Source organism: Homalodisca vitripennis, chromosome 1 (assembly GCF_021130785.1).
Source record: "Homalodisca vitripennis isolate AUS2020 chromosome 1, UT_GWSS_2.1, whole genome shotgun sequence".
NCBI lineage: Eukaryota > Metazoa > Arthropoda > Insecta > Hemiptera > Cicadellidae > Homalodisca > Homalodisca vitripennis.
Genome location: NC_060207.1, coordinates 119,946,216 through 120,018,304, shown reverse-complemented (window position 1 = coordinate 120,018,304; position 72,089 = coordinate 119,946,216).

Here is a 72,089-nt window from a genome sequence, read left to right as displayed (position 1 = left end):
CCCATCATCTGACAATGTAGTAATCGAAGCCAGGAATTAATAATTATTACCAATAACACAACTACTGTTAGAATGTGAAAGTGGCAGATTGATCATACACAGCATCCACAGAAACTTAACGTTTGGGCACGTTTTACAGGAAATCAAATTATGGGCCCATTATTTATCAATGGTAATTTAAATGGTGACTCGTATCTAGCAATGCTCCAAAATGAGATAATTCCTGCACTAAAAGCTGCTCTTGGTCGACAATTTCAAAGAATTTATTTCCAACAAGATGGCGCGCCACCACACTTTGCTCTCCTTGTTAGAGAATACTTGGATACAATATTTCTTCACAGATGGATTGAAAGACGTGGTGCAGTAGAGTGGCCTGCTCGTTCCCCTGATTTATCTCCGCTGGATTTTTTTCTTTGGGGATACCTCAAAGATAAAGTTTATCGTTCTAAGCCTCGAGATTTGGCTCACCTAAGAAATCTCATAGTCCAAGAAACTCAAGATATTCCTCGTGACTACCTTCAAAATGCAGTGGATGGCTTTTACAACCGCCTAGGACATTTCTAGACGATGGGAGGGGAACATTTTGAACACTTACTTTGATCACAGGTACTTACAAAATTGGTGTTTACTTTTAATACTTAATAATTTACATTGTTCAATTGTTTTAAAATTCAAATAGCTATAAATACTGAATGAATCCACCTTTTGAAGTCCGGTTTGTGGCATTGTACTCTGCTAAGTAAGACCTTTAATTTGATACCAAACTTGACCTATGCTGCTATTTAAGAATTTTGTCTGACTCCTTGTGGACCGTCCCCCAAAGGGATTATCCGGTCGGTAATTGGGCAGATTTATGCGTTACTATCACCAGTAAGCACGTGTGAACTTTGGTTTTTTTTTTTTTTATATTGTGGTTTAAAAATTAAAAAAGAGGTTCCAGACTTAATTGACACCCTGTATATTAAATGCAACCAATAAAAAATATATTGAAATTTAAAAATATAGTGGATTAATGTAATTTACTGGTTATATAGTTACATAGTAACATCATGAACGTGACCAAAACTTGTACTGTAATAAGGGTAATATATTTGAGATAGAAAATATTAGAAAATTGTTATTTCAATAGTTAAATATAGTTTGCAAATTGACCCAGGTGATTCGACATAATCTATTTCTAACTATTCAGTCGCACTTCCATAAATATATACCTAAGAGATACATGTGACACATGTCACATCAGATTTAGATTATTTCCTTTGGTTTATTGACAAATGTCCTCTTCCTAACTCTTATTGATCTACGAGTGATGCGTTTATAATATTGAAAACGGGCAATGAATATTCTGAATAATATTAGTCCAAGCATATCACATAATCATTCCACATATTAAAATTCGTTCAACTACAAGACAACATATAAACTCATAATCAAATATTCATGCTACAGTCATTATCTCCCAATTCTAACGCTGGAGTCTCCCAATCAAATGCAAGAAGCTCATCAACGCCCTAAAAATACGTTTCAGGTGAGATTTTAACGCCTTTGACGTTGAGGAAATTGTATTGAGTTTACAAATCTCATTATTAAATTGACATTGCATTTAAGGCAAATTTTCATAAATCACCAATAATTTCTCGGTCTTTGGTTACGTTAATATTTGAAAACTGTTACATATGTTGCGTAAAAGTTTGTGTCTTTTTTATGTTTTGAAGATTATATTTATGTGTTTGCTCATCCTTGCCACAATCTTATTCCAAAGGAGTAAATGGATTAAGAAATAAATTAAATTAAAATACACCGTAATCAATACATGACTTGATAATGACGTGATAAATACGAATACTCCAAGGAAAGTATGAGTAGACATCCTGCAGAATGAAATGGCAGTGTACCGTTATTTAGTTCCAATTTATATAATACATATTTTCGCAACACTTTTACTCGTTACTGGTTAGCATAAGTTTAATCCGATGTTCTTGGTGGAATAATAACCTAATTGGCACGCGTAATAATCTTTACTCTCTCTCGAACTTTGTAGCGGACCATCTTGCTGCCAACCAACACCTCACGTGCCTTGTTCGCGAGGTAACGAGTGCTCTTTAACTATGAGTACAACTTCGAGTACTTCGAATACTTCCAGGATTCGTGTTTTAGACTTCTATTCTATTAATCTTCCTTTTTCCGACTACTGCTGTAATGTCGAGCCAAGATGCTGACGTCGAAGAGAAGGGTCACCAAGAACGTCGTAAAGGGAAGTCAATTTAAAATTGTATTAAATGATTAAGTCGTAGGAAAAATTCCAAAGAACATTGGAACCATTAGGCCCACACCAAGATATCATTTCAGTTCATTATTACCCTATTTTGGAAGCAAATTGGCAATATATTATTTTATTTTTTCATCTAGAAGTGATGCTTGTAGGTTTTAATGGTTACAATTAAGCTTATAAGTAAACTTTTCAAATCGTGTATTTATTACTACGAACTCAGTGATATTCAACCCCTTGTGTTCCGTCCATTCGGTACAGCAGAACTACACTCAATGTTTATAGAAAGCTTACTGGACATTTGGTACGGATGTAAATTATCTGAATATTGAGGCTACTGAAACATTGAAGATAATTACACTCTCACCCCCAATTTTAGATGCATTATAATGATGTTTATATATATACTGTAGAATGACATAGACCCCTGGAATGAAACTGTTAAGCTCGACAAATAATTGCAGCTTCAAAATTTATTTTGAGCTTCTCCTTAAATAGAGAATAATTTCATTGGCCTACGGTACAATTTTCCCGTGCATTAGTGATGATTCAATGTAATTGACGTACAAGAAAAGAACTGGAATCAGTACTAATCTCTGAGGGATTTCGTTGCTTATGCAGAAGGTTTTTAATTTAATTAAACATTTGGTTGAATTTAGTTCTATGGTACAAACATAGTACAATAGTACAATATCTTTAGTATTTTTATGATTTTTTAAAGAAAGTGAGAGCTATTGATTTCAAGAGATTGAAGTTCAAAATAGTATCATAGAATTATTATCATACAAAACTGTTGAATTAAAAGTAATTAAACTCTTTGGTTAATTACATTATTCTTGATTTACTTCTTGAATCACGAATGTTTAGATTCTCCTCTTGAGTTGTTTTGAAACTGATTATTATTAGAATTAGATTATTATTATGTTAGAAAAAATTTGATTGAGTGGAGTTTTCTTGTATAGCTTAACACAAGTGCTCTTGTATACTCAAATAACATTTTTTATATTTAATATTTGTATGCAGCAGTGTATTTGAAACAAAATATATAGTTAGTAATTTATATATATTTATATTAGGTATTATAATTATTATAAGATATTTACAAGCTAAATAAAACTACTTTGATTATGCAAACGCACAAAACAAATAAATCCACTAGGGAAAATATAATGTAGTGTTGTCCATTACTGCTACATGAATATTTGATCTGTCGCGTTATAGTGAATTCAATGGCTGATTTGATACATACGCTTGAGCGATCACTGGACTAACAAATGCAAAATAACTGGTTACTGATGATTATATATTTGTTTCATGCAGTACATGATGACGCCAATGGTTGATACATGTTTGAGTGATCAGCCGAGGTAACTAATACAACAAAATTATTGTTACTACTGCCGATCTGATATTGCTTCACGTAGTATACGAGTATACTACGTATGATGACACCAGTGGTTAATACATGTTTGAGTGATCAGCCGGGGTAACTAATACAACAACATTATTGTTACTGCCGATCAGATATTGCTTCACGTATTATATGATGACATCAGTGGTTGATACATGTTTGAGTGATCAGCCGGGGTAACCAATACTACAACATTATTGTTACTGCCGATCAGATATTGCTTCACGTAGTATATGATTACATCAGTAGTTGATCTAATATATTCCCTTCAATGGTCAGCCAATAACCAATATAGTTCAATACTAATGATATTTATCACAATATTTTTGACAAAAGAGTTCACTTTTAAATATATTAGTTTGCAGTTTTATCTTTGAACAGATGTGATAGAATGTAATTAGTGCATGTTATCTTAAAAGAGAAAAAATGTGAATAATATTTGAGTGTTTTTCAAGACACATGAATATTCCATTTTAAAATGGCTGGGTCAAACGTTTCGGGCTGAATTATTTCAATTTCCTTAAACGATTTCTCTAATCGCTACACAAGAGATCAATAAGTTGAAAAATACGACTATGATACTTTTATTTTACTAATAATTAATAATAATCCTTAGCGCACCGAAGTTTGCGTAATTAGTTGGTAATTTCTTGGCTTCAAAAAACTCTACAAAATAAATAAGTTGCGATATTTTTTTGTTAATAGTTAACGTTCGAATAATGTTGGAATGTGGATGAAATTGGCTAAAGTGGTTTTGTGTGTGCAGGAATTTAATATCCCACCCTCCATAAATAATACAGGCTTGCTTCATGAGAACAACGATTTGTTTTTGTAGGGTCTCGCACACTTCGGCATCCCAAACCTCTCACATTTTACATCCCGCTTATTCAGCATCTTTTGTCTACCCTTTGTTACTTCACCCCCTACCGCCACGAATCACCTCTTTCAAGCTGTAGAGTCGCATGTATGCAAATATGACAGGAAATATTACAAATCATGCCACAACTTTACGAAATTCTGTATACAGGATGTACAACTATGTATATATAGTGTAGTTGGACAAAAATATATTTTTATCATTACGTCCGAAATAATGCAGTTTTGTCACAAAACTTCTTTCTTAAGATTTTTAATGCAACATATTCCATGGAAATACATAGTTTTTTATATCAAATGTGAATTATTGCCCAAAACGAACTGATTTTAGACGCAGAATGATACACTCAGATCTCTATACCGCTTTAACTTTGGAAAGTGCTAGTGTTTAAAAGTGTTTGACAAATATTCGTCGACTGAGTTACGGAGGGTAGGGGTGGAGGAAATATTAATTTTTGCTCAGCTTTTGGGATATGCAGCTAACAAATTTTGCATTTCTAGACACAACAAATAAGGGTTAAAATAAAACACTATCTTATTTTGACCCTGACGTTAAATTTGTAGTTTATGCTTGTATAAACCATTAACCTTTGAAATGTATTTCAATGTAAGTATCACTAAGTTTTTTAATTTGATTTGGTAATCTGTCTAATTTCATCCAATTAATGTAGAAACCTAAATGTTAATTTGACATTTAGAAAGGGCATTGGGCAGCAGTCTCTGCAGCAGATTAGGAAGATTCCAAAGTTAAATATCTTATCTATTTCTTACGTGACCTATATTTATGCTTTTTACACATTTTTTACATATTGTTCTTTATTTTTACAATCTAATGATCTTTAAGTTCGTGGCCTATATATACCACAAAATATTACAAGTGATAAAATTCGTTTTTTAGGTTTTATAACTAAGATAAATTTATTGAGTAGGACCAGTTGGTATATATATGACATATATATCATACATATGGACAATACCATATTACAATAAATGCCTCCCACCTAGACTTACACCATAGGGTAGGAGCTGCGGCTCTGTAACCAAAAGGTCCCAGGTCAATTCCCGGCTAGGTCTATAAGATTTTTGAAGTAGGTTTGGACCAATTTGCCCTAAAAACGTTAATTTAAAAGAATTCTAATGCAATTTGCTTATAAAATGATACCTTTAAAAAGATAAAAGGAAGGAATTTGAAAATATAATCCATCTCAAAACCCGACCACATTTTTTAATAAATATTTCCAAAATTCCTTTCCCAATTAGGCTTTTACGAGTTAACTGACTATAATTCAAGATAGAGAACAATTTATACAATATTAGTAATGGCGCGTATAGTATATACAATTTTTAAATAGAATTAAAATATTTTCCTAAATTTTACTAAAACTATTGTTGCCTAATTCTTACGAGAATGTTCTGATAAAAATATTAACTGACATTAGTAACTGCCCTATTAAGTAAAATTAAATCAAATAATTGTTGTACACTTTTATTTTATTATACTGTGTAGTCAGGCAGCCTTTGTGATGCAAGTAATTTATGTGTAACTGAAATCCCTGCTATCGGTGTAGTGCTATAACTAACATAAAGATTATCGGGTATTAATTAAGACATTAGCGAATGAAATCAAAGTCCATAAAGTCATCATCACCGGTTTAGTCCGCATGGAAATCGGATGTATATTATTCCATTAGTGACTTATATAAGATGATAAAAATAGCGTGCCAACTCAAGAACTTTCATCCATTAGCTGTTTTGCTACGTCGTACTGTTGTATGCTGTAAAAGAAAGCCTTGCCGGCACACCCTTGCGTGTCTGTAGCCGAATAAGAACTCATCAAACCGGTGGTTAAAACAACCGACAGGCGTCTGTTGTCTAACTCCGAGCATCGATCGTACCCGTCGTGCTCGTGAAGGTACCTCCTACATTAGCTTTACTACGTTTTACTGTTGTATTCTGTAAAAGGAAGGCTTGCTGACACACCCTTGCGTGTCTGTAGCCGAATAAGAACTCATCAAACCGGTGGCAAAACAACCGACAGGCGTCTGTTGTTTAACTCCGAGCATCGATCGTACCCGTCGTGCTCGCGAAGGTGTCTCCTACATTAGTTGTACTGTTGTATGCCGTAGAATAAAGCTCTTCCGGCACATCCTTTCGTGTATGTAGCTCAATAAGAACTCACCAAACCGGTGGCAAAACAACCGACAGGCGTCTGTTCAACTGCCTAACTCCGAGCATCGATCGTACCCGTCGTGCTCGCGAAGGTGTCTCCTACATTAGTTTTACTACGTTGTACTGTTGTATGCCGTAGAATAAAGCTCTTCCGGTACATCCTTTCGTGTATGTAGCTCAATAAGAACTCACCAAACCGGTGGCAAAACAACCGACAGGCGTCTGTTCAACTGTCTAACTCCGAGCATCGATCGTGTCCGTCTTCCTTGGGAAGGTATCAGCAACATTTATGTCAAAAACTAAATTCAACCACTGAATTACTTAACGTGGTTACAATCTAATATATGATATATGTTAATTGTGTAGTAAAACCAAGTCTTTATAGCACATTTCCTTGTGTAATTCCATAAATTACCTTATAGCATATGGTTTACTTCAATGAAATAAAATGAAACCATTTAACACTCTTTTAATGAATCGTTACCGACAGCGACGTTTGTGAGGGTATCAGCTGGTAGCACGGCGCCGTGGCGTGGGGAATGCTCTCAATGGGGAAGGTTTATCTGGTTTGGGCAGCTTGCCACCCCTACCCCAGTAATCACGTCCAGTGTCTGACCTCTCACAAATGTACAGCCAATCCACTATTGATTTTATTAGAAAAATATGTTTAACTTGTAATAAAAAGAACTTCTAAACTCTCAACAGACTTTCAACAATCTGGAGATAAAAATTGGTACTCTTAGTGTTATTTTAAGAGTTTATATGTGCATATGATTTTATTTTAAATTAAGCAAATTATAAAAGTCCTAATGATTTTTACTCAGTTAGAGTAGTACGTCAGTGCTAAATAACTTGTTCAACATAAATTTATTGTTATAAAAATATCTGCTATATGACTGGTATAAATTTGAAAATAATATATAGTTTTATTAACTCTGTTAAACGACACCACTGAGTTAAAGTATCCAGCAGGTTTTATTAGCTCACAAGAAATCAATGTTTAATAATATCTTCAGTTATCAGTTAGACTCGGTAGAAGAAGGACGTTTGGACTGTGCCCTGTGATAACGAGTAAGCCTGTTGATTGCGTGATACATCGTGTTTGATTGTGTGCGAGTGCTGTACGCTTTAATTAACGTACTTTAATTGAATACTTAATTTATTGTAATTGATTATTCGTCTGATTTTTTATTTATTTATTTTTTTGTTCCGTCGATATATGAGTGAAAATGGTTTGCTGCTCAGTGTGTAGAGCGAATATTGACAATGAAAAATTTGACAGCAAACGTGCTGTAGGTGTAAAAAGTCTTTTCATATCGATTGTAGCGTGCGGGCAAAAAAATGGAATAATATGACTCTAGAAAGAAAAAGGAAGTGGGTCTGTGCATCGTGTAAAGTTGAAGCCGGTACAGTTCTTGGAAACACAATTGAGAGTAGTGACACGGACTCTAACGTAGATGATGAAGAATCGGTGAAGAACATGTTTCGTGCCATAAATAAAAAACTTAAACGTGTTGGATGAAGTTAAATCTAAAATGAATGTTTTGGATGATTTAAAAAAACAAGTGGATGAATTAGGAAAGGCCGTGATTTTTCATTCTCAACAATACGATGACATGATAAAGGAAGTAAATAAATTGCGCGAGGAAAATAAAGAACTAAAAAGAGAACTTGTTTGTGTCAAAAATAATGAAAGTGGTACTAAAAAGATTTGATGGGACTGTCTCGCCGCTTTAACACTTTGGAACAATACGGACGGAAACAAAATATTGAAATTCATGGTATTGAAGAAAACAAGAGGGGAGAAACATTGAGGATCTGATTAGGAAGGTGACGGACATATTGGGTGTAAGTTTTTCTCAGAATGATATAGAGGCTGCGCATCGTGTGCCGACGGGTCGTAATGGCCGGCCGAACATGATAATCGTCCAGTACAAGAGCAGGAGTACTGCAATGACACTGCTGGAGGCGGCGCGGAAAGAAGAGGACTTCCATCCTGTCCAAGGACATCGTGGGGAGGATGTCAACAAAAATTTTTATCTCTGAAAATCTCTCGCCTTTCTTCAAGGGACTTTTTGTGGGAGGCAAAACGTTTTGCCAGAGAAACACAATACCAGTTTTGTATGGGTAAGAAATGGACGCATTTTCGTCAGGAAAGCATGAAAAAGCCCAGGTACTCAACATCGAATCGTACGAGGACCTTCATAGACTTGGCAGTAACACATCGGAAGGACAGAGATCAACGTCTCCGCCCAGCCAGCTGTCGAAGGAAGAGGAGCAGCAGCAGACCCAAACTGTACTTCAGCATACGCAAATTGAGAACTGAAGTAGTTTTTCTCTTTTTTGCTGATTTGAGGACCTCTGTATGACCCTAACAATGAACTGTAAGTTATGCTTAATGTATTTTACTTTAATTTTCTATATTAACTGTTTTAAAGAAATTTATATTTGTTTTTATAATCAGTTAAACGTAAAGTATCAGTGGGAGAGTTTATTTAATAATGGGAACCATAAAACAATAAAATATCCGTGGGTATATTGTGATAGATTGATTAGTTATAATACTCTTGGTGGAATAATTTGGTGTTTATTTTATAAATTTTATTTTCCTTGTCAACTTTTTTCGAAGAATGAATGTTTTATTTTATATTCAGGCAAAAGTTAAATGCCCGTGGAACTGTTTATTACTTTTGGGTATCGTAATAGCCTAACATATATTTGGTATTATTACAAGAGTAAAAATATTAGTAAATATAGTAAATATTATTATATAAAACATTATAATAGTTAATCTCAGACTTTTAATTAATACTAGTCTGGTACGGTGTGGCAGAATATGACACATTCATACGCATGTGTAGATATGCGTCTGTCTGTATCTGTTTAATAAATGTACAGCCATTGTAAATATATATTGATAAATGGATTAAACTTTTGTTATTGTTATTTTTGAGTGTGAAGGATCTTGTTACTACATTTTTTTAGTATTCTGGGAGTAGTAAATATTAGTTTTTCATCCAGTAATGTTTAGAAATCTATACTCATAATTTGTTATTTGTTAGTTTTTTATATCACCCACTGAAGTACGTCAACATATTTAGATTACTGTAGATATACATGTTTTGTTACAGTGTTGGATCTGTTCATTTATGTAAGAGGAAATGCTGAGAAATATAAAATCTGTATAACGACTAAATTATGTGAGTTGGCAGATATTAAAACACAACTTCTCTAATATTAATAATAGATTAGCTGGAATATTCAGATTTAAATTTTTTACAATGCTAAAAGAAGGTAAAACATATTGGATACAAAAAACAAACTAAATATCCATTATATATGACCATCTTGGTTGTCTCATGTGTATGAATTCTTGTTTTTTTTTTTCCTGTTATGTTTTGTGTCTGATTGTCTGGGTGCTCTGTGTAAATGTTTTCAGTTTAGTTTTATTCACATTAGTTATTTTCTCGATCATCTCTTATTGGCCGTGTTTTATTAACTGTTTGTCATGATTATTTTGATATTTTAGAAATTAGGCGCTAAGTTCTAAATTTATAAGCAAACATGAGATGAGAAAAATTTATTAACTAGCAGGTAATTAATTGAGTGTTGATAGGGGATAGTGTATTGACATTGACAAGCAATTAACCTTTTTAAATCAGAATAACGTTGAATCTTACCTCAATGCCATGTCTCAAAAAACAAAAGTTTACTCTAGTGTTGAATCATTTAATGCCGACTTTAATCAACAACAAAATTTATTTCGTGCTTCATCAGAAACATTAGAAGTGTAAGAAAGAACTTTGATTTGTTTGCGGCGGTCGCCAATGGGTTTACTGTCCAGCCTGATATCATTATATTGACTGAAGCATGGCTATCCACTGAGAATGACGCCTCAGTGTTTTCACTTGACGGATACAATATGATAGCTGTTGGGCAGTACAAACAGATGTGGCGGAATAATAGTTTATTATAAAATCTAAACATAAGATGTTCAGCGCCGAGAAGTTAGTTTGCGAGGAGCTGATTCGTTGTTGGCAAGTTTTTTTACCCCTTAGTAATAATTATACATTTTTTATCTTAGCAATCTATAGGTGGCATGAAAATGTCAATATCTGATTTTTTAGAACATTTTAAGATATGTTTGGATTGCAATAGGCGGAAGTAATGTTTTTTGTCTGGGAGATATGAACATTAATACTAAACTTGATAACAATCATATTGATAACTATGTAGAGATTTGTGAGTAGTTTCGGGTTTGAGCAGTTAATTGACGTCGATATACTAGAGTTACTGACACTACCACCAGCTGTATAGATCACGTCCTGTTTAGAACTCAGCGGCCTACCGTGGCTATTCCTGCTGTCATAGAACTCGTTAATTACGGATCATCGCACTATCTGCCTGTCTGTATGTGTAGACAATACTGAAAAAAATAATTTGCTTAATAAGCGTAGATATTCCACTGACTTAAAACTGCTAAAACAATCTGTTAGAGCTTGAATCTTGGGATAGTGTATTTATGAGCAGTGATGTAAACAGCTCGTTTAATAAGTTTATTGATATTATAAACGAGGCGATCGCCCTCTCTAAAATTGAGATAAAAAATAAATTCAACGTAAATAAATCTAAAAAAATTGAAACCATGGATGACAAATGGTCCTTCTCAGAGCTATGGCTAATCGGGATAGACCTGCTTAAATTATTAAAACGCCCAGCCAACCAATGAGCGATTAAAAATTAAATTTGACATTTTTAGAAGGAAAATTGAAAAGTGGATCAAAGACGCTAAAAAAGCGATATTACGAGGGGTTGTTTGATAAATGTTCAAATAACCCACGTCAGCAGTGGAATATAATTAATAAATTGAGTGGTCTAGTCCCAGCGATGAAATGTGTTGACAAAACATTAACACTAGAGATAGGCAATGAATTGACGAGTAATCAGCAACAAATTGTGGACGAATTTAACAGATTTTTTATTAGTGGACCTATTGATCTAGCTGCCTCACTTGAGCAACCAAATGAGCACCAAAGACTTGATCATGAGAGGTTGTTCAGGACTTACTCGCCTCCTCATTCCATTTTTTTGGCTTCCTGTAGCAGAAAATGAATTAGTAAAATTGATAAACTCGATATCTGGAAATAAGGCGCCTGGTGCTGATTCTATCTCTAGTTTCATAGTAAAAAATATCTCATCACATATAGTTCCAGTTCTAACATATATTTTTAATAAGAGTTTGAGTGAGGGGGTGTTTCCTGAAAAACTAAAAATTGCCAAAATTGTGCCTGTGTTTAAGAAAGGACAAAGTACGTCCATCGAAAACTATAGGCCCAATATCATTACTTTCAGTTTTCTCAAAATTATTAGAAAAAATCGTTAAATCAAGACTTATGCCATTTTTTAGACCATTATAACTTTATAGCTTCAACACACAATTTGGTTTTAGAGAGGGAATGAACACGGAAATGGCTCTACAAAATTTTATATCGCAAATTCAATTAAATTTGAAATAATCCAAAAAGTTCCAAAGCATCGGGTTTGTTTTTGGATATCAGCAAGGCCTTTGACACAGTCAACCATGAGCTGTTACTAAAAAAAAGCTGGATAGGGCGGGAGTGCGTGGTGTAAGCCCATGAGTGGGTTCAGATCATACCTCCGTGAGCGGAAACAGTTTGTTTGTATTGGTGGCTATGAAAGCTCGACTAGCACAATTATGTGCGGTGTGCCACAAGGATCTGTTTTTGGGTCCCATATTATTTTTAATTTTTATTAATGATCTTTATAGAGGCCCCTTTTATGGTAAACTAACTGGGTTCGCTGATGATACAGCTTTATCTTATAGTGCCCCAACTGAACTACTTCTATAGAATTATATACAACAAGATCTATACTATCTTCGATTATGGTTTAGTAACAATGGACTTGCATTAAATGCTCAGAAAATCACTATATATATAAATTTTTCATTAACTCAAACTTTCAATTATGATGAACCTTTGAAGTACCATAATTTGAGTTGTCAACAGAATCAATGTGATTGTGTCACCCTTACTCAGGGCAACACTGTGAAGTACTTGGGACTCCACATTGATGAAAAACCTTCTTTGGAAAGTACATATAAAAACAATTAGAACATATTTACTTGTATTTCTTAGAAAGTTTTATTTTATTAGACAACTTTGTCATGACAATGTATTAATAAAAATGTATTTTGCATTTGTTTCATTCTAAATTAAACTATGGTCCTGTCATGCTGGGCAGTACATTTAAATCACATTTAAAGAAAATTACAAGTATTCAAAAATCATTCATTAGAATTATTTTTCGGAAAAATAGATGTGAACATGCTTTTCCATTGTTTTTTAGGCTAAGAATACTTCCACTGCGGCATCTATATGTTTTTAAAGTGCTATGGTTATTTTTCCAAATTAGTGGTAATCCAGGAGTCACTGTTGATCTGCAAACAACTCTTGGAGGTTATATTACCAGGCAGATCGGCATGATCAGGCCACCGAGAGTTAATAGCTCTTTGCTACAGAAGTCTTTTATATACCTCGGACCCAAGTTTTACAACAGTTTACCTGTTTATATTAAAAACTCACACCACAATGAATACCTTAAAAATCCGTGTCAAGGATTGGCTCTTGAATCATGATACTAATCAATTGGAACAATTGTTTGCTGTATTAAACTAGTTAATAAACTACACTTTTCTTAAACAATACTATAATAACCAAACAGGTAAGATAATATGTCCCTCTAAAGAATAAGTAAAAAATCTATTTAAAAAAATAAAGTTATAAACAAATTTACTTTTGGGTAAATTATTTTTGCCTCAAATGTACAGTAGTTGCCTCAAGACAGATAATAAGATACAGTAATGATATTGCATGTGATAGCTTAGTTTTCATATTGGATGTGTGGATATGGTTTTGTGTGTGTGTGTGTGTGTGTGTGTGTGTGTGTGTTGTGTGTGTGTGTGTGTGTGTGTGTGTGTGTGTGTGTGTGTGTGTGTGTGTGTGTGTGTTTGGTTAATAGGAGACAACAGTAAAATTCCAAATTGAAAATATAAAATACTGGTAACTCCCACGCAAAATCAGAAGAGTTTATCTTCTCTTGCGTGTGTATTTATTCTCTCAGCAGTTCTGCATCAGCTTATATTTCTGTTTTGTTTAATAATTTCTATTATAACATTTATTTTCAATAATAGAAAAACACATCCTAATTAGTTAAACACGTTATTTGATCAAACACTAAGTATAGAAGTATAATATTGTTGTTGTTTTGTTACAATTAATTGATTGTGAAGAGAGAATAAACGTTTCATTTCATTTCATTTCTTAAGTGTATTCAACAACGTTTTCTGTAGTGCATTCGTATAACCACGCAACACCTTTTAGTCTGTGTCTTCCTACATAATTTCAGATGCTTTAGGCTTCCTAAATTCCGGACGTTCCAGCAAAAAAGCATCTGATTTATTCAGAGCCTTCCCTACATAGCTATTGGCTCATTCCTATACCCTGATGTACAGGATGACCTTTTTTCATTCAGTATATTCTTTCAGCTCCTGGTCATTGAGCAGTTCATGAATAGTGATTTCTGATGATTGACCTACAAAGCGTTTTGTGGTCTTAGTAGCCAGAATTTCCTGTATTACTGTACGTATTGTTAGTTTTCTCGATCGTTTATAAAACTGAGGATTATTCATCTTTCCACCTACAAAGAAACCAAAGTGTGCGAGAGGTTCCAAGCCTCATAATAAACTGTGTTTTGTGGTCTTAGTAGCCAGAATTTCCTGTATTACTGTACGTATTGTTAGTTTTCTCGATCGTTTATAAAACTGAGGATTATTCATCTTTCCACCTACAAAGAAACCAAAGTGTGCGAGAGGTTCCAAGCCTCATAATAAACTGTGTTTTGTGGTCTTAGTAGCCAGAATTTCCTGTATTACTGTACGTATTGTTAGTTTTCTCGATCGTTTATAAAACTGAGGATTATTCATCTTTCCACCTACAAAGAAACCAAAGTGTGCGAGAGGTTCCAAGCCTCATAATAAACTGTGTTTTGTGGTCTTAGTAGCCAGAATTTCCTGTATTACTGTACGTATTGTTAGTTTTCTCGATCGTTTATAAAACTGAGGATTATTCATCTTTCCACCTACAAAGAAACCAAAGTGTGTGAGAGGTGCCAAGCCTCATAATAAACTGTGTAAACTGCGTTTTGTGGTCTTAGTAGCCAGAATTTTCTGTATTACTGTACGTATTGTTAGTTTTCTCGATCGTTTATAAAACTGAGGATTATTCATCTTTCCACCTACAAAGAAACCAAAGTGTGTGAGAGGTTCCAAGCCTCATAATAAACTGTGTTTTGTGGTCTTAGTAGCCAGAATTTCCTGTATTACTGTACGTATTGTTAGTTTTCTCGATCGTTTATAAAACTGAGGATTATTCATCTTTCCACCTACAAAGAAACCAAAGTGTGCGAGAGGTTCCAAGCCTCATAATAAACTGTGTTTTTTGGTCTTAGTAGCCAGAATTTCCTGTATTACTGTACGTATTGTTAGTTTTCTCGATCGTTTATAAAACTGAGGATTATTCATCTTTCCACCTACAAAGAAACCAAAGTGTGTGAGAGGTTCCAAGCCTCATAATAAACTGTGTAAACTGCGTTTTGTGGTCTTAGTAGCTAGAATTTCCTGTATTACTGTATATGTGTGTGTGTGTGTGTGTGTGTGTGTGTGTGTGTGTGTGTGTGTGTGTGCGTGTGTGTGTGTGTGTGTGTGTGTGTGTGTGTGTGTGTGTGTGTGTGTGTGTGTGTGTGTGTGTGTGTGTGTTACATTAATACATATTTATATTGTAAATTTCATGTTTAAATTACCTAAGTTTTACATCCGAAGATTTTACAGTACTTATACTGTTAATTAGTATATATTCGTGCTATTGATCGCGCCTCGATCTCTACACAGGCTACGCCCATGTGGAGATCATTTCCTGTTGTTGTATATATGCTGTGATCTGTGTATTTCTATTGAAAATTTCATGTTTAAATTACCTAAGTTTTACATCCGAAGATTTTACAGTACTTATACTGTTAATTAGTATATATTCGTGCTATTGATCGCGCCTCGATCTCTACACAGGCTACGCCCATGTGGAGATCATTTCCTGTTGTTGTATATATGCTGTGATCTGTGTATTTCTATTGAAAATTTCATGTTTAAATTACCTAAGTTTTACATCCGAAGATTTTACAGTACTTATACTGTTAATTAGTATATATTCGTGCTATTGATCGCGCCTCGATCTCTACACAGGCTACGCCCATGTGGAGATCATTTCCTGTTGTTGTATATATGCTGTGATCTGTGTTTCTATTATTCATCCGTCCATTCATTCAAAGACTATTCCTACTACAGGTCTACAAGATACCACCCATGTAACCTTGTTCGCTGTGACAATTGTTCCTTTCTCATTTTTTGTGTTCCGAGCTTGTGGGTTCTGTTTAGCACTGTGTTTCTATACCAAGAAGCACTTCACCTTCCCTTTATCCATGAGTCCATTAGTATATTTCAGGCTTCTTGTGCAAGTGCTTCCTATGTTTTCAGAGCTATGTCTTCGAATGTTTTTCCGGGATCCAGAAATACTTAATTAGTAAGGTTCCCTTCCCCATGGCGCATGTCTGCGTTCTGTTCTACTTGTACTGACGACTTTCACTCTCAAGCGGAGGATCCTGTTAGTTTATTATAATTGTTGTTTTGTCGTTAATGCATTGTGACTTATAAAAGAGCATGCTTCATTGGAGTTCATCTTTATTCTTGTTCCTTAAGAACAAAGGTGGACCTAGTTCCTTTGTATTTCCCTACATTTTCGGTAATTTTAGAACTAACATATCTAATTTTAAAGGCGTAATTTAAACGTATCCAAGTTTACTTTTAAGTTTAACTAGAGTTTAGCTTCATTCCACCTTCCTCTTAGTGCACTGTCTGAAATATGACACTGTTTTACACACTTGCCTCCTATTCTACACTCAACTTCTGTATCAAGAGATACAAAAAAGTAGACAAGGATGAAGATATTGAAAACTAACCCTTTACATCGTTTCGACATCAGAAATAGAGACCATGGTAGTATGTCATGAGATCAGATCCTGCTCTAAGCGAAATGTGAAATTGAGCTAAACTGAATGTTTGCATTGAATCAACCCTTACCTTCATATATAACGTAATATCTGTAAAAATACGGATAATATAAAAAATTGTTAGTAACCAAAATATCTTGAAATATTTTCCTGAGGGATCCGAAATTGCTGTGTTTATAAAATGGATAGCTGATTTCATCTAGCAATAACCGGATCTTAAGTGATAATGGTATATCGCAAATTTACTTCTGATGAGCGTTTTTATTCTTTCATTGGCAACAAGTTATATTCAAGAATTCATTTTCAGCCCCACATTTTACAATATAAGTTACAGAGAGATTTGGTAAATTCCAAAGTATATAATTTTTCCTGCATTAAAAACAGTTTTTGAAATTTTCACCAGAACCAGAGTTTATTATTTTTAAGTACTGATTTGTTTACAATATAATTTGTGGCCCTTATTAAGACGTAATTGATCGGATAAATAAATGCAATACGCGCAATATTATGCCTGTATATTTTTACACAATATGGCCAATATTTGTATTATTTAACACAAATAAATTAATTTAATCCTAAACTACTAACCACTAATGTTATTTTATATTCTAGATTTAGAAAATGTACAAACTTTTTGTAAACTAAAATGGTATTATATTTAAAAAGGACAGCATCAATATTTAAATTCCAACCGTGTATTCAAGCTCCAAGTGCAGAACCCATTATCACACAACGAGATTTAAGTTGGACTGGGTTTCTATTCAAAGTTGCTTAATCACGTCTGTAAGAGCGCTTCAAACTGTTAAGTGGGCCACGGAATGTTTTACCTCTCTAAATGAATACTTATAATTTGTAACCTCTAAAGAACGGTACAACAATTTTAGCTTTTAATAACCGGTATTAATTATCTATTTATTTCCTGTATCAAATCCCTAATTTAAAAACCGAATAAAATATTTAGTTGCATTATATCAATAAAATTTATTTGTATTTAACTAGATTTTCATAGATTTATAAGTCACAAATTATAAGCTCAATTATTTTATTTAAAATGGGAAACCATTTGATAAAATTAGCCCAAGCACGTAAAACATTTAAAGGGAATATTAAATTATTTAAATTTTAACAGTTAATTGGGTGATTTAATATTAAGTTTTAATCTTTATGAAATCCCCTAACGTTTTAGATAGCTTATTAACTCTATAATATTGAGTAGGACAGAAACTTGTTACAGACACACAATCTTGTTATACAGTTTATATATGTCAAATATGTTTTTGGGCATCACAAGACTTTCAATATTATAAAAAGCCTTTTTGGTTTAGAAATTCTCAACAAGTTAAGTAGAATCTATGATTAGAATGTCTCAATTATTTATGAAATTTCAGTTTTTTTAATAAAAATCAATGAATTTGAAAAGTTTAGTGGTTTTATGATACAAAATAATAAAGCAAGTTATTACAACAATCATCAAACATCGAAAACCATGATTCACATAGTATGCATTAAGTTTTGTTTTATCTTCCGAAGTCCATTAGCCATGGAAATACCAACAGCTGGTTTTGCAATTTCATCTCTTATTGTCTACCAGTTAGTATGTGAGACACATTCAGACCACTTTGACACAGTAACTGGACTTATGTGGATTGCAAGGAAACAACATTGCCTCTAACAGGTCTGCAAAGTTTAGAAGAGTAAAAATGTAAAAACTTTTAAGAAGATAACCTCTAAGCACATTTTTCAATTCTTACTTGTGATGACACCTTTAACTTGAATGGTACACATGCAATGTAAACTAGTATCAAACTGAAATTCTACTTTGGGAATGTACAAAAACGATACAATATATTTTTCTGACTCTACAATATTTCTTCATAACAACAATATGAACAATCGATCGGTTTGGTGGCAAAATAGTTTGTTTAAATGGTATTATTTCGTCAACTTTATATGTTCTCAACTTAATTTTCAAAATGAATAAAACGTTAAGTATGTAATCACTTAAATGTTTACTGGTGGCTCCTGTTAACGTGGATTCTGTAACCATTTAGTAAGGTCTCAATAATATTAACCAGCTTAAGGTCTGCCACAATTTAAGTTTGACTCAATCTAAATGTTTTTTGATGTGTTGAGCATGTGGTTGCAGAGAAATCAGCGTCCATGTGGTGTTTTGACCAAATAATTGATGATTTTGCTACAACGCAGACTGGAAAAACACTTCTTAATTTTAGTAATATCACATCCTCATGTTTAATCAAATACAATTAATTAATTATAAAACATTACCAAGCAGTTAATAAATTATCAATGATTCAGCAATCGATATTTTTCCTTTTAAAAGTTAGGAGTATTAAAATACAACCATTAAAGGAATGAAAACGCACAATATAACTGAATTCCAAATGGGTTTATTTAAACATTTGTTATTTCAGTTTTTAATACGTTGTATAATTTGTAAAGATGCCTGTGATGTTTATCCTTGCGCTGTATGCGACTATTTCAGTTATTAGATTGAGCTTCTCACATAACTCAGCTATGGTAGGAAGGGTCGATTCAATGTGAATTGGAGCTAAACTCACTGTTCGCATTAAGCTCGTATTTCACTGGAATGCAGTTAACTTAACTGAAGGACTTAATAAATATGAATTAGTTTTCAGTGGTAGTTGTGTCTTAAGTAGCAAATTGGGTCTGGTCGGTCCTGCGCCTGATACACGCTGACATCCTCGTCAGTCGTCACCTGTGTTACCTCACACTGCTCAGAGTGAAAGAGAATTATTTGCCAAGACTAGACATTATTTGCCATAGCATGGTTCTTGCCGACTGCTTCAAATGGAGTCTTCGGTGTAAAATTCTGACCGTCTTATGTTTTGGGAGATTTTTAAAGATGAATGAGTACTTACCTAATCGATGAAATCTAAAACGACTTTAAAGTATTAGTACTAACTATAAATGTAAACAAATTGAAAATAATAAGAAATATTTACACAGAACAGTTGATTACATTTGAAATGCACTATTAATTAATAGTTCACGACTTAAGAGACTAAGGTAGGATTTTGTCACTACTTGAAAGACCAGGGGGGGCGTAGCACGAAGGGATTTTCCGAAAAAAAATATTCATTCCCGGGGAGCCTAAGAATGTCCATGTCAAATTTTAGCGCAATCGGTTGAATAGTTTATGTGTGAAAGAAAACACAAAACATAGGTACTTTGGCATGTGTAAAATTACTAGCATTACGATTTGTAGATACAGTTAGAGTAACTGTAATAAAAGTAAAACACCTGTTGTGACAGTTCTAATATGTAAGGTAGACAAAGTAGATAAGGTAGATCAAGTTCATTTAAAAACACACAATAAATAAAGTAACGTTTAATAAATAATGAAAATTACTTCATGATGATCATTACTGCTAATATTTATAAATTGAATGATGATTTTAAATTTTGTTGGCTGAGGTACTCTGCACACCACAAAAAAAATTTAAAGACGCATGCTACAAGTACAAAGTACTTCATTTAAAGTGGTCTAACACTCAAGCTTTAAGGCCAACCAGAAATATATTTGAAAGACAAATATACATAATAACTTTAGCGCCTTTAAATAGTGTTTAGCTATTTAACATACGTAACTGTCTCGTAACTGCACTTTATTATGTGAAGGCACTTTGAAACCTTTTTCTTCTAAATTTGATTTATAACTGCTTAAAATTGTAAATATAAAACATTCTTGAATCCATCTGAAGATATACAAAACATTTCATTAAAATTGGTGCAGCCGATTAGGAGGAGTTCAGTGACATAGACACGTACATACAAATATACGTATATACAGTCCAGCATCTTGAATGGAGAGATATTTTCGTCATAGCACTTCAAGGAGTATTTAGCACGTTTATGTCAAAGAGGGCGCAACAGCGTTAAATACAATTTCTCTATTAGTAATAATAGTGTCATAAAACGTAAACAGAAAAAAGTGAGTAATAAGGAACGCAAAGAAGAGAAGTAGGATCGTTATAAGCGGTTGACGTTGGACTTGTTACAGAATAATCTGTGAGATGGGAAGAGGAGAGAGGGCTGGGGGAGGACAGAAACAACCTCTCCTCACACACCACCCCTCTCTGCCCCACCACTCGCAGCAACCTCTTTAGAAGAGGCTAACTGGAGCGTGAATGTCTTTTCGCTCGGAATCTGCCCAACAAGATTGACAACTTAATTTTGTCAAAGTGAGAAAATTTTAACTCCTACGTAACTTGTAGTGCTTACTTCATCTGTACACTCCTCTAACGGTATTATATTCAATAAATAGTTAAACACCAGCCAATTCCTTTAGTTTTATCAGAAGTTTTTTAAGCAAAATCACACAACCATTTTAGCTCATTTAATGTTATAAATATTCATCGAGTTTACAAACTCGCCTTATACTACCAAAAATATACGTATACTTAATTAATATTTAATTTTCATAATAACATTTATTAATTTTTTATACATGAAACATTCACCTCATATTTCCTAGAAAAAAACCGTTTCATTATAAAAACCCAATCGCCCTAAACTCAAACAAACCCTGGAATTACACTAGTGTTACTTACAATGTCAACGCCGTTAAACATTTTCTTTACCTACCTTTACATGACCTTCAAGGCATCCTTTAAAAATACATACGTAACAATTAAAAAGATAAAGAAAGGACTTAAAATATCAAAAACATATATATCGTTCGAATTACTTTTTATATTATTTACAAAATCGTCCTAAAAAGTAGATGACTTTTTTTGCAGGGATTCATATGCCGTTATGACGATAAGTTTTATTCCTAATGCACAAGTTCTTTGCCATTTAGTTCTACTAGTTCTAACCTGATCCTATTAATACCTATATATTTGTTATTTAGAATATAGTATAATTATATGCCTTACAGCAGCTTTTGGTAACTTTTGTACCTTTCAAAAACGTTAGATGCATTGTTAATTATTTCATGTTAATTGTCCACCAAATTTAAAATTTCTTACTTATTACAAAGTGCCTAAGCATTTAATTCAGTTGACAAACACTATTTTTTTTAAATATATCTACAAAACTTTCACTTAAGTGGTAAAAATTTCACAATGCTAGTTCATAGAGAATAAACCAATGAATAAACCCTATTTAATTGCATCCCAGCTCTCCGTTCCTCTTTTTAACCCGTCCACGTGTGACGGAGTGGCTGCATAATTAACGATTGTTTTAATTGGTTGGACTATTTGGAATTCAAACTTTCAGCTCACTAATCAACTAGATTCATTACACGTAGGCTTTATAGTGGTTTATCTGGCTTTATTTCAGAAAATGTTACATCATGTTAGCCAATTTTGTTCAACAATCAAATTAAACTCTAACAAAGTTATTCTTTTTTCAATTCCTTAATAGGATTTTTAATCAAGTTATTGCATTTTAATTGTCCTAATAGATCCACTTGTAATCTATAACGTATGTATCAGAACGATTAAGGTCTTGATGTTTAAAAGACATTTACAACACTCGTTCCTGTTAAGTGGTTCTTACAAGGTAAGTAAAGGTTTAAATTTGCTGTTGGCGACAGTCTAATCCAAGAAGATAGAGCCTGAGAGACAAAATAATTTTCTGGACTACTAATACGGATACACTGGTTTTTATTTGGCCTAAAGTTTGCATATTCGTTGGGCCTAAAATCATTTACTACAAATTACTACTATTTACTACATTACATGTTTTTATCATGGACGTGCTAAATATTTTAACATATTTATTCTAAAAATTAGTCTTTGATCCAATGAAGTCGTTTCCCTCCTTTGAGAAACAAATACTAACCTTTTAGTATCTATTCCTGAGGCAAAAATGTTTTTAGTAAAAGTACGTACTCTATATGAATGTTATTATAGTGTTATTTTGGATAAAAATTGATGAGATATATTATGAATCAGTTACTATACAATGAGCTTTGAGTGCTTTTAAAACTAATAAAGTAAAGTCGGAGGGTTGTAATCATTTCTACAATCCAAATTGACCTAGGAATTTATAGATTCTAATCGAAACTTGAATGACCATTCTATGGCAAGGTAATTTGGGGTACTTTTCAATACCAAGGGAACTTTCCTAAATGACTGTAAGAATATTTTACACAGAGTATAAATTCATGAAGCCATTAATATGTTTATCAATGCATTAAATACCTTGTTTTACTACTTCTATCATGTTAGTCTCCATTAAAATAATATAAATTTTTATTTGACACAAAACTATTATTGAAAGGAAATATAGTATGACTAGCATAGCGTGACGGGTAGCTGATATTCTTAGATATTCATTCATCGATTGTGAAACCACATTACCAACCCACGGTCATAGTCAGTTTAAAATATTCAAAAGGAGTTGGGTAGGCTATATTTGACTGGGCATTGTAAAACTGACGTGAGAGTAATTCCTTCCGCAATATAATGCGTGGTTGTTGATCGCAATCTGTTGCTACCGGCAAAACAGTCATGTTGATTTAATCTTAAGTTTCATGTCGGTTTGGTGGATAGATCGATGGCATACTGAATAAGTTATTGACAGTGGGCGAAGTAAAACCACATTTAAAATGCATTTAGGTTGTATTTACAATCCCTTCTAGATAATACTGTCTCCTAAACATATTTCGTGGTCATGTCCTCTTCGTGAATAAATAATGTTAAGCGATATAACGTTGTATTGCTAAAATCACGATAGTAAAAATGCTGTTTTAATATTTGCACGATGATTATTTACCTTTTAACTCCCTGCAAAGGTACGTAAAAACCTGACCATATAACTCTGTGTATGATCTTTTATATTGATAACAATATCAGTTAAGGTAAAACATTATTTACATGTTTAATGACTGTCTAGGCTACATTCAAATTAATCCATATTTAGTTACGATTTTGTAAAGTGATCGCATTTATCAGGTTTCTGTGAACTCGATACAATCAATTGACTTGTTTTTTAACATACACATATCTGTAATTTAGGTGGCTTTAAGACATCTTAACGTACCATCCCATATAACTCCATTGGAATCCAAGAATGAGATATATAAAAAAGAAATACACTTTATATACTAAGAAACTTGGTCATTAAAATCAGCCCTCGGAATGTATTTAAATTAGTTATTAAATGTCATCTTTGACATTCCATTTTTTAGTCCAGACTGTTTTCCTTTACAATTTAAAATCTTACATATAGAGGATGAGTTAGTTGTTCTATAAAGTGGCTGCTGTATTCATATTTGTTACATGTATCATTAATATATTTTGTTATATGACATTGTAACTTGGTAAAATACTTCTCCTACAAAAAAACTTATATTTTTAAATCGAAACGTGACAAGTACAACGTAAAGGGTAGCGTATATCAGAGAGTAACATTCGCAGTAAGAATTAAATGGGCTTGTATCGCGCAGTATCGTGATGTACGCATCAATCAATCCGAACTCCTTCCCTTGGGGCTTTAACTGTCGATTGTGTTTTGTAACCCGTTTTATATATGTGGGAATGGATTAGTGCCCACAACGGAGCTTGTTTAGTGATAAAATAAAGCATTTGGTAGTATCTATTACGACTAAACTGTTTAAATATTCTGCTAGTCAAGGTGTATTTTATCCATTTTTCTATTGACAGAGGTCTGTCAAAATTATAGTGAATTTGCAGAACAGGCTAAACATTACAAACTTATTTTGTGACCCACATCATTGATCAATGACATGCAACATAAAACACAGCTAACACTTCCAAAATATTGTTTTAAAATGTATGTGTTTTTATGTATTTAAATATTTTGATGTATATATTTTACCGGGCACAATAAGCTCCCGTGTAGCTGGTCACCACCGGATTTACGCAGTTGGCCACTACCATTTCTATACGACCAATGAAGATTGAGAATCATGCATGTGTGGAGCTTTACTCCTGCCCCAGCTAAACACTTTAAAGAGAAGTGCGTATACTTATGTTTTGGCTGGGCTGAGTGGTTAGTTTTGCAGCTTATTGCAAGACGTAATTTCAACCTTAAAGTTTTTATAGGTGTTTTAGTTACATAATTTTACTTTTATAATAAATGTAATATAACCTACTAATCTGTCTCAAAAATAAAAACATTTCATTGTTGAATGTTATGCTTTTAAAATAACTTTTGCTGGAGCAATATGTTGTTTTAACTATCTCTATTTTACTATTATCATGTACTCCTATATTTATTGTTAAATTATTAATAATGAAATTTTTTATTTCTTTTAAATTCTCTTTCACAGCTTTTGTTTGTTATTGTATTACTGTAATGTATAGCTTGTCTGTAAAATTCCCATTGCATTTGTACTGAATGAGTATAACCATCTTATAATATAATTACTTCATAATTGTAACAAAATGGTTTATTTCTGTTAAAAATATGTAAAGAACCAGTTCATGGATAAGTAAACACTTCCATGGATAAGTAAAGGAGGTGGAGTTTTATCGTAATTGGCCATAGCTTAAGCAATCACCAAATAATTTGACTAATAAGCGATCATCGGTAAGTGTTGATTTATCGGACGTGTAATCCTAGCAGTTAGTATTACTACAAAAGTTTTAATCTAATAAATATTTGAATGAATAAACTGTTTTTATTTTAATTATTCGAATTTCTAAAACATGTTATATTTCAAAAGTACCATGTATTATAAATTATGTACAAGTCATAAATGTTAAGTAAATTAAACAGATTGGTGTAGTGAAATTTTCTAATATTTATTCTTTCAAATCTGTAAAAAGGGTTTAATATGTTCACAATAATTGTCAGCTATATAAGAAACTAAAACTATAAACTGTAATTTAAAGTTTAATTTAAATTAAGAAGGATTAAATAATATCTGTAATAATGTGTTTTATACAAAAGCTTTTTTCAGCTGACATTTGTCATTTTTCTGCTAATTCTTTAAAATTCTGCTATTTGTAGTATATCAAGGTTACAGGATTAACTTTAATAACAGATTTTGAAATTCCGATGTGTTAACGGCAACTAAAACAAAATTAAATATTGTGAACTTCAGAAGTTTGTCTCGTATTTAAAAAAAGTTTTAATTTAGCCAAGTTTTAGTATAACTGTTGTTTTAGTTAAAGTCATATCTAGCTTCTTATGAATGCCTGAGTTAGTAACTTGGGTTATCACCTATTTAAGTCGTTTCTGTAATTTATGCAATTTGAATCATACTTTCAACGTTCAAGAATTAACTAAATATTATACAATTGCAATATTTGAATATTTTACCTCCGTTTAGTTCAACGCTGTAAGCAGAAGAATTAAAATTAAGCCTCAAGTTCTCCTTGGCACTGAGTTAAATGTGCAACCAGTCGTGAACGCGAGTGTATATACCGAGCAGCTTAGAGTTACAAGTATTGTAAGTTAAAGTATTTGTAGCGGAATATAGTCGCGTTATTCAAGTTTATAAAGCCAATTGTTAAACCATTCTCCTAGTTTGGATTTTGGTATTTTCACTTAACCATATTATTTAAAGTTATTTTTAGAATTTAAAACTATACCCAAATTAAAAAATATATTTAACCGAATATTTCCTACATGTATTTAATATTTCGAAGGGTGAAGGGACTAGACAAGTTTTCTTTTATCCTTATGCCAGATGGGGAAATGATACATACAAAAGTGTGTGGGAATAAAAGGGTAGATCCTAATACCGAAAGTTTTATTCACTGTATAATTCATTAAAATCCTGAATGTGGAAGGACTAACTGATATAATTCTGCACCACTAAAGTTGGAATTTTATCTTATTCTAGCATATCTTATACATTTGTCTCTGAGTAGGTCCTCCCATAAGTTCTTTGACTTATAAAGAAGGGAATAGATTTTTGTCCTCGAAACATAGTGCCGATTTTTTAAACGAAGCTTGATTTCAAATCAGATTTCTGTACTTACTGCATGAGTAACAGAGTACATGCTGTAGGACTCATGCTCACTTTATCTGTCGGATGATTCCCTACTTTACAGAGTTGTGGTTTGTGTCTAAGATGATAAACAGACGTTCTGCTCGGAAGAATCTCTCCTGGCTGACACAAAACCTTTGGCCCCTCCTACGTAGTATTTTATCACAAATTCTTTTTGTCTCAACTTTATTATTAATTTTTATTACAAGCGATAATACTCCTAAATACTACTAATACTCCTAAATCCTAACTGTTCATTCCAGAAATAAGAAATTCTTAAATGACATTTTGGATACAATTCAGATTGTCGACACTTTAAAAAAGTGTTATACTTTCTAATTAAACTAAATTAAATGGGAGACCATTCATCGAGAGCACGCTGTGGCTGTTATGGTTTGACGAATCTTTTTAAATATTGTAGAACGCTTTTTCAAATGGGTGGCCACCGTTTTGTCACAAAATACTGAAACTTTACTCATATTCTGTACGGTTGACAAAGAGTGAAATTTTTAATTTAACTGTTGTTTATTAGTGACAAATAAATGTACATCGCATGCACTACGAGGATAATGTTCGCCTAAGTGATATTTCATACTTCTGTTGTAATATTTAAATAGGAAAACTTTTACCTCAAGTATAAGTACATGTAAACGTTACTATATAAACTCTATTCGATAGTGACAGTTTATTGTAAGTTGGATCTATGAACCTAGGTTTTAAGGAACAATGTCAAGAGCAGAGTCAATTCGTAAACAGCAACCCACTAACTCTTGGCATTTTTCCTGGATGGTTCTTGTTTCTTAAACCCTTTTGTTGTCAGGAATACTTTTGTGTGATTTTACAAAAGGCAAAAGATCTTTACATACATCTCCATATTTACTAAGTTAACTCGAGTTAAGTTTCATTCACAACAAGTATTTGGTTAGATATACATAGAATTGTTACACATTTTGTAGGACATTCTGTGCAACTGTATCTGAAAAACAAAGAAACTATTTTAAATGTAACGCAATAATCAGTTACAAATAACAATTACAGCTAATTGCATTATATTATGAACATACTAGTGATCCCCAATAGAACAAATTTTGAAAGCCCAGTTTGGCTTATGGGTCTCAATAATTAGTAATTTGATCTAATCATTTTAGACTATTACATTAATAATTTATTTTTATTAATACAAAATATATTCATTGGTAGAAACCTAATCGCATTTAAATTAATGTACAAGTTGACGTTTTCTTGAATTTTTAGGTAAACTAAATCCAATCATTAAACTCTAAAATAATAAAGGAAAATTTAACTATCTTATTTTGTAGTGATAGAACTGAGATTTGTTTTAATAACATTACTGGTTGAGCGTGGCTGTCGCATCTTACATATTTAATTCCAACACAAGCATGATTTGTTAAGTGTGTTTATATATATATATATATATATATATATATATATATATATATATATATATATATATATATATTCCGTGTTCATAAGATAAATAGTCAATAGAGTCAGTACAAACAGTTTTTTTTCTATTTGTTACTACGTGAGCTTTAAGATAACCACTTAGCAAGATTCTTATCAGATTTATATTATGACTTCAGATTTTATTTCTTTTTTTAATCAGAAGCCGGTCCCTTTAAATCTTCTTAATCTTATCGTCCTCATCGGCCGATAAATAAGAAATCCGATTCGTTATCTTTAACCATTATCATGAAATTCTTATAAGTCTACAGCGATTCAATTTATTACAGTATTATCAATTAACAAATTACTACCGACCAATTGTTATAATTACGGTTTAATATTTAGTATTATACCTCGGATATTTTGGGCATTATCTTTTGCCTTTAATCCTTTTTTTTGACGGGCAAATATTAGATGTTTTACATGTAAAGCAAAATTAACCATAACAAAATATATTATTCTAATTTAACAGGCCATTGACGCTAGAATGTTATAAACATACAGAGAAGAGGAGGTCGTGCATAAGTTAACCTAATAAATATACAAAACTTAACCAAAAAGAAATATAACAAATTAATATTAGTCAATAGATAAAATATTAAAACAGTTTAACATAATATAAAAAGATAATACATAAATTAATGTAAGAAATAGTAATAAAGTAGAGTAATAAATGGTAGTCAAAAATTGGGACATTTGACGGGACGACTAACCCATATGTGCTGCTAGACACCCGTTGTGTGTTCAATGTATATGTCCCGGCTCTACTTGATGGCCTCGGGGGCGCAGCGCCGGGTCAGGGCGGAACCCATTGCGACGGTCTACTCCCAGGCGGCCGAGGGTGGTCCAGTTGGCGGAGTCCCAGGCGCCGAGGGACTCCCACCACGAAGGCATCCATAGATGTTCTATGTCTCCCAGCAGCGACACAGGAGCACTTTTCTCCAGCTCCCTGGCCGTCGTCACCGACTGCCAGTCGTCCTCATCGTAACGTCGACTTTACGCACGATGTTGCTGGTCCGGTCGATCGACAAGAGGGCCGATCGGGAGCTGGCCACCTCCTCCGAGACTTCCACGTCAGGCACGAGCTAATGGAACGGTACCCTCTGGTCCAGTCGTATTTCTAGAAGGTGCCCACGGATCTCCGACATCAGCGAGTTCAGGATGGCATCGTGCCTCTTCGTTATTGCGGCCATCATGGGCAAGCAGGGACACAATACATGGGCAGTCGTCTAGTCATATTTGCCAAATCGTCTGCAGCGGCGGTCTTCGTTGCCCCATCGCCGACATCCGTTCAGTGGTAGGGTGTTTAGCCTCGCATTGACCTCCAGTCAGCGAAACGGGTGTGTCTACTTCCTCGGAGCATGTGATTGGAGGTGGGCTACTTAGTCACGGCCCGAGCTACCCTGCCTTGGTCCGGCTGCGCGGCAAGAGGAGCTCGGCCGTAATGCAGCAGTGCTCGACGTTTGATTATTGTATTTATTAAATTATTCTGATAATATATAAATGCTATACAATAATACAGCTAGCGAGAATTGTGTTTTTCTTCTCGTCATCAAAAGGTCACAAGACTCGCAATTCACCGCTGGGCACCCCCATCGCACAACACCCTGGGGAAGCTCAGCAGAGTTCAGTTGTGTATGAAGTGTCACACGGCAGGTATTTAGCGGTTCTCTACCAAGAATTCCCGGCTCACTGTCTTCTTCGAGCTAAACTTTACGGATTACAAAGAGGGAAATTATAAAGCGGTAAGGAACACGGAAATGCCAGGAAAACAGGAGTTTGTAATATATGGAACGAATGCAAAGCCTCCGACGCTGACTCAAATTCAGGTGTGATTTACCACCTTATGTAGATTCCAAATACTATTGCTTCTTACATTACTTACAGTACATGTAAACTGTGTTTACAATATCTTAGTAAAATCCTATGAACATGTTCTGCTGTATGGTATCTAAACATAATATGTAATCAAATAGTTTGTCCCTAAAATGTTGTAAGTCTTTCCACGTAAAGTCTAGCCAATATTATTGGTTTATAATAAAAATGTAGATTTATATGGTTAGATGGAGATTTAGAAGCCAGAGTTTATATGTTGTGTAAATTCTTTCAGTGCCCGGAAACATTAATTATTACAAGCATTGTGCCAGCATTCTTTCAAACTGAATGAGATATATAACAGACATAAAGCAGACAAATAAATTTATCTCAGCATGAACATGTTATCATTTTAAGGCGTAAACATTTGAAGTAAATAAAGAATTATATCTAACTTGATTTCTTACATATAATCACATCTATCCATACAAACTTACTTAATAAAATGAACGGAAACTTAAATGTACAGAGCTTACAATCATTTTTTATAAATTAGGTTTTATTGCTTTTAAAATTTTACGAATAGTTTCAGATATTACTGTTTTTATTCCTGTATAAATAATACTATTATATAAAATCTCTTCTTCAGGTAAATAACTAACGTAACACATTTAGGTTAAAATAAACAAATCATACTAGAGCGTTGTGGTACGTGTAAGTCAGGAATCACAACTTCTCTGTTGTGTGTCAACTTCACTAACTCTAAAACATGCACTTCATAAAAAAAATGTATTCCGTATTTTAGTTTTAATAATTACTGTTGTGTTTTATGTTTTTTAAGTTTGTACCTAGTTTGTAATGATGTGTGTTGGTGAGTTATTTACCTGAAGAAGAGATCAGATTACAGACCTCGAAACGTTGTATTACTGATCTTTTTGTATCACTGAACGATGGCAAATGTCCGTAAATATCCTGTTTCCTTCACAATCCTTCCTTTGTCAAAAAAACTTCCAACAAAGAAGTATTATATAAATTTCTTTTAGTTGTAAAATTTACAAATTTGAAGACGTTTGTGATTACAATGGTATATTGTTATCAAGGCTTTATATTTTACTACAGTATATTATTTGCATAATTCACCCAGAATATGTATTAACAAACATAAGATTTCGGGGTCATCTCATGCAGCGGTAAATGTTGCAATAACAAAAGAGCTCCTCGAAGACTAAGAGGAATAAGAAAGGAAGGGTGGTTAAAAGCTCTGCCGCGCATATTGTGATGAATACATCAGTCAATCCGAGTCTACTTCCCTTGAGATCGCAGTAATCAATACACGTCCCCTCCACGCCACTTTTGTATTGCTATCATGTATTAGACCGAACTTTTTTCAAAAGTTTTATTTATAACTTAATTAAATTAATTTTTACTTGACTCTAGTAATCCTGATATTACTATATGCGCAATAATAAAATGTATTTATTCCTTAGTGTATATTTAGTATATCCTAGTGTTAATTTACTTTGAAAATTTCATGAGAACGGTTTTTTATTTCTATCATAATACGTTATTTAAAACTATATTTTATAATCGTAATTAATTTTATTTTAAATTAGTACCAATTGCTTTGGTATTATTTAAATAGTAATAGAAAACACGTGTTTTCCACATTAAATCAAGTGACAATTTATATTTATAATATTAACTTACTGCAATTCAGCATTAGTAGTGGATCCATTAATCGTCTAGCATAGCTTACGTGTAATGTTAACTATGTTATACTGTACATTACTGATGATGGACTTGCCTCTAATGAAGTTAACTGATGACCGAGTCTAAAGTGGCTCACACGTTTATTAAAGGCTAACTTTGTAACAGGTTTAACTAAATCAAATTTCCTTGAATTCACTTTTACATTAGTGAACAAAACTGTTATGGTAACTTGTACTTATAAAATTGTATACTATATTATAAATATACAGAGCTACTTTTTCAACGAGTCACATTGTGATCTTGGAAACAATTAAACTGACAGCAAACTTTAAATGGGGAACTTTTTCTTGGTTTTCGAGACATCAAAAATATGTATATAAAACTTATACTTGCGGAACACCCTGTATGTTAATATTAATTTGAATTGAGAAAGTAACTTAATTGAATTTTAAGTTTTTTATTCTCGTATAATTTTTATATTTCCAATAACAACTGAGCTAGTTTTATCTCTTTAGCTCAACTAGTTTTAGATATAAGAATGTTTTAATAAAAAATACAAAATGGCGCCTCTCGGATAAACGAGACATTTCTCGACCTATGTTTGTATGATTGAAATGATTAGTTCTATCACCCACAAAAGTTTGTGAACACTCTGTATATACAGGTAAAATCACACTAATTCACCTTAACTATGTATACGGTTTGTTAAATTTAACTCGCTACGTTTGTTACAAATAATATGCGTTTTCAGAGTTAAATCTGTTACTTTATGTCTTATATTTTATCGATATAAGTTAATAATTAAACTCGGACAATTGGGAATCAATTTATTAAACTGGACAAAAGCAGAATGTAATTATGTGCGTACAATAATTATATGGTTCTAAATAAAATTTAATTATGAATTGCACTGTAAAGCAAAAGACACATTCATTAATAATTTTTACGCATAAACCTGAGTTAATTGTCCCTTCGGGAATAACGCTCCTTCTGTATACCAAAATTATAAGAGTAGGACAAGGTTATGTGCAATATAATAGCATTCCTACAAAATTACAATATTGATCGTACTAGTTTGAATAAACACAATAGTTTTATTGGATTTGAGAACACGTTGATTTGCCCATTTCACTAGGGAATAAACATTATTTTGATGGTTCAGATATCAGCCAATAGAAATTGCAAAAAATTTAAATAATCAAGTTTGTCCCTAAGGAACACCAGAATTATAGGTATTTTCCAACACTCTCCGCAATATAGTAAATGCCATATTTAAGTGTATTTCATTATTCTTACAAGGCGAGCAGACCATAATAATGAATATGAATGAAAATTTATCAAAGAGGTATTTCTGAATACATGTTTATACTCTTTTAGGAAATGTACTAAAGTATAAACTTTTACTATTGTAATTTGATTGGGACTTTAGTTTAACTGTTAGAGTTTATATTATGAGTTTTTTCTTCTTTTGATTGTAAAATGTTTTTATATTGTGTACTTGATTGTACAAAATTGTTAACACAACGAATGTACAATAAGATTTAGTTTCCTATCAAAGTGTTCTGAAAGAAAACAAGGCAGCATATTTATATGCCAAGGTATATTTTTATTTTGTTTTATTTTAGGTATAAAAGGACACAAGTTTGTTCACGCATATATATATATATATATATATATATATATATATATATATATATATATATATATATATATAGATTTTTGTAAACAAAGGTGAATACTAAAATTTAAAATTTTTTACACTTGGGATGCACAATCAAAATTACGCCTATTCAAGAAGGCAATTTTTCAACTTTAAAATTCCTATATATATAAAACTTTAAACTTTATATAGGAATTTCAAAGTTGAGAAATTGTCTTCTTCAATAGGCGTACTTTTGATTGTGCATCCCAAGTGTTAAAAATGTAAAATTGTAGTATTCACCTTTGTTTACAAAAATCTTGTAAATCTTCACAGCAAAATTTTGCGCTTTTTCTTTTTTCAAGTTTATAATATATGAGAAGATTTAATTACCAATGCATACATAAAAACAGAAGCAAACTTAAAATACTATTGCAAACATGCAAATAGTATTCGTGTTTACGGTTTCAAGCATAATAGAACAACAATACACATAATGCATCTATTTCCAAATTCTTGTTCTAAGGAAATGAAGATAGCATCTTCAGATAACCTCTATGTAATCCGGCCACGACACACCCATTAACATCAGTTGTCTGATTTTAAGAGATTGGTAATTATGTCTTGCATACGTATATTTTAATGATATTTTAATCCTTTAGTTCATGATTGATTTTACTTACAACAAATATCACAGATTTCTCAATTATAAATTGCCTAAAAACTGGTACAAAATTTAAAATGCTAAAAAGATTTGTATTATTAATATCATTGAAGAACTAATGCTTCAATAAACTACACGTCCAAAGTGTAGTATTTTAAGCAATTTAAATTTAAATTCATTTTAAATGTAAATAGAACCAGGTAGAGACTATTTAATTTAGTCTAGTCTTTGAAGAGCTCTCGATGTGGAAACGACGAAATAAAAGTTACAGTACGTAAAAGAAGATTCGTGCCATATTCTGTTGTTGCTGAGGAAGCACTGTTATCAAACCCCCAGGTGAAAGTATGGAATGGAGAGGTAAAGAAAACCAAACTGACTCACAGCCCCACATCAAGTTTACACACGGAACTGAACAATTCAGCTGACTCGTGAAAATGTCTCTGTTCCCAAAGGGACGCTACCCGTGTTGTTGTATTGTATTTCTACTGGGGAATTTATTCTGAATATTAGTCTTTCGGTTGTTTGGCCTACGAATGCAATCGGCTCTTACATGCTTATTGTTAGCCCTTTAATTTACTATGTAACTGCTTGCGTTTTAATTCGATCAACCTCGACTCCCTAAAGATGATATTTTTACTCAAATTACTTTTCTTTAAAAAAATCATTTACAGGCAAATTCGTCTAATAGTTTTTTTTTTAATATTAGCTAAGCACTAACGATTTGCCATTTCACTTTGGTAAGGACACGTCTGAAATCATATATCCATTGGGAGGAATTTCCATCTCTGCTACTTTTCGAGTCTTCCTGCAGCGAACAACCTGAAATCCTTTTATGCCGTCAGCAATTTTCATATGAAAAATTCCTCAATTTACTGCATGGAATTGAATCCGGGCCTAATAAATTAATGGTCTCCCACTCCATAACATCTTCTGTAAATGTTAACCATAATTGAATTTAATTAACGTAAGCCTTTGATATACTATGAGTTTTCGGAAGTTGATTGGAACATTTTACTTTGTGTAACCATGTTATAAAATCTTTTGAAAAAGGTTTTATGTACTGTGAAATACTAGTATTACTAAGGTAAAGTAAAATGTAGCATACACTATGGTAACTCTAAACTTCAAACACATTTCTTCATCTAGTTCAATTTAAACTTATGCGCTACGCTCTACCTCAGCAGAGCAATAATGAGAAGCTTTGACAATACCACAGTTCTACAGAAATTCCTGAGAGTCTTATGCACATAACTGTTTCAGATGATTATATTAAAGTCTTGAGTAATACTGTGTAATAGAATACCGTGTAGTGTTAGTCTCTCGCCAATTTATTCTTCGAATTGTTCATAAATGTAGCTATTTCATTCTTCTTTATTCTAAAATTCAAACAATCTAAACAAAAACGTATATAAAATAAACAACACTGACTTTTAGAGGATTAAATATACTACGGGAGACACCATTCCGATTTGCTTACTTTGCTTGTTTACTCATCTGTTGAATTTCAGAGATCTTATGTAAAAACCACCAATTTTTATTGTACCGTGCAATAAGTATCAAAGATAAACATTCTAGAGATAAGGGATTGTTTCCCAGATTAACGATCAAACTATAAAAATCTAAATATTTAAATTATAAAATCCCATATTCTTGTAGAATAAATTTCAGTATTTAAACAATAATTAATGATTGTCATGTTTTCGTTGCGATGAGATAATATCGAATGTAATGCTATGCGTCAAAGTAAATGTTACAGTTGTTAACTTTTTAAATTTTGTTCACTGGATTGTGTTACAGAGTTAGCCTTTTAATATGTATTTATTTAAATAAGAATACAAATTGGTTTGTTTTATCACCCTCAATTTAAAAACATTAAATTAAAAATAGAAAGTTAATTGTAGGTTTTAGTTTGATCAGTTTGATAACCGCTATTGTTTACCGGTAACTAATTTAAACTCTGATATATCATTGATAGTAATTAACTATTAGTTTTTCAATTACCTATAACACTTATATTTGCGATAGTTATGTTACTCTGTTCAGTTCTTCTAAACTACTAAAAAATAATCTGTTTGATTATTTTTATCATAATAATGTTTCAAATAAGTGGATTTTAAACAAGATCAATTTTATAAACTGTTAAAAATTGTAAAAGTTACAATAGGAAAGTGAGTAAATCATTGTATTCTGAAGTATCTACAGATATCATGCATCTGTAACAGATTTCAGAAACATGTTTTATGCATGTTCGTCGATCAATGTACACTTTCCTGCCCTTTCCGCATTGCATTAAAATGTTTTATGTATTGAGGATGTTCTTTTAAAGCACGGATGACACTGATGTAAGAGTGAAGAGGATTTGCATTCCGTTATACGAGTAAATATGTATTATATGGAGTGAAGAGAAAATCCTTTTTAAGTATTATTTCATAGTTTCTTTATTTGTGTTGACACAGGTTTACAGTGCGAATCAAGCGTCATTTATACAACTAACTGTCTCACTTTCTTTCTTTTTCACACTTACATTGTTTCATCACACATTCTTAACTTGCCATCAGACTCCTCTTTCATGTACTCCAAAAAAACCCTGTATTTTTCGGGATGTACCAAACAAAACCCGTTTGACTCCAATAGATACCTTAATTTAATTTTAATGATATATTATTAAGCTCATGTCCAACTTTTTTTCATTGAGTTGTTTTATAAGTGGAAATGTGGTATTAGCTACTGTTCCACATTAAGCTAACCTGACGGAATATTTAATTTTAAATGCTTGGTTAAAGATTTATTAGTACGCATTATTAAAAATATTTAAATTTTATTCGCACCAGAATGTTCAGTGTAAATAGACATTTAAATTTATGTATCACACAACCCATGTTTACATGCTAAAATTTTCCAATAAACATCCTTAGCTCCCAAGTTGTGCCCGTTTGTGTTACTTACAAAGTTGAAAATAATTTTATTGAATCCTGTAAAGTCAAATTAGAGGTAAATAATAACGTAAAGTTAGCTACTGTGACAGCTACACGTACAGCACGGGTTGTATATGAAGTATATATACATTCATAAAGATAGCTTTTTTGGAATGAACAATTTTCAATACAAACCTTTTTTAAAGTATTTTTTTTTTATTTCAAAGCAGTTACTTATTACGTATTTTGTACATCGCTTAGTAGTTTGCTCAGAATTAATTAAGATAAATGAGTTACTATAATTATTTGTTATATTGTGTATATGCGTATTCTATATTGTATAGATTCTATTCAGATCATTCAAATAGTCTAGGCTATCTCCAACCCAATTGAGCACAAGTACAATATTTAAGCACAGGTGTACAGTGTAAAGCAACTCAACAAAAGTGTGTATAAATTGTATGAAACACCTTTTATTTGTGTATAGTTCAATCAATTAAAATATTCCAACAAGTCATTTCATACCGTGTTAACGGCAATTATAAAGAAGTGTATTTGAAAATGTTTATGTAAATGATTATGTAATCTAGAAAACTCAATAATTTTTAACCGTGTTTTGGATGAATCTCAGGTAATCAAAAAATTCTTCATTTTCGTAACTATGCCCAACAACGTTAGAGAAAAACTACTCGAGTAGGTAATTTAGCTCTAATTATCTATTTATTATATTCTCTCTTTCTCTTTATTGATTTATAATCTGACATAGCTAAATATTTGCGAATTCGAGTATCAAAAATTCATCATAACTTTTTCTGTTAAAAATAATATACGTAATTGAAAATTATATTCACTATCAAACGAGTTGTGAATAAATGGAATTCATCAAGTGTAACTAAGAGTATTAAATTAAAATTCAAGTACTTCATACAAGATAATGAACATTTTATTGATATACAGCAGGACAGGCCATGGGAAGAAGAACTCGTTGTTAAAATTGATTAAAAATCAATTCAGACGTGAGCAAGCTTCTAGCTTTATGTTCAGCGTCAAGTGTTTCAACAGACTTGCTGTGGAGTGTCATAACTCAGGATATAAAGATTGTTTTAGACATTGCGAAATAGTGCAAAACAGTTATGTTACTAAGGATTAAGTACGCGCATTTATAAGCGAATACATCTATGTTTCGCTATGTTTGTGAAGAACGAAAATGTTCGGACATATTGAATTTGAATTTTTAGTATGTATCTATTTTATTATTTATAAATATTGAAAATAGAGTTATACTTTGCTTAAATTATGATATATTATGGTTATTTTATTAAATTCAGAATACGGAAGAAAGGAACTAATAAACCAATCCCGTCAAACAGAAATGGTTTGTGAATTTGTTGGTGCAAGGAATCAATTATTCTATTATCAATTCTCATTAAAGCTAGTATGTAGAAAATAAATATATACATAGGTAAACACTGTGCTATAGAAGTAAGTGTTTATTTGCTTCAAATATCATAACATAAAACTTACCTCATCAATTAAAATCCCATTCATCAGTTCTAAACGTCATTATGGCGTGCTTAATTAAAATTATTCCTAACTTTCTATCAATTCTGAAATTATTAATACAAAAATATAGACCGCGCTCACCAATGTCGGGTTTGCTGACCATACACAAACAACTTCATATTTTCTCATTAAATTCTCTCTCCTAGTTTGAAACAGTTTGTTTGAAGTTTTTGTTTGAAAGTCCCTTTTTTAGATTTATATATCAAAGATATGCTGGTAGCCTGTAGCAATAGTCTGATTTACGCCAACATTAAAAATTTACATTGGTCACAATTTTAGGATATATTTCATTGTAATCATGACTTTGAGTTCTCTTGATGTACGGGTTTTAATGTACTGTACTGTTTAGTTATTTTTGGGACCACTCATTTATATAGTTTAATATATGTTTTAAACCTCTACCACCTATATAAGCATGCCAACATTTACTAAGTCACCGTCGCTAATAGCTTCGCTCTGTCGGTATGTGGCAACTTCTGATTCTAAAATTCTTTTCAGCCTCCGTATATTCCTAGTCGTTGAAACCTCGCGGATTCTAAAAGCTCCACATCACGGCTTAAACGTTCCAGAACATATCCAGTTCCAGACCTAATATAGATATTGAAGTTTTTTTCTGCCATTTAATTTTGCGTTGTATTTTTAACGAAGACTAAAATTTCTTCATATTCATATAAACAGATATTGTTTCATTTTTATAAATCATATACACCACTTTTAGTCATGAAAATAAATCATAATTTATAATCTCACAGAAGCGCTTATTATTAAACGACAATGTTCGTGCCTTTGCTTATTAATTATCTAGGCTCCCTCTCTGCTGAATTCTGTGGGAAATTAAGGTATTGTACTAAATATCGTTTCTTTACTATGACGAGTCTCTATTGTTACCTCAGATTTTTTTACGTTTATTTTTTATGGCTATCTGCTATATACTTTTCCTTTTTATTTTCTTCACTTAGAAACATTAACTCATGGCTCCATGATTAGAAATCCATTACAAATATCAAATATAAGGGAATGCACATGTCTTGGGTAGCTTTTAAAATAAAGAATGTCTCTTTTTTTAAACAGACCGAGACTTGACACGTAGTCAAGACTATTGTCTTGTTATGACATGTTTTCCATTTCATTACTTAAGTTCATTCGTTCTTCTTTTCTTTTCAGAATAAAAGTTATAAATAGCTGAACTCATTGTTATTCAGAATCTGCTAAAAGAATAAAATAGCAGATAGAGATAAGTAATAATACTTTATGAGGTCGTATTAGGAAAACAACGATGCCGCCAATGATGGCGTGACGTGAGGAACGATAGCGTGACTGTCCCGTGTAACGACATCCTGTCACAACTTGTAGACTCAGGTGACGGTGACACGACTTTCAGCTCAGGATTATGATTTATTATACCTTCATCCTTTATACATGCTTCTATTTATGAACGGATAAGTCGTTATTTTCTTATTTCATCTAAGATTACTAAATTTACCACTACATTGGAAAAAACCCACTAAATCATTCTTGCCTGTATATATTGTTTCATGAAAAAGAGGCAACACCGAAGAGTAAGATCGATTATAAACACAGTTTTAAAAATAATAGTCAAGAGAACTAAGGAGCTAAAGAAATCACCCACAATGTCAATTGCGTCGTTGTGCATGGAAACATTGTTGTTAGGTTTGGTTTGGCCACAGATAAATTAATATTAACAGAATTTATGAATCTCGCAATTTGTAGCATTCGGAAACTATTAAGACTTTAAGCCACTTGTAACTTCAAGTTGGTTTCTTAGGATTGAAAATTCTATTTCATAATTGAAGAACCAGAACGCTAATGATTAAATTGCGGAGCATTTCCTGCCTCTAACGATTCTCCAAGCCATTTACCAATTATTCTTCTACTCTTAGAACGTTGTATTGTTCAATGGTAAGGCCGATTGTTGAATACGCCTGTTGTTGCACCAGTCTCCCCTTCAATCGATATCCAAATTCTTAAGTTTCTGGGTGTATAAGTGGCTTTCACTACAGAGAAGTCACAGTAGATCATTTGGCTCATGTGTTACGTCTACCACCACTTATGGCAAGAAAAATCTTCCAATATAATATAATAAGATTTTCTTGATAAAACTATCAACGGCTTTCTCGATTACCCGGAGTTTCTGGATTAAGTGTCTGCACTTGCCCTCACAAAAAAGATCCAAAGAACTGTTTCGTAAATATTCAATAAGGGACTAATTATAAACTGAATAGTACTACGATCATAATGCAGCGTATTGGTCATTTCTTACCTAACTTTCATACTTCTATACAGAGGTAGTTTTCCGAACATCATTCATACAATTCTGCGTCTCTGGTGGTCATTAGCAGAAGTTTTGTTTTGTGTTAGATTCATTTTGTTTTTTCTTTTAAGTGATTGAGTGAGATATTATTAATTACTTTTCATCTTTTAACATATGAAATAGTATGTATTGTTTATTAATTTTTTATTACTGTTATTGTTGTTATAATGTTTATCATAGTTATGTTTTATAGTTTATTATTGTAAATGAAAATGTAGGTATATTTGTTTTACATGGCTGTAAAATATTGTAGTATTGTTACACTCATGTAACAGGTATCCGTTAAATAAATAAATGCAAGTCGTTTTGTTGCCTATAATCCGTCTAATTAGTGGACGGATCTTGAGGTCTGCTGATCAGGATCATTTGTTGTTATCATATTTGTTAAGGATGTCCAGGCCATCTCTATGTTGAATGAATAGAATCTTCAGAATGAAAACAAGACACCAGCAACTTATTACTATAAACTGTCGGAATACCTGTGATTAAGATTCCTGTTAACCGTATAACGCCCTTAGACACTAATGGTAATTTGTCATTAGAAGAGTAATGCTTTAAATTGCTATAGATATATTTTCTGCTATTTTATTTCAAAAACATACATGACAAAATCTCTAAAATTGGAGAAGTTGTCACATAACCATGGTGGGATGAGTCACAGCGAGTGTGAAGTGTTTCAAGAATGTAACTGTGAGACGAGTGCTTCCACGTAGTGTGAACCGAGAAACATTCATTACAAGTGTATTTATAACACTATCAATATTATAGCGAGCTATGTCATAGACCCTTACTATGATACTAACGAACATCTTAATCTTAATAGAGGATGTATTTAGACATGCCCAGAGACATGGTTAACTGTTATTAGACTGAGACTCTTTGCACCCTACATTATGACGTCACGGTATCAGATCCGGAAGCTTATCGTCGTTTAGCAACTTCATTTGAATGGAAAATGTCTCCAACCTTATCTGAGATAAATTTGTAACACTGACATCTCTGTAACCTCTCGTGGCACCCTTTTATCACGTCGAAGGCTCGAAATCTCTACATGAGGTATTATCGGAAACCCGTACATCAAGAATTTCTCCACGACCTGTTTGATTGATATAGCAGCATGTATTGATAATTCAATGTATTCACCATCGGGTAACACAGATTAATTTCTCTTAGAGAGTTTTTTTCTCTCTGGTTATACCTGCCAGTAGAACCTATAGTGAGTACCTATGTGCCCATATACATCTGGGAAATCCAGTGGATGTTCAGGAACGGCACATCACAACCGAAAATTTTGGGGAACAAGGCAGGTCGATTGGTCTGGTTTACTGCGGAGGATTAAAGTTAGAGTAGGTGGGAGTTTCTTATGTTAATGAAAGGGTAAGCCAGTCCCCCTACCCGCTTTGATTAGAAAATGCTGTAACAGTTCTAGTGTCTCCTTCTTTGATGGTGACAAATCTGAGATAGAGAGCCCTTTATCCGTCCTCATAGGATCTCGACAGAAGAGACCCTACCTCAACCCTACTCATCCTGAATATCCTCTCACTCCAGAAGTAGCACAAAGGTCCTCTCATGACTAAGTGCAAAGTGCAATGAGGGTATTCCTTACCTTATTCGAAGGTACATAATATATACAAATTTATATATATATATATATATATATATATATATATATATATATAAACATATCTAAGATGATTACATAAACTCAAATGTTATAATTGGGTAACTAAAGATAGAAATAATCCGTCATTAAATTTAATTTTCTAAATTTGCGTACGACATTACAAAACAGATTGCCTTAACTATCTCAGTTGGAACTTATTGAAGGATGACTTTCAATATTATCACAGCACATGGACAGAAATGGAAATGAATTCGGTCATGCAGATTAACTAATATATAAACTAATTTAAATCATAATATGGAATCTAAAGTGTTATGAGTTATGCCATGGTAATGATTGACATAGATGTTTTTTGGAGAACACTTACTTAGTTTGTATAAATACTCAAACTTTAGGATAATTTAATTAAACAGTGCATTTTAAGTTGAACACTTCAAAAATTGAATTCTAGTGTTAGTTTATTATTTAAATAGTTCATAAACCTTTACACAATAAATAAAACTAGTTTTTGTAGAATATAGTGGGTTACCTCTTCAGGAACATTTGACATTAGCAAGTAAAATTAATAGAACGCTTTCGTAATTTGTCATATTTCTCTTGTATTCGCCTTGAAATAATGTTTTGTTTCAGCATCCCCGTACTCGGTAATTACTGTTATCTATCAACCAAACAAACATCTCCACAGCTCTGGGTACACGATATACTAAATATTTCTACCCATATATTGGAACCCAATACTTGAGTTTAATGGATTTTCATTCAGTTTATCATAAATTTCCGTGATTAAGTATGTTTTGAAGATGTTTTTACATACTACATACATTTACTTTACATTAAACTGTAAATTATTATACCCAAAGTAGTATATCTTAAAGTTAATATTTGAAAGGATATTAAAGGTTTTATAAGAACCGAAAGTACTTGATTTAAATTTTTGTAGTACGAAAATAATGAAATAATATTTAAACATACTACACAATTGATTGTGTATTGAAAATATACGAAACATTAAGCATTTATATTCATAGATGTAATAACTAATACCAAGATGAAATTTTTATTGCCTTACATAATTTATGCGACCGTTATTTTGTATATGGGCAAAGTAAATCTGTGGCGTTGAATTTCGTTTCACATCTTAGGTTTTTGAATTTTGAATGAATCTCAAGACGGATGGATTGTCTACTCGGAAATCTCGAGCATCTCCACATTTCAAGAAATTATCAAAACCAAAGATACAGATGTAAACTTAAATCATTTTTATGGAGAAAATTATCTCAAGTCTATCTCAAATGATATCATAGGTGACTGAGATATCACGTTTTATTTAATCGATAGATAATATTATTTGCATATCCCAGTGTCAGAAGTAAACACTTAATAATCGACTGTTTTCATCCATATTAAAGGCATTCCATGGTCTTGGTAGTAAAATAAACTAAATGTGCTGCCTGTACAGTAATACACAGCAGCTGGTGGGGACATTTATAGTGAAGTTATGGCCAATATTACACCAACCTTTCTGCACCAAGGGTTTATGACGTTTCAGTGTGATGTTTAATGGCGTGGTCGATTATGTGATATTGTTAATTAGCTAGATATCAACAATGCTTTCTCTATTTGGGAAATAACACAGTCCAGATTTCAACTTAGCAAATATTTATCAATAAACAAGGCATAATGTATTTATGATATTTCTCAGTATCTTCTCAGTAACGCTTTGATTTCTTATTTCAATTAGAATTATACAGTTAAGTACAAGATTTTAATTTGTATTGTTCCTACCAATATTACATTAACCATAGTAATATAAAAACCAACGGCCGTCTTTTTTATGTACTAAAAGTTTCATTGCTAATATCTGATTCGTAAAAGCTAAGAAGAGAAGATTTGCTCATGTTCACGCAGTATACACACCTCCATGACAACAATACTAAGCACGGCACACGTTCCACCTATCAGCTACCACTACCAACGTTACCTCTTCCAATATGAAATGAAACCTTCCAACATAACGTTCTACCAGAAGAATTTAAATACCACACCATGATCAGATAGAAGACCGCTGTTACGGCTTGACTGGTCATCACACTCAAAAATTCCATTGAAAGAAAGTCATTATAACTTGACAACCTCAAAATATTTTTATCTCATTTGTATGTTATCCTATCTGACGCCATTTCAATACTTGATGTATTTTGAATTGGTATTAAAGAATATTGGTATTTGTGTATATTAGATGAACCGATTAAAGGTCTTCTTATTTCTATTAATCGAGCACTTTTCACTGAAACATAAAGTTCTTTTGAAAGCATATTGCATTGAAATTTACAATAAGGTAAGATGGAATCCCCATAAAAAGCACATGTTACCAGAAGACATATATTTCAACGGAAACTACTTGTCCAATCATTATTAATTTTCTCATAAAATATCTTTTGACCATTATGTACAAACTTAATTATTTTAGTTAAAATGTAAAAATGACCTCTTACAACAATTATTTATACATTTTATTAATAATATGTATTTTTGTACATTCTTATTTTTACAATCCTCACTGTTGTTAAATATAATTACAAAAACAGCTAGACATACAGATGTTGCAGTAAATATGTCAAGTAAGTCTCACAAATACTTCCTAATAAAATATTCCTTACGGGATAAATATTATAATTTTGAGAAATTGTATGAATGCAGGACAACAGACAATAGTGAGTTTTGTACCTTTGTATTAATACATGCTGCTTCATTAATACATCTTGTCCTTTCTCAAAAATACCTCTTTCTGATTTTGTAATGACGAAGTTTCTAAAAGAAGGCCATTTATATAGCATAAAAATATGATTATGAATTTATTTTATGCATGAGAAACCATAAAAAACCATAGAAACAGATGGGTAAACTACGTTCATTTCCCCATCCGTCTGAGTTGCGTTATACTCTACTATAATATATATTGCATGCCTGTATGCAATCTTTTTTATTGGTAGAATGCATCGATCAAGCAATATGTTTAATCTTCATTTAATAGATTGTATGTTATTTTTATTACAAAAATATAGTCATAACGATTGTTTAAGAAGACAATTTACTAGTTTACGAGATTAAATATTCGCGGGATCTACGGAATTGAGCTTTAAAGCCTAAAGTCACAGTTTCACTATCCATCAACCATGTTTACTTACAAGAGAGACAATGCGAGTAGAACCATTGTCATTGGCGTATCGTATTGAATAATGAAGTAATAAACGTTCAACAACAACAATTTGCAGGTAGCTGCTTACAATGTGCCTTTTAAAAATATCGACTGTTTTATTAATGACATCGGTAAAGGATAACTTGACATAAACACAAAACTTTCCTTAACATCCTTCGTCTCGCTTTGGAGTACTTGGCTTAGAATACTAAATGTCAACTCGTCGCATAACTAAGTGGTTAAGTCAACTTCAATCAGTTCAGTTTGCTCAACATCTTCACTGCCAATGTTTATTTAATAATTACTAACTTCCAATATCCATATCATATTTAATGATTAGCATCTTTGGTCTGTTAACAATTAATATTGCTTCTATACGGTACATAGAACAAACAAAACATTTTATATGGTTCCTATAGTGAGTTATTACTTAATTTGTTCATTACAAGTTCTGAGTAACATGAAGAGCAGTTAATGAAATGAGAAACGTAGTAAATTTTGATGTTATTTGTAATCAATACAGAAGTTCGAAAGTGACTTTCCAAATTAATTTATTAATATTATAGTGTTTTGTAAGTTTATAACATGCATATCAGATATGTTGCTTTAATGCTGCAGAAGACACAGGAGAACTATTTTTTTTTTTTTTTTTTTACTTTATAAAGTTACGTATAAAGTTTGGATTAAGGAGATAAGCGAGTAGATAGCAGAAATAAAACTTATTGGCAGTTTCTCTATATCAAATGTCTATGTCACAGTTGCATTGGCACTATCAGCCAATAAGCTGTCTCTGCTTGTTACTTGCTTGCCGCTCATTGGTCTCTAGCCGACGTTATATAGCCAGTACTATATCTCCTGAACCACACAACTCCATCGGTTTCGTATTTAACGTCATTCATAAGTCTAGTTATAATACGTGGACACTGACAGTATCGTGTTTAAGTTACAAACTATTGTTTTAACTTGGCAGTCTGAACTTTTTGAAATTTGAATCTTATAACGATATAATAGTAATAATATTAATAAATATGAATAAGTATACGTTTGTGGTTATTAAGCATATTTGGGCTCTTTATACAAATCTTATTTAAGGTACCAATAATTTCAAGCCAAATATTTTAATCAACGTGAATAAATTGATATTAATTAAAAATAAACAATACATTTAACGTGTGAGAAACAAATAAAATCACTCATTATAAGTCTTACTTATATTTTAGTTTTTAAAACATCGATTACCTTATAGTATTTCACTCCACACCTCTAAAATATTTATCATTTCAAATCACAATTACTAAACCATGCGATTAGTAACGGTTCTTGTATTTCTCTAACAGCAATAAGAGGGCATGCGTTGAGGGCAGGCTGATTAAGAATGGTATATGTCATCACACGCCAACCTAATCAAATGTCATCTCAAGCAACTTAATGAAATGTCCACCTCTATCTAAGCTCATAATTTTACTCAACGCCACGTCGCAAAGGGTAGATAATCTCGAATACATTCCCCGTCAATACCTCCAGAACGGTTCCATCTCAAATCTACTTCTTTCTTAAAAAAATAAAATCTACAGGAGGTGTAGCTTCTATTACGGCTTTGGAACAGCGTGGCTACAGTTATCTAACAAACACCATATTTATTTTTTGTTACTATCTTTGTTTATGTGTATCTTTTTTGTTGCTTTATTTGCTATATTATTACTATAACAATTATTATAATAACATTTATTTAATCATATTTATTGTTACAACATACAAATAAACTATTTTATTTGCCTTTATACAATAAGTCACTTTTAAACACTGTTCTGAAATATCCTTAATATATAAAGGTGTGTTTTTCCATTTCATCGTTATCGCACTGAGTTTATTGTGTGTGACCGTCTTGTATTATAATCAATATATGTAAGTGGTATCACTATAGAATGATTATAACATATTTTATTTTATACTTATTACTTATACTTCAATTACATTTAGAAACCAAATTCATATCATTAACATACAAGTTCATAGTGTAGTAGGAAATTTCATATTACCAGATAGAGGCTGGTTAGCCAGTGTACTCGTACTAGTCCTTGATGGCTGTTACTTGTGTAGTAAAGCGAGTCAAGAGCTTTTAGTATCGCTACAGGATCATAACATGACTGTCCTATATAACAGTTTAGTATTTCCTTTACAATAAATTGCTATGGTGATGGGCTGTAAGTTATTGCTTCACCACTACTCTTCATAAACATTCATAATAAGAAGATTTTATTGTAATAGTCTCGGAAAAAAACTGCTTCTTTGTTCAATAGCCCATATGTTTTTATTCCATAACCATATGAGCTCTCTATGCTTGGACTTGATTCAAGCCTAACATTGATTTTGTTAATAATACGAACACAACTATAAAGAAACCTTTTGACGACATTACAAATGCCTATCAACGCATTGTTGATACAATAGAGAGAGCTTTTTTTTTATTATAAAACAACGAAAATCAGCATTACATATTTTTTTATCTAGTTTTTTTTACAATAATCGTTTAAATCACAAAATAGTGGGTCAAAATTTCAAGTATCGGTATTTTCAACTTTATCAACGTCAAAGTGAAGCCCATGTAGGATAAAAACATAAGTGTCCTGTAGAGCTCTGTGGCAAAATGTCAATATCGTGTCAAAACATATGTTTTTGTAAATCGTATTACTATAATGATGTATTAATAAATAATACAACTACACTATGGCTGTAGACAACTGAACAGGGACACATTAACCGGCAGTATGACGCATCAACTCGCATTTGTCTCAAATGGCGTTATCACGCCTTTGAAATTTGCCAGAGGATTGGATTCACCAGGAACTTATTCTATAATTAAGATACATTAATTTCATTTAATATATTCTTCGGTACATTATAAAAACCAGGACGACCAGTTAATCACGAGATAAGTTTATAGGAGAATTAAGTTCGTAAATCGGGTTCGTTCGAGAATTAGGTTGTTTACGCTATCATATTGTAATTGTTGGTAAGTGGACTGTCCGAAATGTTAGTTTGAGAATTTAACTATTCTGATTTAAGAGATACATCAAGATTCTTTATACAGGATAAGGAAAGATAAAAATACCTGATGTACACTGACTGATATATTTATTTATTTTGACGGTACAAACTATTTTTTACAATAAAGGTAAATAAAATATTCAGTTTAGCACGTTTCGGTACGATTATACACACTTTAGGCATGGGTACAAATTAAAAGATCTAGAACTTGACACTTCTAACCTCTTGATGAAGACGAAGCACAAATACAACTGCGGTGACATAATATTGACATTGAGGATTACAGGAAGTGAAGCTGATTGCGGGTTGGACTCACCCATCCATAATAATATTAGGTCTTGTTCCCTGATTGTGGTTTTGTGGTCCTTGTATAATTAACTGAGATCTGACAGTTCACCTTCTCTATTATATCTCCCACAAAAGAAAAGAGGAAGATTGATCGTTTCAAGCAGCTTATCTGAGTGTTAATTCTGAATATTCGTTTACGTTAGACTATCACCTCCTTAAACAAATATACAAGAACACATTTTATTGCGATGCACAGTACACATTTACAATGAGCTTGAAATAATCAAATTCTGATGTTTGTAACTTGTAATGTTCAATCTCTAGAGAATACGTTTTGCCTGATTGCTAATTTTTTCTTCTGGAGAAGGTGACTTAAAGATCCCTAAGAAGAATAAGTAGTCAATTTGCGGACTATCTCACTTAGAGTTCTCGTTAGGATTGGATAAGAAATCATTTAGATGGTTCATTGATTTACTGTTTAGCTAAACTTGCTACACGTGTAAATAACCGTAAATGTGCCTGAACAGTAGTAAAATAAGTAAGTTACAGCAATATTACTAATCCATTGTAAAGAATATTGTTTCGTTAAAAGCTCACACAGACGTGAAAATAATTGCAAAATACCTTAAAATTATGTACAAAATATGATTGTTATGATTAGGAACTAAATTATAATACCTGTTATCCAGATAGTGGCGAAATGCCTTAAATAAATCCAATGGCTTAAACAAAAAATACATATTTTGATTTCATCTCTGTATGCATTTAAGTCCGAGAAGGTAGTTAGACTTTAATTAGGAGGAGACATGACCTAATACTTAGTGAATATCTCCAAGCTTCCTTCCATTAGTTTGCGACAGCTGTCTACTGACCGAATTCTGAGCAGCGGTCACTTCTGTGGTCAGCATGTTGGGTTCTACCAATCATGACGAGCCAATATAGCGGTTATTCAGCAACAGACCTAACCACGTTATTGGAGGCTTAGGTGATAATATTGACTGATAGAACGGAATTCTTTAAATACATACATTCCTAGAGTTAGTAGACAAATTAAGTACAGTAAAATATGTGTTTTTATATTAAGGGAGTTATAAATACAATGCAAAACCACATAGTCTACGTAACTGAAAAACTTGATTAGTCTACGTGCAGCATTCTTACTGAAAATAGGTATATTATATTTACATTTATCACAGAAATTAAATTTGAATTTTTTTAAAATTAAGTTGAATTTTATAAAACGAGATCGGCGAAAGCGATGTTAAGAATATAGTCAAGCATTTTATCGAAAAGCATGTCCATTCAGGCATTTACAGCTGCTCCACAGTTAGTTAGATTTAATAATATCTTAATATTATTTAGAGATATAAACACCTCATTTATATTGCTAACATAATTATGTTTTATGTTTAATGAACACAATATAAAATGCACTGATTATAGTAATAGCTAAAATGTGATGAGCGAAATATTCATCAAGTAAATTTGAAATGTATGGTAATATTTATTTGTTCTATCTAGTTTTTAAGTGGTTACGATCTTATGAACACTTTAAACTATTATATATTCGTATATTTATTACAACAACAATCAAGGTATAGTGAATTTTACAAAAATTATTATACGATTGTTATTTACTCTTGTTTAATTTTACGTTTTACAAGTAATTGTAGGCGGTTAACCTTTGTGTGTCTGAATAAACTTCACTTTGTGATTCCGTTTAGTTAAATTTATTTCCTTTTTCCCAATAACAGGTGATAAGAATATTATTTCATCTTTAAATAGTATTTAAAAGGTACAGTTGAACTGGCTATGTCAGATCGAAACCTATTTCTAAGTTTAGATGAGTAGTTATAGTATCTAAGTCACTCAACTTAATAAGTGTGACATTAGTTCAGCTTTCTTTAACAACACGATAGTTCATCATTACACCATTAAACGTGTTCGTAACGTTCACAAAGCTGATGGAAAATGGTATAAATACCTGTTACACCATCGTAATAGCGTACATAATAACTAATACTTAGTACCTTTGTAATAAATAATACATAAATATAGCTCTTTATATTACAATTGAAAGTATTAAAAATGTAACAACTTTATTGATCGAAGATTATGATGAATTCAGATATAAAGAACTCCAAATATAAAATATGTTAATTACGCCCTTCATATCACATTTCGTAAACTGTATATCGCTATAAAACTGTATTTTTAAACCAATTAATGTAAGGTTTAATTTTGTTTTTTTTTTGGAAGCCTTTATGTTTAGGTTTGTTAACTATCACGTACTACTAATAATAATGACTTTTGATGATTTACATTCATGACATTATAGCTATCTGGTTATATTTAACCAATACTATATAATAGCACACGTACTGGCATTATTTAGTGTTTAATAAAACACAATTCACACGATACTGCGTCAGGCGAACTGTCAGTAATCCCTAGTATTTTCTTTTGTGATACAAGAACTTTAAAATGGAAATAACAGAAATGGGAGCTACTATAATACTAGTAAATAAAGTAAACCCTTAATCAATTTCATAAATTTGAGTTAGCTAAATTGATTACATTATATTGATAATGTTAATATTGATAGTAGAATCGCAGTTTGTCACTGAGAATAGAATGTAATATATTAGGACAAATATTTCATTTTTGTGTTGTATTCGTAAATAATAATACACCTATCCCGAATTTCTTGTTATAAATAAATGTCATAACTAAGGCACTTTAAAATCTGTATTTTGTTTAATTTTTTAAAATAGTAGAGTAAATTCAACTAAATATACATGCAGTGAATGTAAACTCTGCGTGTCAATATACTTACGTTATTACTATATTAACGCGTACTTGAAAGTTACCGTTAATTAATTAGCACTAATGTACACAGTAACGTGATGACGAAATCGTACACACCGCATATGAGGCGGAATGTGAAATGCAAGCGGTTGCGGTATCAGCTGACTGTCACTGGGGCATTCGTCATATTGATTCAAGCTCATTACGTGAGTCGCAGTTGTGTAGACTATCCTGGTATTCAGTGTACCAGTATATCCAGTATACCACTGCATCATCTTTGTTACCTTACACTTCTGTTTCATGGCTAATAGAAACCAAACATGATTTTAGGTATGAGAAATACAGTTTTGTTTTTGTAATAATCATCGAAATGTAAGCACAGTAATGACAACATGATCAGATGCGTTTGTTTATATTTATTCATGACGTTAAATCTAAACAAGTTACTCGTAAAAATTCTAGTGAGTAAATTACGACAAGTGTTTGAACATTTGCAGTCCCAAGATGGCGTGAATGTATTAAATAGGCTAAAACAGATAATATATGTATTACAAGGCTTTCAAAAGCGTATTACTTCTGTTAAAAAGTGTATGTTCGGCCGCTGGGAAGAAACATTTTGAGTTAATTTATTAAAAAATAAAAGCCCAATAGCAAAGAGTTAACAAACCTGTACAATAACTTTACTCGCAATTTCCAGGGACATCGTGAGCATATTTATTTTGAATGACGTTCTTAACTCTCCTGAGATAAGTTATAGCCACTTAAAGAGAGTTTAAACCACCTCATCCCATCCATAAAAGATTTATATTTAAATAGCAGTTTTGTGGGACAGTTTGCAATGTACCTGTGGATATCTCCAACAATTTCAGCACCTATTGTTAAAGTTGTTAAAACCTATTTCAGTCCAGTATGTAAGAATCCTAAGGTCTAAGCATTTATTATATAGTAAATGGTGTTGCTCTACTAAATTTTGTAACGGATTTTGGCATATTTTAGCGAAATTACATATTATTACAGTGTACATGGTTAAGAGCTTCACATTTTAAGCGAAAGTTCGAGTTTTTATTTTAGGCCTTCCGTGTGTTTGAGCATTTCTGGTTGGAATGAATTAAATTTCCGACGCCCAGAAAATTAAGATTTCCTTGTTTTCCCAATCAAGAAAATATCCATACTTACACACTGGTTTGAAAACCCCACTTCTTTAGAAAAGTAAGAAAAAACACCAAAGGTGGGTTTAGTCAGTATTGAAGATGTAGCAAAAGTAAGATACTAATTTTGACTTGGATATCTGCATTAAATTTTGTCTACAACTTCCAATGATATTATCTGGATAACGTATGTGCTCAACAGTGACTCAAGAAAGAGTTGAAATAAAACGTGATGTTCTTTATAAGCATAATCTATGCTTTCAAATTATAATAATAATTAGCCACTATTAATTGACTAAACATATGATTATTTTTCAAAGAACGTTGACATAAAATTTATTAAATTTGAATAGGCTACTTAAGTTATTAGCATGTGTTTTGCTGTAATGCATGTCTTATGGAAATTTTCGCACATTTAGGGGCCTTTTGGTCAGAAATATAAATCCTTCCTCAGTGCACCTCCAGGGCAAAAGATAATCGTATATAAAAAATTTCGCTTCTTTAACTTTCTTGGTTTTTGTTGAACCTTATTGAATCGGTTAATCGCTAAGGCAAGTAATGCAATAATTGAAAAATGTATTTCGTATATCATTTTTATGGAAAAGCCACGCAAAGCTGTCTGACGGGACTGCGGCGGTATCACGGGTAGATAGATACTCGTGACTCAGTGGTGAATGCTACTTAGTCTATACAAACGAACTACGTATCTGAGCCAAGGAATTTAGTCATACTTCATTCATATATAACAAATTCCATTTAGTATACCTAATACACACAAATGTCGTCTTTTTATTACCAACAATCTATATACGAGGATTTAATTCCAACATTATAATTTACGATGTAGATACAAGCAGGAGTACGCCACACCACGTGTCACGTAAAAGACTTTGTTGAAGTTGCACACAACATTTTAAATGTATAACTCTTTTAAATCTGAAGATGTCCTGCGGGCAGATAATACAGAAGAAAAATAGAAACAAAAATTACACTTAGCTAAATACCAAGGTTTGACACTAACCATCTTATAACACATTTTTGTCTATGTAGAAATCAATTTTCATTCAATTTGTCAAGTCTATGGATAAAATCTATCTCAAGAAATATATTGCCACTTGATAAATTCGTAATAAGTTTATTAATTTAGGTTTCATTGCAATGTTCAAATAATAAAAGTTTGGTGAGGTACAAGGGTACTGCAACACAAAAGTGCGCTGATATCTAATATTGTCTTTGACTTTGAACATTTACTTTCCATTCTATGCATAAATTTCAGATGTTCATATCACATATGACAGTATACATTTTGTTTACAAATTTATTATTTCTTTTTTATCGTTGCCACCATTATTAGTCTATTCATAAGATCAATGTAAATAGTTTCGTTAACGGTCGGCCATTATCCCTTGAAGTGCCATGTTCCATCATTGAACTCAATGTTGTTCATATATAAAAGTTTCATGCGTTTTCGAAATATTCTGTAGACATATAGATAGATACATGTAGATAGCCAAGCAGGCAGAGACAAAAATATCCCATGCTCTCGAATGATAGGTGAACAGGTGAAGTATTTAAGTTATATTTAAAACAGTCAGTATTTTTTTTAATATGTACTGATGAGTCAGTTTAGGACAATATTTATAACGCTATTTTAAGATCCAACACAAGTAAAAGTAATTGACTTAAAACTCAAAGCTTAGTACGTTGCAAAAAGTACAAAACATACACCGTATAAGGATGTTATTTGGTAGAAGTTACAGTTAATTTTGTCTTCGTGTCTCATAACGTAAAGAAAAGGAATAATTATGAATACATTATTTTCTAGGACGTATAATTTTCAAAACAGATATATTTTTTCTTAAGAACAGACGTGTGACCTTTGATAAATGTTAAAGTACGTAGAAAATTATTGTTGCCAATAATTGTACTAATAATGGTTACAGGTAATCCAAATAGCTCCCAACTTCCCACACACACTGATGTCCGTGATACATTATTTAACACTGTGGCCCCAAGGCTCACCGGTAAGTAGAATATGCCAGTATGAAGCATTATTGTATCTATGCAGGTAATATTTGCTAGGTTTGTTCATGAAACGTGGGCCGGTGGGGAACACGCCTGATAAAGAACATCATTATAGACCGTAATGTTTGGACGCGTATGGTAACACAATGGCACTAATATGTAACGTCGAGCTTTTGCTCAAACATTCATCAGTGCTAATGGCAGGAGGCTATGTTGCATATCTCTAGCGATTATTACTATTGTCTGCACTAACACTGTAATCTACAGTGTCGGAATTCCCACAGTGTACTTGTACTAATCCAAACATGTTTTGTTGGAACTATAATTCTCGTCAACAAACGGATGAATCCGATGCTAACAAACAGAAATTAAAATTATATGAGTTTTTAAAGAAACCTAAGGTTAAACCACATAAAATTAACATTTATGAACTTTTTCTGTTCAATATTTTGGAAAAAATGTTAAGACAATTAATGTTTTTATGACATTTGTTTTATTTAAATTTATATGAAAACCTCCAATGATTTGTTTGAGTTTCCCCCCCCCCCCCAACAATCTGTTCTCTTTTTTGTTCTCTTAGGACAGTAAGCTTATAAATTGCATTTAATCCTAAAAGAACCTAGCGCTGCTTCCGGAGTGACAGGATATTCAGGATGGGTAAGGTTAGGGGGTTGGGCCGCTTACTATCGAGACCCATGAAGAAGAACTTAGGCCACTAATCTCAGATTCTTGTCCCCCCGGAAGACAGGTCTCCTTGGCAGGTGAAAGGGTCCCAATAGCACATTACCCCTTCAAATACAGCCAGACTGATTAACGGGCAACCTTGTCAGGTGAGGGGATCCCAATAACATCAGCCCTCAAAATTCCTGCAGACTGATTAACGGTATGTTTTGTAAGGAAAACGGATCTCAATAGCTTATTCCAGGAAACTTTACAGACAAAAGTATTAAAAATAACTTGTAGGTTGTATAAAGCCATTCTCCCATTACATTCAGGATTCCTCTATTGTCCGTCTATGTGTTTATTGTCTGGATTCGTTATCCAATATAATAATGCAAACCGTACAAAGTAAGCCAAACCATCCAATAATAACTGGTAAGGTAGCAATGGTGAGAATGGATGGCTTCTAAGGTATCCCCGGCACTGGTTTACAATATGTGTCTGTGTTCCGCCTTCATGAGCTGCACATGTAAACACCTGGTATAATCCCACTGGGTTAAAGTCTCTTCCTAGTTTTCATAAATATTAATACTTATAATATAACAACTATACAGACGTTTACACATTATAGTATATAAAAACCAGCCATTACCAAAACTAGATCGCCTATCGAATTGTTTTCTCTTTCTACCATTTAGTGCCCTAAACCTGATTGGCTATCTACTACAGCATATGATGAATAATCAAACATATTAAATCACTCATACCTAAATAAATTTAACTATATCAACAATACAATCATGATTATCCACATTTTTTTGAAGTTTGTGTTCTCTGGTTAGTCGTGACACATTATTGATCGTAAAACCTTAGTCAAATACAAAATTTTAAAATTTAAATAATCTGTAAGTTAGATGCTGCCGTAAATTATTAATATTATTATATACATATATTATTAGGAAATGCATCTAAATTTGTGGTCATTAAATATTCTACTGCTTTGGCTAAATACCACATTTTTAAAGATATCATGAATAACGATACATAATACAAGGATACCACGAATTGAAAATAAGTGGAAGGTATTGTTCTGGTGCATGAATTGGAAGTGTTCGTTGCTTGAAATGTAAAACAACATAGTTTATGTAAATCTGCTCGTTCAGCTCATCGAAGTGTGTATGATTCGCCTTTCATCCGCTGCACCTTTTCAATTCTGAACATTTAATAAACTTGGAAAATCTTTTGTTCGTGAGATTCATTAATTTATTCTTTCAGTTGTTTATTGGTGAATATTCATATAAATATCTGGTGGTGATGGAAGTAAAACTTCAGTTAAACCAAGCGAGAAGAATATGCTTTCCACGTTGTGACATTTATTTAGTGTCTTTATTTAACTTTAAATTGCCCAACCTAATTACACACAAGCCTGTGCTAAGGTTTGGCACAATTGGGTTAGTGAAAGAGTTGGTACAGTACTTAATGTAGTGCGACGGAAATTCATTCTGTATATGCAAAATTTGAACTGACTCCATGAGTGTGTATGTAAGTAATGTATTATCTACCTTCATATATATATATATATATATATATATATATATATATATATATATATATATATATATATATGTAACTTTAATCATATAACCGAGAAATTATTTTTGTATTCGTTGGAAACATAAAATATTATAATTTCTTGGTTCATCTCCAGTCAAGTAATGCTGATAGTTTTCATTCGCGTGGAAATCAATACAATTATGCAAATGAGAGGTAAAACACAAAAAAGTAACTGATAATAAAAGAACCTGCAAAACTGTATGTCTAATAGTTTTTGTTCTACATTACATACACCTAGTACGTATTATGGTCTTATGGAATTCTTATTCCCCTTAAACATTTTTTGGTAAAAATCGTTTGTTATATTCAATTAATAATGACATTGCCTTTGAAAGAAAATTATATGAACAAAAACGATCTTCCCACAAGATCCTAGATATATCTATTAAATTTTTTTTTATTTTATTTATCAAATTTTTAAGTATACGAGTTGAATATTGTTTTTAACCCTCTTTTATCTTCTTATATGCATTTTTGGTTTATTAATTAGAATATTCAGCCTGCGATCTGGAATTTAAATTAGTAAACGAAACAACTTGATAATATAAACAATTTCAAATAAGTTTCACTCGAAGGGATGCTTGTTTTAAATCCCAGCAAACAAGAGACAGTATGGAGTCGGAGCATATTGACGAGATGAGAGCATTCAAAGTTGAGCCGAGCTAGCTTGGAGAGTTGCCAAAGCCAGGATAGCGTCCACATTCAGCACCATGTGCCAAATGAATATCAATGGAAAACTATTAATACGTATGTTTATAATGTAGTATAATTAATTTTGTATGCAGGTGGATCTGATAATTAATACATACTACTACAATTAAGAATTCAAAGTTTTATAATTCTTGAATAAATTGATTTTGTTGATATTAATATTTATTTTTTCAATATATTAAGAGTATAATAATACTTGGAACCACTTATACTACTTAAAATTGACTTGTTGTGAAAATGGATATAATAATACTACAAGCTATTTCAATGTTATAAAAGTATCTTATTAACATTTACAATCATAACCAATAAATTATCTCATATTCACTGATTTTTCCGTTACCGAATTATTAAAACTAATGAAAAAGGCTAATTGAGTTCCTTCATTATTACTTCATGCACTCTAATTTGAAAACTAAGCACAGCATACTTACAAATAATCAAATGTAAATATATTTTCATAATATTTTTATCACTTACAAGTTTTGTGGGGGGAGAAATTACCTTTATTCACAAGTGATGATGCTGGAGAGGGTGACTTCACGACTTATAAACAGTTTATGGATGTTGGCCATTCGAAGACTAAAAATAGTTGTATTGTGTTACAATAATTTTAAAAGAGCCTTCAATACGACAAAATATGACATCGCACTTCTAATTATGGACATCCAATACAACAAAAACTTATGCCATGAAAACAGGCTATCCAACATCTATCTCTAACATGAGGTTATAAAAAAGTTTAGTAATAGAGTTTTATTTTGAAACGTAATAATAGTTTTGTAGCATCCAGAGCAAAATATGTTTCAGACACACGTATTGAACGGAATTAATTTTATTAGTTTTAGGGTCACATTTTAGTCTACCGAGGATTCTTCATAAGAATCGTAAATTATTTTAAGACTTAGATACAGGAAACATAACTTGTAAAATGTAACAAGTAAACTAACACCAAAACATATATGGTAAATAATTCATGTTTCAGCCTTAAAGCGATCACATGGTCACAGAAATGTCCAAAAGCACCCAACGGTATTAACTATAAAAGTTTGTCTACATCATCACTTAATGATCATCTGAACAGATTGTAAACTGTAAAAAGTTACCCTTAGAAATTCAGCAAATCCGAGAACTCAAATTGGATTTTAGCTATTAAAACAAAGACCTAGGCGAAAACAGTGTTAGTAACTTCAACTTATTTAACTCAAGTTTGATAGCTACTAGAGTTTTCTGTACCTCATAAGGTGACTGTTTAAAGTTTAGAAATGATAAAATCATAGTTAAACTAAATATCAGAGAGCAAAATTTAAAAAATGTATAACCCTTGGATAATACGAAAATGTTTTTGAGTTCTCGACATCCTGAGATTTTAAGATGGAAGTCGTATAAGTTTGAAAAGTAAGCAATAACTTGACAGCAAATAGTACGTGAACACGATAACTGCCGTAATTCGTAATATGTTACGAACCTGGTTCGATTCTACACGTAATACGGGTTGAACCAATTTAGTCTGGTTGTAACTTTTCTGCGTCGTTTCGCAGTAAATATACAACCAGATCATGGCGACTGGTTTGCGTTCAATTTTGAAATTTTCATACGATTGAATTATATAGTAGAAAAAAATGTAATATAAATTACGATACACTACACAGCAAAACGTGGTTAAAAAATACTAACTTATAAAAGCCATTTACCATAATTTACTACCATTTGGCTATTTTGTAATTGATAGGGGCTATAATGTTTCTGAAAATAATGTATAGGTACGCACCATTATAAATAATAATAATTTAATTCCAGACATTAGAACCGTAATAGCAACAACTTTACAGAAAGTAACCTTCAAAACTAGTAATGTTTTTTTAATATGTTGCTTGCGATGACATCAATTCTCTACATGAACTATACATTTATTCCGACTGTGCCAAAGGGAATATTTTGACTCAGAGCGTCCACGAAACAACAAAACTGTTTGCCATCACGTGTTGTGTGCGAAAGATAAAATATATGTAGACCAGCCTTTATTTAATTTATCTTAATAAATAAAGATAGATTTATTGTATAAACAAATTTTTGGATCAGATTCAGACAAATTACTCATTAAATACATTCAATCTTTTAGGCAAATTAGCTCGTAATCTCCAGCCTAAACGACCAGCATTTTAAATAATTTCCCATATCAGATATCAACTGAAATACAAATCAGTTCTTACCAACTTCAAAATGAAAACATGAATTCATTTAAATATTGGGTTTTCTTGATTTTTTGTTTGGAAGACGACACTTTTCCTCGATTTATGAGATATTAAGTCCTCGATTTAAAAACATTGTATCCTTTTTAATTAAAAATACACTTCCTTATTCTGTTGGAGATCATAGGATAGTATGAATGACATAATAAGTAACCAAAGAGTATTTTACCAAAACTATATAGGGGAATGTACAATCTTAAAACTGATTAATACTCATCTGAGAAGCCTCCTTCTTGTATATGTGTGATGTATTGGATTTTACTTCAGCTACACCAATATCGTCAGCATGCCCGAACCATTTATGTATTAACAAAAACATACCATAATTCATATTCAAAGTAGGCTACTTAACCTACGATAAAATGTTACTTAGTCTACGATAAAAGGCTTCTTAGCCTACCTTGAAAGGCTACGTTAGCTTTGGTCTATGTTGATACAACGTTGTGAAAAATACGCATCCCTTGGAGAACGCTAAAAACATGTCGATGATAAAGCGTTAAATTTAAAGTTGGGTGTAGACGCGACTGTACACAAACATTACTCCTGCCGTTTGTATTCGCCTCCATTTACTGTTTTGCTTTGTGTTTTTATAAAGGTGAACAGCAATGTTTACTAAACTACTTGACCTTTGATGAATACTTCTCTCACGTCTACATGAACAATGGATTTTTATTTAAATAACAGTTCTTGCGTAGTCGGATTAATCGAGGTTTGACTGATGCTATAAAGAAATTAGTTTCAATGCCTAGTACATAAATAATATGTTGGTACCAGACTTCAATGAGGAGTTTTTATTTTTCGACGAATAAAAATGAGCCTACGCAGTGATATTCACAATAAATTTGTATGACTTATGCACACTTAAGGAGGGTTTGCACTGAATTTATCTTAAATATACACAATATTGCAAGTAAAATTCAATGCATTTATAACAATACAAATTTATATTATATAATTCAAAATTAATATAGAGCTATAAAAATTATAAAATATATCTAAAGAAATGTTATTGAGGTTAATAGTCGCCCTTGGTTAATAATTGTGTGCAGTAATAAACTTTTGAAATAAATGGCTTGGATATTAAATTGTTGGAATCGAGTTCGTTTAATTTATGTGGTAAATCTGTGTTACTGTAGTTTTTAACTAGGTATGCCATACTTATGGATGGCTACTTACTATAATGTATGTGGTGACATGCCTTATCAGAGCTGTATACAACTACAGGCTGTAGGACGTAACTAAAATGTATTAGCACAAAAACATTTATTTTTCTAATAATAAATATATATATATATATATATATATATATATATATATAATATAAGAATTTAGATTTTACAGAAAATGGAATATATATATATATATATATATATATATATATATATATATATACATACATACCAGAATATGTGTGAGTGTGTTTCTTTATAAAATGTATATTTTAATATAAGCATATTTTAATCGTGATAAGTTAGTTTTATTTCCATTCATATTCTAAATACGGAATGATATAATGAAGAATAATATGTGTGTTTACTAATCTTTGTATTAATATGGAACTGAAAAAACAATAAATATCAATGTCCTCCTGTGGAAAATTAACCTCATGTACACGAGATTTGTGGTACTTAGAACTTAGAAGTTTGTACCCATCCATCCCGTCTGCTGATCACTGCAACTTAACTTTAACCGACTTGTAATTAAATGTCACAAGCAGCCAAAGCTGTCTACTCTCAATCAGAAGTTCATGACTCAGTCTTTTAGTTTTTTTATCTAGCTAATTATCAATCAAACTATGGGTCAGTCAATATCAACCACGTATACGGGTTACTATACTTGGGTCAGTTTTTACGTTCGTCTTTTGCCATTAAACCTCTTTACATTAAATTATTTATGCAGTAACAATTATAATTTAAATAATAAAGGTTGAAGTATACTGTACGAGAACAATTGTTTGATCTCGCCTATGTAAAAGTTGTTATGTAATATGTTATAAAACTCAATTCATTCTCGAGATATCCTGCGGGCTGTCAGAAGAGTTTTTCCAGTCCCCTTTGCGTTACGCCAAGCTATGTCCCGTGGAGAGATATGCATCATCATCATCGAACTCAAACTTACCTGTTTCAAAATTGTCATCCAAATTTTAAAGTCTACAGCTGAATTTCTTCTTGAGGTATCCTCCTGAGAGAAGCTTCGCTAACGCTCAGCTAATAAATAACGTTTATGAGGTGTACCGGTTGCATTTTACAACTGTTACACTTACATTTATAAATATAAATAATAATACATAATAATATAATACACGTTTTGGCGTCACTCACACCAAACTGACTTTGTATTTCTTTGTTTTAAGTTAGCTTTTGACGATGGAGGGTGCAATTTAATATGGTTCAAGCATTCTATTGATGGATAATTTAAAAATAAAAATGATTGTGAATGAATCAGAACTTTTCCGGATATCTGATATCGTTCAGTGAAACAAAAGATCAGTAACACTCCGTTTCTAGATCTGCTATTTAACCTATTTCTCAAATTTTATAGATCATACTCTATTATTATGAATAATGGTCACATTTAAAATCCCCTCTCAAACATTAACATTCATCATTCATTGTATGAATAGAAAAACCTATAAATTGGAAAACCTAGAGCAATATAATCGTAATCAACAATATTCAAACTAACGGAGTTTCTGAATCCTCTTATAAATAAATTTTATAAATTGTGAGCAAAATATCGTCTCTATTTAATGAATCCATTCATTTTGAAACTAACGTTCAGGCCATGCACAGAATTTGCCCCTACAACGTGTGAAAAAAGGCCAAAACCAATAATAGTCCAGTTTACGAACAAACAAAAGCGTGACTCCTTCCTTAAAAAGGGTAATGCAAGTTCTATTTTCTCTAATGACTTTTACCAAATGTACCAAGTACTAAGGTTTATCTAAATGAGCACTTTAATGTCATTTAATAAGAACTTGCTCTTCTAAGCTAGAATATTAAAATCTATTGAATTTAAGTATGTTTGGCCTTTTCGTCGGAAAAAAATCTTGTCCGAAAACCTGTTGAAGACAGGAAGGTTAAAGTTAAATTTGTTGATAACTTGAACAAACTGGCTGGTCACAATATTGAGAGGCTTAGAAACAGCTAGATATGTGTATTTTCATGATCTTATTGTTCTTTCTCAACGGTGATAATGACCGACCGTGTGGAACACCTGAATGTTTTACTCTTAATATAGAAGTCTATGGAAAAACTATGATGAACTTATGTTATATTTAAATAGTTTACCACATAAATACGAATTCTTGTACTGACAGAAGTATGAATCAAGGCCGGTGAAGAAGTATTATCAAATACCAGGTTACAGCATACTCCTGCAACCCAGACCAGATAACCAGGCAGGTGGAGTGCTTATCTATCTGGACTTTGCTCTTCAATACACATACCGGCTTCCTACCACCGAAGTCATAAACATTGTCCTTAATCTGACAGATAATAATAATTTAGCATATAATGTGGCACTGTTTGGTATTTACAGCAATAGTTGTAAATTTAGTTATAGTAAGTGAACGGGATTTTGAGTATTTATTGCTGCAACTCAGTTGGCCTAGTAAGTGACTTAAATATATTTATATTAAAGATATATGATTAAGGTGAAGTGTATTTAAGTACAACTACTGCATATGGTTTTGAAAGGTTTCCTACGAGACATATGTTTACTGTGAGAAAATGTATGTAATATCACATATGAGGCCTTGTATCATATATATTTGAGGTCCACTCAATCATGCTCCATTTGAACTGTGAGTCAATTTTTTTGTTATTTTATTATCGCATTGCTTTTCCAAATAATTTTGAATAAGACAGAAAGTAATATTTAAATACAATTATGAGATAAACTTATGACCTATATATTGCGCTGGCCGTCAACGTTTACATCAGCATTGTAAATAACAGACAAGGTCAGTGTGAAGTATTTTCGGATTCTAAAGTAAGTAAGTTACGGCAGATGTTGATTGTTTGTGGTTGCGGCTCTGGGCAAGGCCCAAGTCCAAGCCAGGCAGTTAGATACAGTTCGGCCGCGCCCGGTAGTTTAGCCTTTGTCGGCTAAACCTACTGGCTGGAATACTGAATTTGTGTTTTAATGATCCTAACTCAAATGTACGGCTGACTATCTCTCCCTATTCATATTTTAGCTACAGATAAATTCTTATCAATATTTGATCACTTTGTAGAGTTCATAAGACAAAGAAGGAAGAAAATTATTGCACAGAGACTTGCTTTATGTAGAGTGTCATTCAAAGAGGTAAACGAATTAGGTTGCTCATTCTTCCATGGGCCACATCAAAACTTCATACATTCCATAAGGTGTAAAAAAGTTGGTTCTTTATAAAATGTTAGTTTTTGATTATTTTGATTCAAACTAATGTAATTAAGTGTAGTTTCATAAATTACTACACTATGTTTAAAAATATTTAATGTAGCCACCACACTGCATATCGTTATGTATCTGAAAGCATAAGAGCCGATGAACTGCCTTGTTTATGTTAAACTGAAACTCAAAGTATTGGTACAAAATTAATTTAATTATTATTTATATCACAGTCACTGTTATATCTTATACATACTTGGTTTGTAAATCATATTTAGCATGAAGAATTATTCGACTTTAAATTTTAGAAAAGAATGATAGGTAGTTTATTTAAAATATTAAAAATGTTAAAAATAGTTTTTCTTCTGGCCCTGTACTTGTGTACTCTGCAAGACTATAAGTAAATTATTACGCTACATTTAAATGTAACAGATTATTGGGTCTTATATTTATATATATAAACACATATTATCTTAGAATGTATATGTTATATTATACGGTATAGTATAAAGAGATGTTCCGACTGAAGGTTGGGACACACATAACCGCCACCGTGCCCGTCACGTGAGTCGGCCGAGTATCGGTGCGGGCTCGGCTCGGTTACCGTGAGGCCACACATTTCCGTATGCAGTCCGAGCGCAACAATCTCACTGTTTGTACTAGAGCATGTTTCATTTGAATTCGAAGTGACAGATACTTAAAAATATTCGGAAGATTAAGTATTGCTTGAGATAATTGTTAATTTCATTGTTGTTATTTTTATTAAACGCTGTGGTGAATGTAATATTGCAATGCTACAGTAAAGCTTTTGTACAATCAGCTAGTATGTAAAATTTGTAAATATCTTTATCTTGGTTATATTTTTTATCCCTATAATTCTTGTTCATTGTGTTTCATTGCAGTGAATTTTGGTCAAATACACTATAAACAGTATATTTGGTGTTTTTTGTATGAAACCCAAAAGCTATAGAGTTTGCCATGTTGCAATATTTGTAAAATATATACTGGAGAACATACAAAAAAACAGATTTTACAAAATGTTTTTCTTTTATAGCTCCGAGGACAAATAATTTATTGCCAGAATTAGTCAAAAATAGTAGAAACATAAATATATTTTTCTAAAAAAATTAGAGTATAGTTGATCGGTCAAATGATATTGAGTATATGTTTTAAGATAATAAATTAGTGTATGGTTAGTCTTGTCTGCTAAGTTATAATAATATTTAAATAGACACGTTAGAGCATTATAAAATAATTATTTATAATATAATATTTAATGTTACATGTGTAAAGCCTAATATTTGAATTAATTGTAAATCATGCATAAATCCTTTTTTGTTTAATACTGCACACTAGTTATACTAAATTTAAACTTTGAAACGTAATATTACATTATTTACTACATAAGCTTACAATAACTCATTTTTATCATTTTATTCTTGCTCAATTCCGCTATTTTTTATTTTGTACCCTTTTTGTATAATCCCCAACACAGGCACAGCCTCTTATTGGGTACCTAAATTTCCCTTATTTTGTAAATCTGTTGGCCTAATTATTAGTTTAAAAAAAAAGAAAGAAAAATCTAAAAGGATGTAACCTACTTTTTTATATTTTATTACTCTAAATAAATAAATTAGAAATAAAGTAAGTAGAAAACATTTTTTTGTATTTGTTATTTACTGCTATTGTAAATACGTTATGTTATAGTATTATTTATTACTAAGCACTGGCAATAATATTTATTTTGTAATATTCAGTTTGTTATTATGGGGAAATAAATGATTTATTATTATTATTTATTTTTAACATGGGTTTTTCTTGCTTGAAAATTGTATTGTAAATAAAATATTTTTATTTTTACTTTATTGAAGTGAAAAGAATAAAAAAATAAAAATGTCTTAGAAACAATTCTAAATATGACCCCTACAAAGTGCCGGAATAAATGTATCAAGTTAACTTCAATACATCAAAGAAAAATAGATTTTCGCGCAAATAATTACATGCTTGTTATTTTATGAAAAATGTTTATAGATTTTTCATAATTCGAATTTAGTTGTTTAAAATCACTTAAGGTACAACATGGTTTTCAAATTTGTTGTAATAAGAAAATATGCACAATAAGAAAAATAATGACTAGTTTACTCTAAGGTAAGAAAATGTAATACTTTTAATAACAAATATGATTTTGTACGCGAACACAGGATTTAGCGTTAGTAGGCTATACTAAATAATTCACTAAAATAGAACGTGTAGACTTCTTAAATAGTTTTAAAAAGAAGAACGCAACAGTAAACAACATTTGATGCCGCTCGTAGACCGCACCGTGCCCGTCAAAATTCAAACTAAACATATCGGTGACGGTGCGGGCACGGTGCGGCCACGACGGTCTGGTGTCGGTGCGGACATGTGTGGGACTTGCAGGTTGAAAACTGCGCTGCAATTCCCTTTCACCGTATGACGGCCAGCATACGGCCAACTGACGTGTCGGGCGCGGTGCGGTTATGTGTGTCCCAACCTTGACTGACTGTTCTGAAAGATAGAAATGAAATTTAGTACGTAGGTGTACCTTATACTATAGAGGCTCACTAAGGTTTTTCTCTCTGACCTCAGGCTTCCTCCCCACTGCCCTTCAAAATCGAAAATTCTCGTAAGAAATGCATTGGTATAATCAAATGTTATTAATTACTTTAAAGAGCCTGTTAAACACAATCAACTGTTCTATGTAAACAATGTATTATGACAAAACTATGTATGTTTAATTAATAAAATACAAATTTTTTATTTCAAACCATAATTATTTATTATTTATAGTCTTCAAACCATAGAGTAAGCTTAAAAGTAACAACACTTATTAATTCAACTTTCCTTCAGATAAATAATTAAATTGTAAACAAAATTAAATTAAAATGAGTGAACAAAAATACACTGTTTACTGTATATTTTAGCAAACATTAAGTATGTAAGTACTTAGTCAATAGTGTAATGCAGATATCAAAGACAAAGTTACTGTTTAAGTTTGACTTCAGATTTTATCATTGTTATAAAACAATTCTTTGTTGTTTTTCTGAGAGAAGTTCGTCTAAGAACTGCGTATGTAGATGAAGAGAACAAAGCAAACTCAGTTATGGCCGCGGAAATTACTACAAGTAAATTACAACGGCCAGAAGTAGATGCTTTATGATTAAATTAAGTGAATGAATGAAATCAACCCCCATATCAAAGAAATAGTTCATGACAACCAGAAGTGCATTTGCGCATAGCCTAAAATAAAAATCATTCGCGATTTCGCCTAAAATCTGAAGCTTTTAACAATGAACACTGTAATAAAAATGACCCAAACTATGTGTACATCGCTTTAAAACGACATAGAGCCCAACCATTTATCACATCATAAGTTCGTTAACTGGAAACTAAGGATTTAGGTTTTCTCCACATTGGGGTTAAATAGTTTAATTTTTACTGAAATTGTTGTAGCTATTCAAAAATAAGGTTATAGAATATTGAAGAGAAATTCTTACAAGCACGAGATATTGTTACATCTTATAAATAAAAATGAATGGCGAAATGTGTTAGCCGGTAAGCGCTAATATCGATAACGGCTGGACCAATTCGGTTAATTCTTTTTGTAAAATGGTCTATTGAAATTCGAGGAAGGTTTTTATGAAGAAAAAGTTAAGAAAAGTTACCTGGAATATTTTGAAATTCAGGAAAGATTGTAGTTTTTATGTTTCATAATTCAAATTAAACTGGCACTAAACAGCTGTTGACAGCTATAGTTCGACAAACTTTCTGAAACATCTGTTTACATTTAAATTTTATCAATAATAAGTAAACGGTGCTTGATCGGTAATGTTAATGCAGATAATAAATAAAACAATATAAATTTTACTCCAGATTGCGCCAGTCACGAATTAAAATCATCTAATGCATTAAATACTGTTATAAAACTAAACCTTAAATGAACAAAGTTATGAATGTTTTCACATAAGTTTACTTTAAACTGGTGGGCTTCCTTGACATTATGGTATTACATTTTTAAAAATGGCTTCTGGAAAAACAGGGAAATGAATTACTAACATGCCTCAACGATTTCATTCTTTCCCTGACTACAGTCCAAAAAACAAGTGTAACGCAAAACTTTAATAACGATTTATTTTGTAGTTATTATGCATAACCTTAATAAGGATTTCCCCCTTATACCGAAAGTACATAAGAAATAGGTAGTACTTCCCCCTAGGTCGTAATAGGCTTTTCAGTCCTACTTATGTGTGTAGTTTCTTCATCAGGACAAGGTAAACTGAGGTATGTCAACACGATTTTTGACCAAAATAGATTTCTGAGAAATTTTGATCGAGGCAATATGGCAAGCTAAACTGTGACATAGTAGGTAAGTGAATTTAAACGGTCTTAAGTAGGCACTTTTTAACCGAAGTGGGCATCTCGGTCCTACGTAAGTATATATATATATATATATATATATATATATATATATATATATATATATATATATATATATAAATAAATGAATTTCCGTTCGTTAAGTCTCGCTAAAAACTCGAGAACGGCTGAACCGATTTGGCTAATTTTGGTCTTAAAATGTTCGTGGAAGTCCAAGGAAGGTTTAAACGATGAGAAAATATAACAAAAATTGCAAGGAAAATACTAAAAACGACAATTTGATTTTCCCATACAAACTGTTCTTACCTGTCAAACGTTTGATTGATGTTTATGTTTCGATAATTAGTTTTAACAGCTGTAACAAATACAGATGCGAAGTGTTTCAGTATCATATGTTTACTTACTACTGCATTCAATTTTGGGTAAAACAGCTGTCTCCATTATAGGTTAACATTATTAGTGCAAGAAAACACTAATATCAGATACTGCTTACAATGCCGAGAAGAAAACGACCTAACATTAGGTCGTCGAAGTAGATCGAATGTGCGGCGAGCTACCTCACGCGCTAATCGCACTGGTGACCAGCAAGAGACTGATAAAGATAACAGTTTGTATTGGTATGGCACATTTGCGTTCTACAGTAAATCAGAATGAAGTGGATAGACAAAGAATGCAACGAGTTCGGGGAACATCGATCACAACAGCAGCGAGCCCGGGAAAAGGAAATTGACCGATTCCGCAAACGCAATGCTCCTGTGAACCTGAACGAGCAGCAATCTCCTACGATCCAGAAATCGATAATAGTGCCGACAAATACAGTAACATCCAAATAACGCTGAATGTTATTATCTTAGATTGTTTATGGGTGAATGTTCGTGGTCCGACATCGTTTTTAACAATTGAGAACAGTTGATGGACATCTGTGTGTTACTTACCGTGAGGCGTGTCAACTATTACAGTTACTCGAGGATGATTTACATTGGGATAATGCGCTCAAGGATTCCATCATATCTTCAACCACATCAAATTCGAACATTGTTTGCGATTATAATATCCACATGTTTCCCTTCGAATCCGGAAGATTTGTGGATGAAATATAGGGATGACATGTTTGACGATAGTGCTACATTGTGTGCGATGTCAAACTTCGAATCCTACACTACTAATTAATGCGGAAATTTACAATTAGACATTGATCATGATAGAATATATGTGTTTATTGATGGCAAATAAAGTACTGTCGTGTTGGGACTGACAGCACCCAATATTTTATGTCGAAGATTTTTGTTACTCATGGTAAAGTATATCTTTATATGTTTACGCATCGCAAAAAAAGACAAAAAATATATAGTTTACCAGAAAGCTTCAAATTGATTACCTGTATTGATTGCCTTTTGTCCAATATGATAATGATGATAATTTGACAATAAATGTGTTATATTTAATGTATGCAAAAATGTCATTGTTTATCATTTCTGATTCCAGGTGCTGAAACCAACAAAAAAGTCAGCTCTATGAATTTTTATTCATACAGATTCGTGATGCTATTAATGCCGTTGCAAATGCAGAAAATGTGGAAAAAAATCACAATTTTGCGGCCACTTACATTGGAAGCCCGCGCCACATGCACGAATACGCGCAAGATGCGATGTCGTATGTTAGAAAAATATGGCCGTCCAGACCTATTTATTACATTCACCTGTAACCCACAATGGATGGAAATTAAGAAAGAATTGCTACACGGCCAAACACCAATTGATAGGCATGACATCACTGCCAGAGTGTTTAAGCAAAAATTAAAATCTTTAATAAATTTCATTATAAAGCATCGTGTGTATGGCCAAGTACGTTTTTGGGTGTACTCTGTTGAGTGGCAAAAGCGTGGTCTGCCACATGCGCACATATTAGTTTGGTTAGTTGAAAAATTAAGGTCAGAAGACATTGATTCCATAATTTCAGCCGAGATTCCCGATGAAACACTTGACCCAAAATTGCATGCAGTAGTAAGTAAACATATGATACATGGACCTTGCGGAGTTTTCAACAACAACTCCCCCTGTATGGTCGACGGCAAGTGTTCTAAGCGATACCCTAGAGCATTGATTGCTGAAACCATCTCGGGAAATGATGGTTACCCGTTGTATCGTCGGCAATCAGTTGAGGACGGTGGGCGATCTGTAATTGTGAAGATAAAAGGACAAAATTTTGATGTAGATAATCGTTGGATTGTGCCGTACTCGCCAATATTGTCCAAAAACTTTTGAAACTCACATCAATGTGGAAATTTTGTAACTCTGTCAAATTGATAAAGTACATAATGTAAATATGTTAACAAAGGTAGCGACATGGCCAAGAGGTAAGTGAAACGAAGTTCACCGGGTCAGCTAGTATATTATAAAAACTGTCTCACGTCCGACTTCATGGCCTCAAATCACTGCTCTTTAAATTAAATCAAAAATGTATCAGGAGATTGGATATCTTTCAGTGCCAATCACTTATTTCAGGAGTGCTTAGAATGTTATTTAATGGGAATATCCCCACAATGTCAACAACACAACCTTTGTATCGGAAATATTATTTATTCAAACCAGAAGCATTCCTACACACGCTAAGGCCAAACTACGAGTGAATAGCGATTTCACTTAAGATCTCAAGTGTTAACTACGAACAATTACATAACGTGAACCTAAAATATGCATACTTCCGTTTCTAAACTGCATAGAACACTATTATTTATTACTGAAATGCTGAGGACCTTGACATTAAGGTTTCTTCACACATGCCTAAAATAGTTCAATGGTTACTTTTGTTAACTTTGGAGCTATTTAATCAAATATTATGGAGTGTCGGAGAGAAATTAGTTATTTCAGGGGCTCATACTAACTGTTTCCTGATCTGGCTTCAGAATGACAAAACACTGTTCTATAATTAATTGTGAATCTAAAATGGATGAAATATTGTTATACTCTCAGTGACTATGACTATCTCAGGAGTGTTTGGAATGTCTCTAAAAAGAAT